The 72,089-nt window shown below is 36.3% G+C and overlaps 2 protein-coding genes across 2 annotated transcripts; one reads left to right on the forward strand and one right to left on the reverse strand.

Moving 5' to 3' along the window:
- Window positions 1-9,365: 9,365 nt before the first annotated feature.
- On the reverse strand, window positions 9,366-36,918 carry LOC137388728 (collagen triple helix repeat-containing protein 1-like). Its single transcript, XM_068075182.1, has 4 exons — window positions 36,822-36,918; window positions 19,138-19,241; window positions 18,837-19,035; window positions 9,366-9,888 (listed from the first exon to the last, which is right to left on the reverse strand). Exons 2-4 carry the CDS (start codon window positions 19,237-19,239, stop codon window positions 9,722-9,724), a joined length of 468 nt encoding a protein of 155 aa, XP_067931283.1. The 5' UTR covers window positions 19,240-19,241; window positions 36,822-36,918; the 3' UTR covers window positions 9,366-9,721.
- A 775-nt stretch (window positions 36,919-37,693) lies between these two features.
- LOC137388015 (uncharacterized) lies at window positions 37,694-38,329 on the forward strand. The gene has a single exon (XM_068074535.1). The coding sequence runs from the start codon at window positions 37,694-37,696 to the stop codon at window positions 38,327-38,329; it is 636 nt and encodes a 211-aa protein (XP_067930636.1).
- The last annotated feature ends 33,760 nt before the right edge of the window (window positions 38,330-72,089 follow it).

A 72,089-nucleotide genomic window follows, 5' to 3' on the forward strand; every position in this document is an offset into this window, starting at 1 on the left:
CTGTCACCAGTTTTAGATAGTCACAAGTTAACGGTAATTAATGGAAAGCTTAAAATAAATTTTGGATTTTAAAACCTGTGAAGTCACAACAGAAATGATCTGCTCTTAGCACCTGGTAAGTGAAGTATTTACTGACTTAATGTGAATTAATGCAATAAATGTTTTGCACAATTTTATCAAAATAAACTTAACTGTAATAAATCAGCTGCAATTGATCAGCAAATGCAAAAGAAAATGCTTCAAGTGGGCTATTATTAGGCTAATCTAGTTCCTTAACTGTTGGCGTGTTAGGTAAACTGTTTCTGGTTCCTGTTTCAGTTGAAGGAATGTGTGAAGAAATCCTAGCCGGAGATGTCAATTTATCTGTACATGTTGGCTACTGTCAAGATAAAATGTCGGTAGCTGATTGCTATTTTGGATGGAATAGCTATGATTCTGTAATGGCTTCTGAAATGTATGCAGCAAAAGAAATCATATACTTTTGATTATATGTTGCTTTGCATATTGCTATATGTTGTATTATCCAATTTTATTTCCCGTTTTTGGCTCATGCTAGTTAATAACAAGAAGTTTGTGTTTGTTGTATAATTTTTGACATGCTTTAATCAAAGTTACCTTTGTTAAAGTGTATGTAAAGTAAAAGTGTCTTTGTTTGATCTTAGGTAGTTGTTAAGTTAGTTTGTTACACATTCAAACTATAGACAAAACTAAAAGCAGTAGAATATCCCCTTAAAGAATTAATTGGCACATTATCTCCTACAGATAAACTTTTTAATTTGTGTGTATGTTGTAAATTGGTCTATTTATGTTGAGTTACAGGTTTGAGAGCATCAGATTCAACAATTATTATAAAAGAAAACATATGATTCAGTGTGAAGTACATCAAATTACAAAGACTGATTTTGTTTACTTCATATTTACAGAAATAAATGTTGTATAATGTTGTATCAGTGATAAAACAGCTTTTCATATTACCTTCTTAAAAAAGATTTGATTTCAAACAGAAATTTTTTTTAAATAGTGCTATCTGACAATAACAAAGCAAAAGAAAAAAAGAAGGGCAATGTGTAGCCACTAAAGTCAAATAAATTGAATGATGTTGTGCTTAAATACCTTTGTTTGTTATGAGAACGGATATTAAGTGGAAAAGGTTAAAGCCGCTACCACTGATATTTCCAAAGTAATTGGTACATGTAGAAGTGGTATGCAATTTGTTCATATCACGTAAGTTAAAATGAGTTGAAACCTTCAAACTGCCTAGTGAGAAATAAAAGCACAAACTATGAACAATCTTGAAATCTTTAATCGATGCAAAATAAACATTTAACATAGGTTAAGTAAGAAAATTCAAGGATTTGGAAATTTTTTTCTTTGAAATACCATAACACTGGCAGGATTGACATACCTTGTACCAGCATAACAAAAAAATTTATCAGTAATATTAGTATAAATTTTTTATATATAGTTTTCATGGCTAGCTAGAAGTAGTCCAACATTGCCTATGGTTATTCTTGTTTAACTTATGAAACACCAGATTGTGAGAGCTCAATGAGATATCAAAGTTTTTGGAAAGTTTATTATTGCTAAAAAGCCAACACCTTATAATGAAGACTTGACCTACAATCATCTTTATACATCAGATGTTCAAGATAATTTTAGATTCAAGCATTTTTAGATCAGAAGTAAGTTAAATAAACTATAATTTGTTCGTTTAAAAACCTTGCCTCAACAAACAAGAATTTGAGTCAATCCAAATATTTAAACCTACTGACTTGGTACCTTTTGATTTGGTTGTTCTTTACATTGTTACTGCTTCAGGGCTAAAGAAAATACTGAAAAGACAAATAGCCTTCCATATAGCTGATACATACCAGCAGACAAGCTACAGTTAGGAAACAGAGTGCTATACATTCTGAACACCCTTTGAATTTGGCCAGATGAACCACTGAAAGCTCGGGTAGACCACAAAATATCTAAGATAGTGCACCAACCGACTTTCAGCTCTTCAGGTAAACCTTTGCGTTGCAGACATTTGCAACAGCCAATTCCGGGCTAGAAAAGAAAACAAATCTGCTTCCAGGTGATTTAGTACTCAAAGTCAAAGTAACAAACTATATGTGGGCAGTGAGCCCACATATAATTTGGCCATCGTGACCCACATAATACATCTGGTTACACCATTCCCAATCAACCCGAAAGGCAATAAGTAAGTGTTGATCCTTATGAACAACTTCACCAGGTGGATGGATGCCCTAGCCTTGCCAAACACCACTGCACCAGTGGTTGCCTGCACATTTGACGAAACTATGTTCTGCTACCTTGGATGGTCAGTACAAATTCCCATGAACTACGAAGTGCCGTTTAAAAAGCAGTTGATGGCTGAGCTGTCTCAACCCTGAGAAATAGGAAAAACAGGCATCACTCTGTATCACTTCCAAGCAAACATGATAGTGGAGAAAAACAACCATCCCCTAGGAAACTCACTGCAAGCACTGCTGCTCGCTTGAGGGCAAGACGAGTATAACACTGCTTCCCAAGTCTATGAATGCATACCGAGGCACTTCTTACTTTGCCACCTAAGGAACAGCAAATATGCTGATGCCGGGGTAGAAGCTGAGATTACCAGACAACTGGATTGGAGCAAAGACATAATAGAACTAATTCCTACTTTAAAAGTGGAAGAGCAACCAACGCTATCAATTACTGAGGCCTGCCAAGTAGCTGCTGTGGAATATTACACAACAAGAAAGAGAGGGCATACTCTCCTTTACTCATCCATGCACTTGTAAATGTACATCAAATCTACTAGGAAAAAACTGACGGGGAGCGACGGACTTGGCTGCGAAAAAAAATAGTAAAGACAGTGCAATATTGTAAAGGGTTTGTGCGCTACCTTCACTGTTCCTAAGTACAAAACTTAGTGCAAGAGTTCATACAGACTGTATATTTGATCTGCTTTGTTAATAATTAGTTACAAAAAATGACATGCAACAAGTTTAGAATTGGCACAGAGCAGCTCTGCCATCTCATCTGAGTGCGTGCTCTTATATAGCAAGAGGCACCGTTTTTGTTGTGGCTGGACTCGGCTCGGCTCAACATGGCTTGCACAGTTCACCGCACACTCCCCCCATCTGCGACTACGGTCTCCAATTAACGTTCTGGGGAAAAGAGAACTTGGCCAGAGCCTCGTGTTGGTGGGCGCCTAGGCGGAGGCACTCTATTTCCTTGCAGAGGAGTTCCTGGTCGCTCCTGATTTTCCAGTCTTTCTTTCCAAAGCTGGGTCTGCATGGCCTTGGCCGCCTTATCCCAGTCTTTATAGGAGCCACTCGGCAGACTTCATCAATTCTTTCAGTTAAGGTTTCCTCTAGTAGTGCCTCCTCACCCTTGTCATTCATCTCTAGAATGGCTGATTTGGAGTGGCGTAAGCCAGCTCCGTTCGTGGTTTCACTTTTCTCCCATCTTCCCTTAAAAGCTGTAATATTTGCCGGCTTTTGTCTACTTAGTGCTTCCTCAGCTTCTTCCAAGCTTTCTGTGACTGAAGTCAATAACTCTTGTGAAGATGTCTCAAAGGCATTGTTCATACTTTTCAGTAAACTGATAGCGTCCGGAGTGAGCGAGTGCTTTAATTGGAAAGCTTTGGTAGCGGCTTCGAGAGCCGCTTTCCTTTTCGACCTCCGGACAGCTTTCTGGTGAATCTACTGAAAAGCATATCCTATCTCCGTACCGATCCGATTTCCTAGTGGCTCAGGCCAGCCCGGTGTTGTGCCAGACCAGTTTCATAGGGACTATTTCAGTTGGTACTTTTTCGGTTTCAGCTGGAGATGTCATGGGTTCTGTTGGAGTCCTCTCGACTCCGGCCGGATTTTCTGCTGGAGTTGGTTCTTTACTATTTTCCCTCCCCGGCTCGACTGCTCTTTCTGCAAGAGTTATCCTCTGCTCACGGTTTCTTGCTTTGATGAGCAGTTTCTCCCAGTCGGTGAGTTGTAACACTGGCATAGGCTTTGTCGGAGCCTCTACTGGCTTTTTTCCTGGCCTTATTAATCTGGCCCCCTTCATTTTTGGCCCCCTTTTTGGCTTTAAGTTGGCTGGGGCCTATCTTAATTTTTCTGGACAGGTGTGGTACGACTTTAGTCTTGCCTCACTCTATTTCGACAACTGATTCTGCCTTTCCACCAGATATGTGTGGTTGTTCCAAGCTTCAAGGACCTGGTACGGCCTCATGAAATTCGCTTACAACATGAGGTTTTTTCGGTGTTGTCTGCACTTGTTTGTGAGCCACATCCAGTCACCTGGTGCGTATAGCGGAGGTTCCTCCCTGACCTCCTGCTGGATTTCCATCTTGTTTTGCCACAGAGTTTCATGTGTTGTCTCTAGCCATCTTTGTGCCCTCAGTTCGTGTTCATTGGTTGGAAAACTCTGTGGGTGGGGTAGCTTTCCAGTTGGTCTGGCAACCTTAGCTCGCACTCCAGCATCGGCATTTTTGCTGTTTTCCTGGCTGCAGAGTGGGGGTGACTTGGTATGCCCTCATCAGCTGGGGAAGTAGCACATCCCAATCACCCAGGATAGAGGTTGACTTGCAACAAAATTTACATTACAGTTATTTGGTATCAAAAGATTCAACATGTCTTACTTTGCTGTGCTGTAGGTGCAAATTATATGGAAATGTGATTACAAGCTTTTAAAAGCTAAAAAACAAACAGTTAATCGCCGCCATCATGAAACCGCCGTCGATCGGAATCAGTTTTTTTCTCTGACGTAATCAATCCATTTGGTTATTCTTTTGACACGAGATGTTCTCACGTGAAATGAAAAGCCAATTAAAGGCTCAAAATTAAACTTCTCCTAGCACTAGCTTATGATGAACACTTTGGGTTTTACAGAAGGCCCCGCATCAAATATAGATGCTCGTTACTTTACACTTTTGTTTCGGCTTGGTCTAATAGTTTAGTCGTAATCTGATCATGGGACCCATTTTTACTGCCAAGCAGCACAAATAATTTCTGCAGAATTTTTCGATTATCTCAAGTGACCAACTGGCTTGTCACGTTTAGCAGACAATAAGATGTACTTCCCCAAGCTAAGGTTAAAAAATTAAACGAATTTTACCGGTAGGTTATAAGATATCATTGCTGAAAGTGATAGCATTACCATGATGATGAAATAGGACGCATAAGAGCAATATACATTGTTTTATTGGATGCGTGAAATATATTTGTGAAAATATTCGATGAATGGCATTGCAGGAAATTGTAAACAGAAGCTATCTCGTTCATTTACGTCTCAGTTGATCCATTTTATAAAGATATTTTAATCTATAGTGGTTTTGTGATGGAAGCGATTAACTGTTCGTTTTTGAGCTTTAAGAGCTTCTAATCACATTTCCACATATTATGCACCTACAACACAGCGAAGTAAAACATGGTGAATCTTTGGATACCGAATAACTGTAATGTGAATTTTGTTGGGAGTAAACTTTTAAGATGAACAATGCTGAATGTAACAGTCTATGACCTACCGAAGGGATTGATTCTAACAATGTGTATTCCAACATACATAGGCCAATCTTGGGTAAGTGCTAGCATGCTATTCTAGCTCTCTGCTACTTTGTCAGAAGACCCACGACAAGAAGCACCTAATTTTTGTGTTTTTGAGACATACCATCAGCTACCTCCTCTAAATTTACATGTTTGTAAATTCTATAATAAAACAAAGAAAAAAAGAAATGTGAATAATATTTAGAAATCACATTTTAATTAAAAAACAAGCTTAAAATAAATTTCATTATAAATCATTTCTTTTTTAGGGAGTTTAAAAGCTGATTGCAACTACATTAAACTTGTGAATTGAATTGCAGTTAATTTTTACCTGCAGCCAAGTTTTCATAGTTCAACTCTCAAACATTCTAACTACAGCTAAATCAATGATGAATAAAATTTCAATACCTTGCCAATTAACTAGCTTTCAAGATTCTCACCGCACATCTTTTTTGCTACTATTCAAATTTCTCAAATTAGATAATTTTTATATAGCCAAACCTTCCAAATTAACTAGCAATCAGACAATTCTTAGAACCTGAATAATAGGCTGAAAGTATTTTAATTACGCTAAGTGAATTTTAATTATCTTTGTTCGTAAAATAATACTAAAAATAACTATTTATCTGAAAGTATTAATTTCCACATAAACTATCAATGATTTAATCAAAAGTATCAACAACAAAAACGACAATTTTAGGATTTAGTTAGCTTAAGAAAACTATTCAATCACTTTGAAATTATTCTCTACACAAGGTGGTAATTTCCAAATTTTATATTACAGCTGGTTTGGTGAGAAAGAAGCGTTGGAAAGCTGTAATGTTTGCCAAAATAGCAAAATCGATTAAAAAGTATAACGATTAAAAAAATATTCAGATTTTTCTATTTATTGACTTATCCAAAAATAGGTTTGGAATGCATTACAATCTCAAAACTAGGTTGGGTGTTGTGGAGGAATCTAGCTGCACTTCTGGCTTGGCTGAAATCCCTGTCGAACCAGCTGGTTACAGCATCCTCATATTGAAAGAGAGAGAAAGACTAAACACAAAATAGAATTTTAGTCTTAGTAAATGTTGCTACCAACAGTAACTTTAGTATGTGTAGTGGGTATGATCTGCAATAAAATGCAACGTTACTACATTGCACCCTCAGAATATGATTAGCCCGATATACAACTTTTTCAGCTTATAACGCTGAGCATAATGATTTTTACCTTATCATGAGAACTTTGATTCACCATACGAATTCAACCAAATATTTGCTCAAGTTCAAATTTGGCAGTTGATGTACCTATTATGTAGGTTAAAATAGAAATGCTGTTTGCTAAAAGCATTTTCAAATTTTGCCTGAACGGGACATGATTGCCGATTTCTCTCAGTTTAGCATTTCTTGCGTGGAAAACAGTGATATTTTCTATTGATTTATTTATCTATTTTTATTTATTTAAAAAGAAGAAGATTTGGAGTTACAATACCTTTAAACAGAAAATTGGTGGTCAGACGGCTTCTATTAACCTGATAACAAAATCCCCTCAATTACAAAAACAGCATTATTCAGGCTTTCTGGCCAAGGTGGGTTAGAAAATTTTTTAATGAGAGCCAGTAAAAGCATATTAAAAATGATGCCAGAAACTAATAAGCCCTACAAATTTAGTGATAAAAGTTGAAATTCAGTAACATAGATAACAAAACATAGTAAAACTTAGCTTCAAGTGTGTGTTTAATAAGCTAAACTTATTTAAAGTGAATTCAAAGGCTATGCTATATGTACATGTAGGTCTGCCTCGAACATAAAAAATCTCAATGGTACGTACTGCACATTGCAACATTACATTTAATTGCCGATCATAACCTATAAATATACTAAATGTACTTAAGTTACTGTAGGTAACTACATTTACTAAGGTTAACATACTATTTTCTTACTAATCGTTATGATTTACTGTAACAGTACCTGTATTAAATTTTGATGATTTTTACTAAAGGTCTTCTGTATTATATAACTACTATGGTTTCCATACCCCACTATACAAATTTTTTCACCACATGATGCCAACCATCTAACGGATTAATATTGTATTCTGAAGGTGCACTGTATGTAAAGTACATGCCATGTGGAGCTCTTACTTTTGAGACAAATGTTTGATATAAACTTTAAATTAAACATTAATAAATTTATCTTACTAAATGCTCATTTAAAGCTAATTCCAATTGTGTACTTGACTAAAATAAACTTTAATTTTTGCATGGTTATAATTTTCAGCACCTGTTACTGGTTTTGTTTTTACTATAAACCACAACAAATAATGCCGAGCTGAAAAATATCAACAATCGTATTTTCCAGTCATTGTTGGAGAGATTTTGGTGTTTAGCATATTGATATTTTTATTGTTTCAATGCATTCAGCACACCATGTGCCAAGTTCAAATTTTGAGAGGCATTTTCACTGATGCCGTGTGGTCTGGAAGGGGCAAAAAACATTGTTTTCCTCATAGTAAGGCAAACATCAGACGATGATATCGTAACTGGGAGGATGCTCTTTGCAAGAAAATCCCATGATGAAAGATGACGATTCTTTTCAAGCTCTTGTCTTAAGTAGTCCGAGTATTATCCTTCTGAGGTTGTACATGTTTTGATAGATTTTACTGGTCAGATGTAATCCCAACTTTTCTGCAGAGCTATTTTGATTTTCTCTTCATCTATACAATGTCACGATAGACAACCTTTACATACCAACCAAAATGAATCTACACCTGAATATTAGGATTGCACACTTAACTCCAATGCTATTAATTTATTGTTCGCACACTGACTCTTTTTTTACCCTGTACATTTAAGTTTACTAATAGTGTATTAAAACCCTTCAAATATATTTCTAGCTACTTGACAAGTATCCAGTGATGCATAATATACAACGATGCCAAGTCTGAATAAAGCAACATTAAATATGAAAGAGTCTCTATAGATTGTGGCTAAGTATAATGAGCGTAACTATGAGATTAAGGAGCCAGTATTTATATTATCTATTATTGTCTTTATATTATTATATTATTTGGTTAAAAAAGAGATTAGTTAAATTAAGATAACTTGCTCTCTATGTACAAGCTATATAAAAAGCTATATAAAAAGCTATTTTTCCTTACAGTATTTGTTTAGCCCTGAATAGGTAACCATGTATAAAAACAGCCAAATCAAAGTATACACAGTTTATGAGTTTCAATGTTTAGATTGTTTTTAAAACTCTTGTATGTTGAAGGGAATGTTTTAAAAGAACAATTTTGAAGGTAATTTAGCTTGTTTTGATCTAAAATGCAGTAAACAGCTTTGTTGTAAAACTAAAAACTGAAAAGTTGTAAAACTAAATATAAACACTGAATCAACAATCAAATAATCAATGAAAATGTTTTTATTGTCGCAAACTTAGAGAAACATGAAGGAAAGTGTAAGCTTTTAAATTTGTTGGTCTGCTAATACCGTGACTAATAAAAACACCCAAGCATGAATTAATCTTACTCACATTAGGTCACTACACTAAATCGCTTTTACTGCTTTTGTAATCATGATTGATTCTGGCACTCTCATCCCTGTCAATAAATACACTTGGAAGCACTATATGCCAAACCATGTATTTGCTTTTAGTGGCTAATTGTTACTTTTTTTTCTTTTTTTTGTTTCATGATTGTTGAGTGGAATTATTTTAAAGCATTGCTAAAATTGCCAATAAAGCAATATATGATGTTTTTTATTCCTGATACAAAATTATACAACATTTATTTCTGTAAATAGTAAGTAAAAGAATCAATCTTTATAATATCATATATTTTACACCACATCACGTTCCTGCTTTCATAATCATGACTGAATCAAACATTTTTATCGTTATCAAATTTTGAAAAATGTTGCAAACTACTCTTGAATTAAACAGTTTACTCACAATAGATAATGCGCAAGCTTAACAAATCAAACTGAAATGGTACTGTCTTTTGTTTTGTCTACAGTTTGACTACGAAAATAGGTAACAACCAATTAAGATTATAAAAAGACAATATTTGCTGATTTGGACCTTTTGTCAAAAAATGGTAAAATTATACGACAAACAAAAGTTTCTCATAATTAATGAGCACAAGACCAAAACTGGCAATGAAATTACATGAAACAACATATACTAATAAACCAAACTACATATAATCAAAAGTATATGATTTCTCTTTCTGCATACACTTCAGATGCCATTACATGATCATAGCTTTTGTGTCCAAAATGGCAATCAGCTATTGAGACTTGATCTTTACAGTAGCCAACATGTACGGATAAATTGACATCACCAGCTGGAATTCCCTCACATATTCCTTCAACTGAAACAAAAACCAAAAATAGTCTACGTAAGCCCACCAACAGCCAAAAATAGCCTAACCTAATAACGTCAAGCTTGAAACATGCATCTTGTTAATATGGGCACAGTGCCTTTCTTTTGCATTTTCCGATCACTTGTTGCTTTTTTCATACAGTTAATTTTCTTTAGTTTAAATTATAAAAAAGACTTCAATGTATTAATTCACAACGAGTCAGTGAATCTTTTACTTACCTGGTGCAAGGAGCAAATAGTTTCTTTAGAGGGTTAGTAAGTTTTATTTTCTACATTTATTTTAAGCTTTGTATAATTTGCAATCATTTTAAAACTGACTTAAATGGGAAACAGCATGCCTGTAAACTAAACCTACCCACTCGCCACGAATATTCTGACTTGTATCTGATTTCTTTGAGTTTTAATCAAATTTTGTTCACCTGTTACAGTAATCCAATTCCTTTTACCAGAAAACTGCAAACGACATTGGTCAACACACATTTTGGCCAAACACTCAACACCCATAATGGCTTCAGCTTTATCCGGCTGGCAAGGAGACGACTCGAAACCACTAGACAAAGAGAATGAGTAACTGGCTTTGCCAAAAAGAGTGACCAGTGTCAAGTCAGGAAGCGCTAGAGAAGCCTGTCGGCTTTGAAAAAGAGGACAAAAAAAGCCTTCAGTATATATAGACACAGTTAGTGACAAGCAAGCCAGAGCATGAGGAAAATAAATGCAAAAAATTGTGTGTACATGTTCCATTCTTTACAGTGCATTGATATTATGGCATACATATATTATTCTGATTCAAATTGTTGACTGGTTTTAATTAGAGTCGTAAAGTGTATCTCGAGATTTGTAACATTGGTGGCAGCAGTGGAGTTTTTTTACTTTTAGCTCAGCTTGATGCAGCAAACTTTTAGACAAATTTCCTAAATTCACCTTGAAAGCAACATCGAGGTAAACACCCAGTGATATATTGGAAGCTACTCTGCAGACCTGTGGAGCCTGAGTTCCCACAAAAATAGCAGATTTCCCTGATCTTCTTAGGGGTAAATTTGCCAGTGCACAGCCTTCAGCATGACCATCACATGCTTGGAGCATAAATTAAGACAGGGGCTGTCTGACTGCCTCATGGAAAAACCCAATAATGATTCCAAGGACACCAGTTCTTGCCAATCAGTTTAAAACATTTCAGTATGCCAGTATTGGCAAGTTGGAGCGTTTTATAATCCATTTGTGAGAAGTAGCTAAAATGAACCAGCAGCCAAAATCATCTGTTGCACTTGAGAGAGTTGCAGAAAAAAATAGGTAGCTGCGGTTAAGGCAAACAATTTGGACTTGTAACTTACATGATCCCATTTTGATATGGTCTGACTCCCAAGCTGGCCAAATGGGCTTTCACAGTTCCAAAGCTGTAGTATTTTTCTAGCTGATTTTTTTTGTTCTCATTGTTGATAAGAAGATTTTGTTTGTTATTCAATTTGGACGTGTGATAAGCAGATTTGACAAAAGATACTAATCAGTAAATATTGTATTTAACTGATGTTAGTTGAGTGTTTTTTTGTTTACTCAATCAATGCGTATTAAAAATAACAAGCAAAAAGAAATCATTCTGGTAAGTCTAATTAGAGCATTATTGGTCATGGGTAAGCTGATTAATTTGGTGGAAGAGTGCTGGTTTGATTGTGGCAGGTGTAATTGTGTGATCTTCAATGGAGTGGCTGTCTTCATCTAAGATAACAAGCAAGTCCCGTAAGAACTGAAGAAAAAGCTCACTGGCACAAACTTGTTTGTTTGTATTCTCAGATGTAAACAAGCCAGCCAGAGAGTCAGGAACTGGCAACCCAGAAGGGCTGACAAGTTTCTGACTGACTACCAACTATGGGTGAATGATGACAATGTCAACTTTTATGTTTAGCTGATGTCACCTCTAAACTTGAACTGAACATCAAGGATGAATGAATTTTGAACCGGGAGGGACAGCACTTCAAACATTGGGCTCAGAGCTCAGTACATGCCTCGGAATGTGCCTATCACCCTTCCGGGACATACCAATAAGTAAAACAGTTAGTCTGTGTGACTTATAGTAACCTGCCAAACCCACACCTAGCCAACATGTCAAAAGAAAGGTTCTGTGATTTAACAACGACATCTGTCCGTAACATCATTTTCTGGCCATACGCGCTCCTACCATGATTGACATGATGAGAAGCCCGACAAACCAATAACACTTAAAGGTTGACTTGCAACAAAACTCACATTACAGTTATTTGATATGAAATTATTCACTATGTCTTACTCTGGTGTGTTGTAGGTGCAAAATATGTGGAAATGTGATTACAAGCTCTTAAAAGCTCAAAAAATAAACAGAAAGTCGAAACCACACGAGAACGCTGTAGTTTGGATTCTCTTTCCAAAACGGCTCAGATGTCATGCTTTGTGAGAGATGGTTTCTGTTTAAACTTTCATGCAACCTTATTCGTCAAAATATTTTCACAAATATACTTCACACACTCAATAAAACTATGACTAATGTTCTTACGCATCTGTTTTATCGTCATCGTAATGCTGTCACTTTTAGCAGTGATATCTTATAACTTACCGTAAAATTTTGTTCAATTTTTTAGCCTTTGCTTGAAGGAGTACATATCATTGTCTGATAATTATGACGAGCCTGTTGGTCACTAGTGATAATCGAAAAGTGCTGCCGAAATTATTTTCGAAGTATTGGATTACATGATTAGATTACGACTTGCCAATTAGACTAAACTGAAACAAAACTGTAAAGTAGCAAGCATCTATATTTGATACGGGGTGTTCGGTAAAACCCGGAGTGTTTGTCATAAACTAGTGCTACGATAAATATATTGGGCTTTTCATTGGCCTTTCAATTCACGTGAGAACATCATGTGACAAGACAATAACCAAATTTTATGGCTACGTCATCGAAATAAAGAGATTCCAATTTACGGCAGCTTTTTGTGTTTGAGCTTTTAAGAGCTTGTAATCACATTTTCACATGTTTGGCACTTACAACACAACAGAGTAAGACATGGTGAATCTTTTGATACCAAATAATTGTACTGTGATTTTTATTGCAAGCCAACCTTTAAAAATAATCAATCCATTTGCCAAATTGCAAACAATAGGCAGCAGTTAAAAAAGCAGGTCTGACAGCTTCAGAATAAACAGCACAACTCTGAGTAGGTGGCTCTGGCCAAAAGATTTTTGTGCACAAGCTGTTAAAAAAATGTTATGTCTGACAAGACGGCTTGAGTAAATACATATGATTCAGGGAAATGACTGGTTGCTGTAAACCTTAACTGCATGCAACTCCAGCAACGAACACATTGATTGGTGGTTGACCGGACCATTTCTGAAGATGTACTCAGCTTGGCAAATCTTCGAGATAAGCACCATAGTATAATGGGAAAAAACTTACCATAGTTGCTCACAGCTGCCAAAAGGCTCTAGAAAATTTGGTATTCAGATCCTAAATGTAACCCAACAAAAGAAAGAAAAGGAGCAGGTGGATCCAACACAGATTACTCTAGGCATGGCCATGGTCGAACAAGAAAGGAAAAAACCAGCAACAGACCAAAGATTTGCCTCTAACATGGCAAGTCTCTAATATAGCTGCTTTCAGTCTGCTGACTAGACAGGTAAATCAGACAACTATTTCAAAATGGCCTGGTATCTACCTCATTGCCTTTCAGGATAAAAATGCTGCAAAACCAATCAAAACACTGGTATGAGATTGGTTCAAATCAACTAGTTACTTTTCGTTAGTGAAGCTAAATGTACGACATAAACAGCTCCTGATCGAAACAGATTGAACCAAAATTTTGCTGATTAAGCAAGCATTTGATCAGCTGCACAAGCCTGGACTAGATCAAAAAAAGTAGACTGATAGGTATGGCCTTACGACATAGTGGCTCGACAGCCGTTTTACAGGGTAAAAGCAAAATACGTCTTTTTGCTGAGCCACATCAGCAAGGATGGCATCATGAGGATGTTATTACTGGTGGCCGACTGGTGATCCATGTAAGTTCAGCAGTTGGTGGCTTCTGTAAATGGATAGAGATAGGCGCTGAATGTTAAGCAAAATGCAGCTATTAGTGAACATGATAGGACAAGGCTAGACTGAGATGGCAGTTGTATGCCATATCGTCATTGAGTATTTCTTCTTTACCTGCTTGAGCTGAAAGACTCAAGATGCAGAAGCGTAAAAGTCAGAAGTGCTAACCCTTCAATAATATTTCTTCTAAATAGCCTGAAAAAAAACTGCAAAAAGCCGAGTAAGCCAAATGACTTGCTGACCTTTTGAAACAGTATCAAACCACATTCAACATTACGAACAGAGATGTAGTATAGACTTTCAAAGTAGAACACTACCTTGCCTTTAAAGAAAAGACTCGACCTATGCAGCTCTCCTACTTGTTGATTTAGACCAAAAAGAGATTAAAGCAGTAGACCATCTGCAAAATCTCTGAGAATACTAACCCATAGAGCTAGCTGGAGGCACTTAAAACCCCCTGTTGTGTTGGTGTAAATGAAAGATGAGAAGTTGAGGTTCTGTGTTTACTGCGGTCATCTAAACATGGTATCTGAGATAGAGGCTTTCTCTGTTTTACCATTCAATGAAAGTGTTGAAACTCTGGCTTAAAACAGAGTCTTCGGTGCATGCACGGAGGACCTCACTTTCAGATGCCTTTGATGTTGATGCACAAATGCACAAAAAAGTTCAGCGATTGCTACCTTGTTCCAGACTTCAAAAATGTAAGTTTAGTTTCTGACACCTACTAGAAACGAATGAAGAGGGTACTGCATGGCCTTCAAATGAGCACCCCATTACTTTACCTAAATTAGTACATTATAGTCTTTGCATTAAATTTTAACCTCACCTGCTTTGACTGGTTGAAAGGTTACAAAGGCTCAAGAGACTCAGCATCAAACAAATGAAGTGTTAACGTTTTGGCCACAAGTCGTTTATTTTGCCCATGTGATTAATAAAGAGGGGTGTCTACGGACTCTAAAGACACAATGGCTATTCAAGACTGATTCATTTAAAATCAGGCCATTTGGCTCAATATGCTACAGGGCTTTTTGGGCATGATTACGTTTTACTGATAATACATTTTAGGTTTCGCTACCACAGAAAAGCCCTTGCGCAAAGTGACAGGGAAAAAAGAGAATTTAACTTGAAAAAGCCAAAAGCATTAGTTTTTGAGGGCCTGAAAGAAAGCGTAGCCTCTCAGCACTTTCTGGGATATTCCGTTCTGAGCTAGCCGTGGGAGTTGGATATAGATGCAAGTGGATACAGGGTCAAAGAAGGGCTGTTCAAAATGACAGGCAGAGCAAAGTAGGTGACTGTCTACTTTAGTGAGACCGAGACGCCTGCAAAGAGGAACTATTGCATCAAAAGCAGGAATTGTTGGCAGTAGACAAAACCATCAAGCATCATCAACTTTACTCATACAGGTGACAGTTTTCACTCTAAACTGACCATACCTTGTTCCAGGTTAGCAGGAATTAACCATCTAACCAAGTGGCTCATTGGCTATAAATCCTGGCAAAATTTAGTTACATCTTAGGACCGAGCAGGGTTAGGCTATGGCCAAGCCAATGGGTAAAATCAGCAGACTTGTAACCCTTTCTGGCAGTGCAAACTCATTGTGCTGAAAAAAGGTTAACCCACTCATAAGGAGCTAACAGAAAAACAGTCTTTACCACGCAGTATTGATCGAAACCCAGAGAGTGGATAAGAAGTTGCAAGGAATGCATGCCTGCAAGATGTCCAGCCTTTATAGCCAACCTGCTGCTTTAAATTTTACAGCTAAAAAGGTTTACTCGAGGCTAGCCAATGTCATCCTAGACCTAACATCTTATGACGGGGCATTGGAGAAAATTTGTAGTGTCATTGGAAAGAAATTGACGTCACTACAAGCTACCAGCTTTGGACAGTAGAAATCATCAGCCTGGTTATCTAGAATAATAAAAATGTTGACTTGAAAACAGTTGGATTGAGGGGACAAGAGCACCAAAAACTGTGAAAAATGGGCAATATTTTGGAACACGATCTGAAGAAGTGTTAAAACTCAGATATCTACTCACAACCAACTCAGATGATGAACCGTCTGCCTGATATCTGTTTAAAAATCAATGTGCCGTTAGCCAATACTAGGGTGTGCAAGATGACCAGTCTGTTCGGTTTGATCTGACACTGGTTATGTTTCGTAGCAACAGTGAAGAGAATGGTCATTCAAGATGTGTGCCAAAGTTGTTAAACGCATTTGAGCAAACACAACGAGCAAAAAACCAAAGTTTTATGCATTCCGGCTATGGTAGTAGGTGGTCATAGACTTGGTAGGCACTTTACCAATTATGTATAAGAGAAACAAGTCGGTGTTGAGTATTGACTAGATGCTTCATCTATTGGCAAAATGCACTCATTTCTTAAAAGGCTAGTGCATCATTTGTAACCCTTACTCTAAATAATTGAGTGCTTCGCTACATAGTTTTGCTGGTGCAGATCTTCACAGACAAGGAAGCATGTTTGAGAGCTAAAAAAGGGCAAAATTGTTTTAAAAGTAGCATGTCGTGAAATAACACATTAATCCATATCACCTCAGGCATACAGCCTGTTGTACCACAAAAACAGTAGGCAGACCAAATTGCTCGTAACGCTGCTACTAAACTGTGGCCAAAAATAGAACGTGTTGCTCCCCTAGCTGATCAGTGTGCACTGAGTTATGTCATTTACAGCCATGCAGAAAACAATCACAATGCTTATGCTTCGGCAAGAACTGCTACTTCCCGTTCAGTTAGGTATCGACCCTATCCTAAAGAGCTACTCTCACACATGAATACATGGTGGACCGACAGCAAAAATGAAATGAAGAATGTGGCATGCTCTGCCAGGTACAATTAGTGAGCAAGCAAAATAAACTATCCCTCTGCACACCTGGTGGCTGTGTTTGAATGATAAACAAAATGAGGTTGGGAGGGAACAACCGCAAGCTGCCATCCAACATTTGAAGCCATACCAGGTATCAAAGCATTGACCAAACCAAGCATATTTAGTAAACTAGCAGAGTCAGTTGTCTAGACTAAGCAAGGGCAAGCTGAAGCCTATCACTGTAGTTAGGTAATCCCCTAATTCAATGATGCCAGTAAAGAACCCAAATTCGAGCAGGTCTAGGCTGGCATAAAGAGAGTCAAGACTCCAGCCGGCAGAATTGATATAATTTCCATTTTCTAAGCCAAATGTTTAGGACACTTTGAGGCCAAATCACAGGCTCCATATTGTTTTAGAAGTATCAAAATGGAAAAATCAGCATTGGTAACCAAAAGAGAAAGCGACATTATTTTGGAACAACCAGTCTGGTCAACAAGCCGGGAAGAGCTGTCCCAGCTTCAATACAACATGACATCTGATAAGCTAGAATGATTCAGAAGCCAAATGGTCATAGGAACAACTAGCCAGAAGTCATTCTGCTAACCCAGTTTTGCCTAACCAAATGTATGAGAGGAAATAAAAGATTCTCGTGGACCCAGCCAAGCTGAGACTGACATCAAGAAGCCAAAAGAGCTTTGGAGATTTTCTGTCGACATTTCTGTGCTAAAAATGCTAAAAATATAGAAACGAATAGATAATAGGCCCAAAAAGTGGTCCACAATTTAGACCAAAATATATACATGTAGCTTGCAAAAAAATAATTTTGATGAAGTGACAGCCTTCGAAAAACAACAGGACTGGTTTGACATCTGCGGCTAAGAAACCGGCAGCTGAAAAAGCCAGCACCACATGCTTTAGCACTTTGATAACTCTGTTTGTTTTTGCCTGTGGCAGTATGTGTCAAAAGACCAAGTGAAGGAACGCTAGAAGAAGCACAAGGGCAGCCAGCATAGTGAAGGGGGCATACCATACCACATTGACTAGCCCAAATAGAGCAAGTTCCGGCACACCAGAGGTTGGAGCGCCAGCCTGAAAAAAGAAACAGTGTAACTCCTCCCTAACCATGGATCGTCGACTCCGCAGAGGGCAGCTACAGTGGCAAGAAAGAACGAGCCGTCAAAAGACTTCAAAATAAAATACAATTAATTCTATTCAGGACAGCACGCATGTTTTCGTGGAATTGAGCAAAGAAGCCTTGCCAACCATCATTATTTTCTGGCTCCTGTAATGACAATCAACCTGCCAGATTCTGAGCCAATAGCAAAATAAAAAAAACTGAAGAGCTTAAGGCTGACAGCCAACTTTGTCTGGACACTGCCAATGGTCATTGGCAATGTCTCCCAGGCTTAGAAGGAGATGGCACGACACCACTTGAATATGATAAATAGTTACTTGATCGAGCAAGAAAGCAAGCGACCAGATGTTGCTAGGCGCTAAGGAAATGGATCTACCTCTAGAGATAGTGGGCAATACTCTTTATATACAAATTAGTTTAGATGATTTTCCATATAAATTTTGTATAATTTTAAAATCTTTTTTTGAGGCAGACAAAAGATGGATGCAAAAATCTTGAAAATGAGTTATATTGATAATCAATGAAAAATTTAGTCGGTTTTGTTTGAGCTGTGGTTAGAATGTTGGAAAGTTGAGCTACACAAACTTGGCTGCTAATCAAAATAACTTGCACTTCGCTTCAACAATTTTAGGTAGTAGTTGGCTTGTAAATGCTTTGAAAAAAAGACATTTGTTTTATGATAATTTTATTTTACGCTTTCTTATTTAATTAGTGCTTCCTAATTTAATTTATTTGCTTTAATTTGTGCTTCCTAACAATGAATTATTTTTCCTTGGTTTCAATACATGGTTCACAAACATGTAAACTTAAGGAAGTAGCTAAATATACCTGTTTTCAAAAAGAACAAATTAGGTGCTTGATAATGTAAGGCTTCTGATAAAATAGTACATGTAGAGAGCAAAAGTGGTATTCTAACACTTACTCAGGATCGGCCTATGTATGTTTGAATTCACATTCATAGAAATAACTCCTTCAATAGGTCCTGGAGTGCTGCAGTCAGCATTGTTGATCACGAAAAAGAATCTGCAACACTCTTCTGAGTCTGTCTTTGCTCGAGCGCCACAGCTTAATGAGAGCCTCAGTCCACTGTTTGTGTAAAGTTTACGATAGCTTCCAAGATCCTAAATAGACATGCATATGTCTCTCAGTCTATACAAACGGTTGTCTTAGAGGCATATTGGAATTAATAGCGGGTATATTTAGTTGATGGTACAAGTACTTACCCAGACAACTCCTCTATTAATTCCCACAGTCAGATGAAAGGCACCAAATGTAGCAACATTCATTTGTGGAAGTCTGTAGAGTGTCTTACCATCTGGGGCCATAACTGAACCAAAAAGAGAACACAAATTACACTTGTTTCTGTAAAGAACTTGTGCTGGCCTCTTAACTAACTGCACATACAAAAAACCTCATTGGGATTTGAGTTTAATACAAGTATTTGCTGCACTTATAATCATAAAGTAAGACATTCAGATAGCTCACAAGCAAATGGGTTCTGCTCTTGTAATTTTGTCAGCACTTTTTTATGAACATATAAATTGTTATAGAAACATTTCTTATAGAAAAAGTGTCACTTCATATCATAGGATCTGTGCCATGCCGGGTCAAGCTAGCTGGAGAACATTAACATGTCCTCTGCCCTTTCCTCTCTGTTGATGACCTTTGGCTCTAATATCAACTCTGAAAGAAGAGCAAGCTGGACCCATGCTCGGTGTTAGCAGGCCTCATGATGCAACAGTTGCATATACGATTGTACCAGTCTTCGCTTAGAAAAGTTGAGGGGTTTCTTGTCTAGTATTTTTTGCATATTTGTGTGACTTTGCCCAGTCCACTGCATCTTCTGCCAATTGCTGTGATTTTTGGCAGTGGCACTCTTTGAGTGATTGACTTGCGGCTGACACCCCACAACAAGAACACTTGGATGGTTCCCAGAAGCTGTCCTGTTGCTAATCAGGAGGGTAAGTGCGTCTTGTTTTGGTGGCACACTACCACTCTGGTGTGACCTAGTTTGGCCAAAATACTCCTTGGCTATGATGCAACGATTTTGTTGTTGTCAGGGTGGATGAACAGAAACCCAACCTTGATCTGGCACCACAGCCTTGTTGGGTGATGAATACCTTTTATACAACGGGGTCAACCAAATATGCAACTGGCTCCTTTTCCTCTGGCTGGTATGTTGTTTAGTGTTGCAAGACCAGGTTCCTTAAAAAATGTAATCAGATGGAAGGATAGACGGGTGTATTGAAGTGCTGCAACATGCGATACCTAAATTGTCTGTGGCTGATAACAAATTGACTAAAGCTGCACTGGTCTACCCAATCACTGAGTGTCTCGACCACATCATCTTGTGTCATTTTGGAAGGATGGCGTGTTGCCCCTACTTTTTTTCAATTTGATCAATTGTCCCTTGTCAGCTTGCTCTCTGGAGACTTGGTGTATTTTTTCAGAAGGTGTCTAAATGGGAGACTGCGAGATTGCCCTCTTTTTTGTCACAGAGGATTCTACAGCAGCTACTTGGCAGACCTCAGTGGTCAGTAGCGTTAAATCCTCTGCTTCTTTGAAGATAGCAATTGTTTCTACCATTTCTTTGCTTCTATTGAGTTTTTTGTGCAGCTTCAAGGGGTAGCCCTTTGTCAAAAAGTTGTTTAGAACGTGTTTGCTAGTTTCTTTATTTGTTACTATCGTTGTTATTTATGGCGGCGTTAGAATGCATTCGTTTCTTTTGGTATCCTCCAAACTGGAATAAGTTTTTGCTAAACTCCTCAGCTGTGTTAAGAGATTTTGCAGAAAAGTTTCTTATGCATCGACCACTTTGAAGAAAGGTTTGATAACATGCGATGTGTATGGAAACTTTAAAAATGATACAGTGGCTGGGCCGCACTACATCTTTCTCCTTTTACTCATGCATCCTTCCACCATACTTACATAATACTCACAAATTTTGCTTGTGTTTGTTCCGGAGCTAAACTAAGTCACTTTGCGCAATAGAAGAAACTCTTTCCCGCATCCTTGTCAAACTTCTATCTAGATCTGCTATAGAACCTCAAGCATAGTTTGGAGTCATTTCTAAAATCCTCCGTGCTTGCTGGCAAGAAAAACTTAGTTGGCGTAAACTCTCCAGCTGGTCTGGCAACCTAAGTTTTAACCCTAGAATCAGGATATATGCTGTTTCTTTGGTAGCGGATTATAGGGTGTATCGATATGCCTCATCAGCTGGAGAAGCAGTGGGCTCTATATTTCTTACCTTTAAGAAGCAGAAACACTTGCTTTGAGTCTCTCAGACCAAAGTTGTCTACGCCCCTATCTTGTTTCTTTAGAGATGGCATAAACTGGTTTGTATTTTTCCTGTTTTTGGGGAGCTGGGATAGCTCAGCTATCGATTGGCTTTCAAACTGCGCTCTCGGGTTTGTATAAATCTGCGCTGGCAATATTACATAGCAGAACACCATTCCATTGGGTCTGTTGGCCCAAACTGGCCCGTCAGTGCCAACACACATTGGCTCTCTGGTGATGGAAATGGTCCAACCAGATCAAAGGTTACCTTCTTCCAGTGTCTGCTGGCATATAGTATCTGTGTTTTACCGGTTGTCTTGGTGCCATTGTGCTTAGTGTTTTGGGTTATTTCAGGGCGGTTCACTAGCCTCTTAACTCTAAAAGTCAGAACTGAACATTTTTCGCAAGGCTAGAGGGCAGATGGTGCACCATCTTAGATGTGTAAGGGAAATGGTCCATTCCTTTACTCTTAATAACATAGTCAATTAAACACACCAAGTGTTAGCCATCAAAATATATGTTTGAGCAATATAGGTATAACATAAATATATAATAAGCATTTATACTTATATAATATATATTATACACGTATTTCTAATAAAACATTTATTTATATAACAAAATTTGTTTATTTTCCCCGGATAACTAATATGGGTGGTGATTTCTGCTCTAACTCGGGTCTCGTATCAAAGACCTGGGAGTTTGAGCACTTGTTACAAAATCTTGGCTGTTTCTAATAGTGAACATTTTGGCAACTCACTAAAGTTTATTGCTGTCGTTACCTGGAAAAGCCAAAATATTTTGCAGGTGTTATTGTTCCCAGTGACCCAATGGCTACTGGAATTACAGTTGTTCTTACATCCCAGCATTTTTCAATATTTTCTCTAAGAGGGTGATATTTCTTCACTTTGTCTTTTTCTTTGATGGCTGTATTGTAGTCATTGAGTACTGCTAGATCTATTATAGTAGCCCTCTTGTTTTCCTTGTCTACCACCACTGTATCTGGTTGGTTTGCTGGGACAGGCTTGTCATTCTGGATGTAGAAGTCCCAAAGGATCTCAGCTCGGTCATTTTCATTGACCTTACCAGGAGCTTCCCACCAGTATTGTGGTTATTAAGGTCATAGTCATGTCAAATAATTCTGTACCTACCCCTTGTGACTCGATTATGCCGCTCAGTGTATGCGTTTTTGGCTAGATGCTCGCATCCACTGATGATGTGTTGGATGGTCTCGAGTTCGTCTTTGCACAGTCTGCATTTCAGATCATTTCTAATGCGATAGATCTTTGTTTGAAGTTGCCTTGTTGGGAGCACTTGCTCCTGAGCTTCTATGAATAGTGACTCTGTATTGGCCCTTAGGTTCCCTTTGTTCAGCCACATATAAGTATTGTGGAAATTGCCAACCATGAATAATTGTTGGTGGTAAGCACCATGAAGAGGATTGATATGCCTGTCAAGTTCCTCTTCATCACTGCGAAGCTCAATTATCAGAACAGCTGATTGAAATTTATCTAGCAACTTATTTGTGGTGACCAGGAAAGCTGCATAGGCTTTAATACCTTGTTCCTCTTTCACTGTCTGCTTTCACTGGTCCCTATCGAGATACAATTTAGTAGTATTTGATTTTGGGTGGAGTGCTCCGTATATTATAAGCATTTTGCGAGTTGCTATATCTGCTTCCTTGATGGTTTCCTGAGTCCACTTTGTTATGCCTGTTGGGCAACTTATTGCTGATAGTGCGTAGGTATTTATTGCCATGACTTATACAGTATTTGTTACGATATATATATAACATATATATAGTATATTTAATATACTATATATATATATATGTGTAGTATATAAATGTATATATATATATACATTTAGAAATGAAATCAACATGCATAAATTTAAATATCATCCTACGACCAAACAAGCGGAGAGAAGTGTGGGAGTTTTTATGATAAATGCATGTGCGCACAACTTACAAAAATTATTCATCAACAATGAGACGAACTCTCGTCAAAAAATTTCATCAGCAAATTTGAGCATTGTTTTGTAAAGTCGTTAAAGTATAATAAGGATACAAAACACATTTAAACCTATTTAAATATGTTACCAAGCCTTTGAAGGGTTACTGCAAATTCCTAAAACTAACCCATCTGATCGGATTATACACAAATAGACAGATTAATTTGGACAAAAATCGCCGCAAAACGCTTGAAGAGCTTAGTTTAATAAAAGTTAAGACCGGAAATTGAAACGCCGATCGACAGATAACAAAACGATAAAGTCTTGCACATTTCACGAAAAAATAACGTGCACTTTTTACCAGTCTATAGCAATGTCGACTTGCTGAAGGTTTTGGCAATTAACATAGGAGTACAGAAATCGTTTCATTTTTGCCGATTTCCATTTTTTCATTTTCATTTGCCGACATATTTGAATACTTTCGCATTCTAACTGATGTCCAACGCAGAGTATTAAAGCAAATGACGATGATATTTTTTTATTGTTTCTTATGAGACTATTACAATAATTAATTATAAATTTGGTTGACTACAGAACAATGACTACGTAGTACAGATTTTCTAAAAATCTATATAAATATCACAACTTTGTGATATTGTTAGCTATGCCGTTATGAAATGTAAAAAATGTTTTTAAATGTAAAAAAAATTGTGCATTGGTTTTATATTATTACTACAAAAATAATATTGGTTATTCTAATAATATCAGTGCATTTTACTTCTAATAATGGCCAATATTGCATTTTTCTTTTTGCAGAAGGAGAGATATAAACATATAATCTTTTCCTATCATTATTGCTCTTTGTTGTATACAATAACACCCACACCCAGTACATTACAGCTACTACTGCAGTTATCCTATTTGACTGCTAATATTGCATTTCTCAACCATCAGTACCCTTTCTTTTTTCCAATATCACTTTGGTCGTGGGCTGTATGACAGTGGAATTTCTAGTATAAATCTTCGTTCTTTTCAAAGCAATTACTAGCCAACCACTACTACCTTAAATTGTTAAAATAAAGTCCTTCTTTTAAAACTCTGCATCCAAGTTTTTATAGCTCAACTCTCAAACATTGTGACTTTGGCTCAAACAAAAAAGACTAAACTTTTCTTTGCTTGACAAAACTCAATTTCAAGATTTTCCCAACCTTCCTTTTTCTTCTTCAAAGCAAACTTTTAAAAATAAATAAAGTTTGTATTGCAAAATCATCGAAATTAATTTGTTATGTATACATATACACAAATATACATGCACATGTATATCACTGTACACCAAATGGACACGCATACAAAGAATTTATGTGCAGTATAACCCTGCTGTAATGATATAGGCATGCTCCTTTTGTATGTTTTTTTTCATAATATGCTTAGACCATCTTGCATGTGGTTTTGATGACCCTTGGCACAATGGAAGGGCCTCTTTCAGGCCTTTTGGACAAATGCTTTTTTTCCAATGCAAGATCTATGTAAGTCGATCCACCATGCCTTATTTCAATGTGCTCACATTGCCGACAGTCTTCACAGTTCTGCTGGCTAAGTCCACCGGCATTTTCATGACGGATAATAGTTTAGTGCTCCTGTGTGTAATGTAACTCAGCCAGAAACTGTAACCATCAGGTGTCTGGGTTAAAGGTTTTTTGCCCAAACAATCACTGCAAAAAGGCATGATTCCTACATAGGAGAATCTGTGAGCTGTTTAAGTATAGCCAAAAATATTTTACTGCTTTTCTCACAGCTAGCAGCTCTCTCCAGGTCTTATAGTATTTTTTCAAAAAGGTGACATTGTCTTTTTGAGAATGGCTATCACTATTTTAGCATCTTCTTCCACTACAAAATGCAATGCATCCATGTTGCAGCTGCTATGATTTGTATCTAGGATACCTGGCTGGATCAGATTAGATGGCCCAGCACAGGGGCCAAAAGGAGAGTCCTTTCAGCTCGACAAAAGCCTGTCTGCTCTGCCCCATCCCATATCTTTTTTTTCCCTTTGCGTGTCAGTCAGTGTAGAGGCTGTGCTATAGTGGCAAAACTGGGAACATAATTGCTAGTAGTACCATACCACTTGTAGGAAACCTTGTAGCTCCCAGAGTCCCTTGGGGTGGGCCAGTGACGGACCACCTGAGTGTTCTCTGAGTCAGTAGCTACCTCTTTTGCTCTCACCACTTGGCCTAGATACTGGACTTGTAATTTGAGGAGCTCGCACTTCAAAGGCTGGAACTATAAGCCAGCTTTTTTCTACCACTGTTGCACCTCTTCCAATCATTGCAAGTAAGTGTAAAAGTCAGAGATGATGACTAAAATGCCATCTAGGTAGAGCAGTAGCATCTTTCAATGCATGTCTTAAAACACTCGCTCTATCAATCTTTAGAAAGTTGTCATCGCTGATGTAAGGCTAAAGGGCAAGACCCTTTACTGTCAGAGACCGGAAAGAGTAGTGAATGTCGATTTCTCCTGCGCATCGGCATCCAAAATTACTCTCCACTAACCTCTGACCAGGTCCAGTGTGGTTAACTACCTGCTGCCAGACAACATATAAAGGCAGTCATCAATTCTGAAAGAGAGTCGGCATGCTGCTCAATTTCTTTAAAATTACAATCACCCCATTACTTTACCTAAAATAGTATAGTCGGCATTTAGTCGTTAGTAATCAACGCAGAAACCCTACTTGCCATTTTTCTTCCAGACTAGCATCACCAGAGAGCTTCAAGAAAAACCGGCTGGCTTGATGAGTCCCCTTTCTAGCAGCTCTCAGACTATACGCTCGACCTCCACCTCTTTCTCTGGGTCTAGACATTGTGGTAGCTGTCAGATAGAACAAGGTTCCTACTTAAGTGGAACACCATGTTCTACCTTGAAGGCTCGACCCAATATCTCCTTCACCGGTGCCTAATGTACTTCAGTAGCGTGTCAACTACCGTGCCAGTTGCTCGGCCTGTCTCAATGCATGCAGTTATGTCTTACTGCCACCTCATATAGATATCATCTGAATGGGCTGACAGCCTTTTATTTGAGGGTATCCAATATTGTGGTTTTTGAGCCAAAAAGGGTTGATCGTCTTTCATCTGGTAGTCCTCTACTCCTGTGTATGTGCAATCTGTACAAACGGTTTGAAGGAGGCATCACATGGCTACGATAATTTTTAGGCCAAGCCGATTCAAGCTTATATTTGGCGGCTGCTCATCCGGACAGCCTTTGATCACTCTGAACGAGCAATATTTTGTTGTTGTCGCCATAAATAGATTAGTCATTTCGGTCCTGGCTGACCCCACCACTTTGGACACAATTTGGATTTTGCAGAGCAGCAACCAGCTATGTTTTTCTGTACATGTCAGAGAGTTACTGTTCACAGATATCAGGGGCGGCTGAAAGTTGATGGTGCACAGATAGGCCACCAGAAATTGTAACCCAAAAAGGCAATGTCACTGGCATGCCTCACCACTAAGAGTTGTTTGTTTTTTACATCTCGGAGTCGCGCGAGCAGTAGAATTACCCAGTATAATGCAGCATGTAGAATGCTTTTTTAGTTCATTCAGTTTCAATTAGAAACTGGACAAGTGGACTCTCCAAACTCTGGGGGAAAAGTAACTAGTAGAATAGGACCAGCTCACTGTCGGTTCCTAGAATGGCTTGATCCAGGCAATCTTGACATTGCTTAAAAAGCACTCTGGGGCGCTTGCAAAGTGTGACCGGAATGCATACAATAGGCTGGTCTTGCCGCCGTCCAAAAATTAGAGAGCATACCAGCTCACCATTTTCTTTTTTGGTCTTGGGACTTGCGCTGGGAAACCACACTTATGAAAAGAACATCTGAAGTGTTCGATTTAGCTAGACAAACAACAGAAGACAATTCTGTTCAGTCATAAAGGCGGGTATCCAACATTGTACTAGCAGGTTTCCTTCCATCTGACCTTAGAGCACGCTTTGGGCTGTGCAGCTTGGTGTAGCTTAGATCAAACTGGACGGGCATGCTAGAATGCGGGGTCCATCTTTTAGGAGTCATGGCTCAAAATCTTTCGAAGCCTAGTAATAATTTCCAAGGGGAGCGGCTGAAGTCTCCTTACTGTCAGTGCTGCAGGAGCTGAACACCTCCACTTCAGCTTTCCGTACTGATGCCAGAAGGTCTGAACTTGAGTCCCTTTTGGCCAAACTTCCAATGTTGGAATTTGGTTAGTTTGACCAGTTTAACAGGCTTTCAACACAGCTCCATTTAGTTAACCTTTGCTAAAGAAGATTGGTATGGTTTGGGCAATCATATTACAACAGGTAGTCAGCACTCAGATTGCAACCTGTTGCGATTTCCCCGATGTATCAGATGTTTTGGAACAATGACATTGCATATGCCCAGGGCCCTTGCAACCCTAACCCTGCGAGGGTTGCTTCTATTCTCTGCTAAACGTTGGTTGATTTTTCTTTTGTTGCAGATGCACCTGTTGAGTCAGCTAATGCATGAGCAGGGCCAAGTTGTTTACCGTGTGATCTTTGACTGCCATGGTTCTCTCCTAATGAACCACCTCTAAAGTTCCGTCGTTAGATGTTGCTGTGCTCTCTGTGGAAAAAACTATTTTCTCGGTGCATCCAGCCTTTGTCAGAGTAAATATAGGCATGTTCAAAAAATGCCTCAGTAGGCCATCATGATTCACCAAGCCACAGAACAATTATCTTACCGTGAAGCCTTAGAGACATGCTATTCCGATGTGGGTTAGGCCAACTTTTGTAGGCTACATGGGAAAGCCTTTCCTACTCTATAGGAAGTTCCTAAATGATCATTTTTTACTCCATGTCTACCAGGTAAATAGCTGAAATTGACCCTTAAAGGGATTAACAACGGCCTCAAGGTTTCTGGTCTGTTTACAGTCTTTGGCCTAGTTGTGCAATGCTTTCCTAAGACACAGCAGGGTCACAGCTTTGGTCCTGTGATTGACGTTAGCTACCTCCTCAAAACAAGGAATAACGTATTATACATCTCCAGTTCCTGTGTACTGAGGAGTTGAGCACTGTTGTGTTGGCTCTTGAGCTCTGGGGATCCATAACACACAGGTCATGGCTTTGACCAAATGTGTCGTGATCTCAGTAAGTTGAGTTAGGTCGCACTAATGAATTTTGTAAGTAATAGCAATAGCAAGTTAACAAACTCAATGCCAGGTGCATTTGTTGCGTTTTAAAAGATACCTTTATTTGGGCAAATAACTTATGTTCTTTTAAAATCTGAACTTTGCTAAACTAATAGAAGCAGCAAACAGCTCAAATGCGCCTTGCAAAGCCGCTGCTATGCAAACCGGGAAATAATAAAACATGGCACCACATAAGTCAAACATGCATTTTTTTCCTTGACACGATAGAATATAAAGATATAAATAATACTTTCAAAAATATTTTGGCATTTTAATTGAATCAGAATTATTTCATAATAAAGCTTTTGATGTAGGTAACTTTCCATGTTCAATTGATGCCAAAGATGATTATGAAGAAATAATTCTACCATTTGAAACCATTGAAGTTCACACTACGCTAGTAAATTTGTTCAAGAAAGTGAATTCACGCTGGTAACAAAAACTTCGACCTTCCTAGTCACTCTCTATTTTTTGTAAATGTTTCGGTAAATTGGGTCCAGGAGGCTGCAAGTGTATAACTCAATTCAAGAACAATGAAATCGTTCTCTTCAGATATGTTTGCTTTGAACTATTCAGTAGTGAGTTGGATATTTCTATCTTAGCAAAGATTGAATGTGGATTTCTTGCTAATAAGCCCATCGTTTCTACAAAAGAGGCTAGTAATCCACTTAGAGAGAAAGGTAGAGCTGAGTATACATACCATAGTAAGCCATTATGCAGAGTTGTGTTTGCATATATGCACATTATATGGTCAACATGCTGGACAAGATTGTAAATCACTACAACTCAGTCCAATCAAATATTCCAAAGAAGATAATTGGGGAAGCAAAACAGATATCACATATGAACAGTTTCTATGCTTTCAAACATTCATGAAAAGATTCTGCACCAGCCCAGTTTAGTCAGATTGTAGCACCTGTCAGATTGAGTGGAATATCCAGAAAGGCTACAGAAGTGCTGCTTTCACATGACTAAATAAAAAAACATTTACAGTCAATACTGTGAGGCAAGTGCTAATTCTAAATGTTTGAAAGTCAGAATCTTCAGTTTTACATTAAATGACTGTGGAAGTGGCAGTTCCCTAGAGTATGCTGCTATAAACCCATGTCAAATCTGTGCTGGACAGAAGACTGAAGAAAAAGTAACAGTAAAGTAGCCATAACCAGCAACATATTTTATCCTTAGATTTGGACTCGGTATAGATCAGAGGTGTCCAATGTTTTAGAGTGGGGGCCATTATGTAAATTCAAGCCTAGGATGGGGACCCCACATAGCTGCTATGTACATGTATATTGCAAATAATTGAATTACCATAATTTTATATATTGCAAAACATGATTCCATTCATCGCGTGTAATTCTTATTCTCTACAGTCGATGAATTTATTTTAACTACATGTAATTACAAAAAACAAATACATCTATATATTGGCTTTAACTACCATAAATCCTTATGACCAAACCGCCCGGCTGGTGGTTGGGCGCGGCTTTCAGTTCAAGTTCATAGGCCATGGCTAAAGCCAAATTTTTAAAACTTACGTGGGGCTCAGGGCGGCTTTTTGATAAATTCGGTCTCTGCTCAGTTTTGCGCTATAACCATATAATCGCGGTCATGATACACTTGTATGTACGGGGTTTTGGCAACCTACTCGTTTATTTTCAAGGTCATGTTTATGGAATACTTTAGACTAATGAAGAATGTATTGCTCACATTTAAATCACTACAGTCATAGGTTATTGAGACATTTTCATTCTTGACTCGCATCTCTTCATAAACGTGAAGCCCTCTAACAGCACAATAAAAATCTAACTGAGACATGGCAAGTAAGTTCTTGATGCAAGGGTTTAAGAATTTTAATTCAAACTTGGATGTAAAAGAAGATTCTTTTCATGTGTACTGATGTAGCTTATTTTCTTATTCAAGAGCACTGGAGTATATCGAAACTTGTCTCAACACTTTCGCTCCTGTGAAGCGCCCAGCATTTGTAATCTTTAGTTACACAGCCCATGAATACCTGTCATTGTGAAACAAAGGAACTCATCATGTTAATCAACTTCTATATTAGTATTTATGTATCCTGTCGTAAGAGCATTATACACCTCTTACGGAACTACTCATCCCCTTTTATTTAACCATTTTTGATATGAACAGGAAACAGCTTTCTGGACTCTTGGTAGCCTGACACGACGATTTGTTATTCCAACTTCCTAGCACCTGCTATTTTACTGCTTAGCATAATTGTTATCTGCTTCTTTGTACTTACTCGCTTCCTTCCTAGGAAGCTTTGCAGCGCCCAATCGTCTGTGATCTACGGATGTGATGATTGCCTGACTGATTAGGCAAACATATATAAGCCTGCGTAGATCAGAAACAATTCGAATTCCATATTTTACTCACGCTCTACGTATCACTCTGCTCTTGTATCACTCTTTATATTTTTAGACTTGCGCAATTAGTATCAGCCATTGACTTGATTAGCCTTCATGTACTTTATGTTTTTGCAATTGAAAGTTTGAATTTTCAATAAATATCTGTTTTTAAGTTTTCAGCTAAAACAAACCAGTCTAATTCTTGACATTAAATCTACACCTGAAATACAGTCCTCTAAATTCGCAAACCATACACCAACTACTTGAATCACCAATCCAGCACTTATAGTTAATAATCCTTTTAAACAGAGGGTCATTACAATGGTCCCGCGAACCGGATAGTTGGCAGAAAATTTCAATTTTAATTGTGAAAATTTTTCCTAACAAGTGTGTTAAATATCATGTCTGCTCCTACGACTGAGGATATTTTGAATAGCTTGAAAATATTTAAACAAGAAACTAATGGAAGATTTGAGGAATTGGAAGAAAAGTTGTTAGTTCAGCAAGAGCGGAGTATAGGTAAATTACGTGAGGAATTCGATGAAACTCTAAACCGACTTGATAGGACTTTTGGAGATATGGTAACTCGACTAAGCGACTCTGTGCAGGAAAGTTCGATCTCCTTCAACAACAAGTTGAGGCTGCTCGCAGGCTTTGATGCCAAAACAACTCTCGCCAGAACTCCGACCTTAGGAGATCGATCCAATGAAGCAGACGATGCAGACGGTAAGCCAATTATTTCTGAAAACTCTTTTAATTCAAATCCAAAAGACTGGCTAGAATTTTCATTAAAATGTTTTAATGGTGATTCCACTGAATTGACATGGCAAGAATTTCTGTGCAAATTTGAAACAAGTTGTGTTTTTAATTCAGTGCCAAATAGCAGCAAAACGGCTGTGCTGGGATTCTACCTACAGGGTATTCCCAAGACTTACTATGACGAGATCATTAGCGATGATAAGTCGATAGAGTTTAGTGGACTGTGCATAAGACTTAGGACTAAACTAGATGCTAATCGCGGCTCTGATCAAGCTGCGCTGGAGGTATCGGTAACTCACCAGAAACCGGGTGAGCCCGTTAAAGATTATTACCGGAGGTTTCGGCAGGTGGTAGCCAATAGTGGAGCACGCCTTTCCGACCCATTTGTATCATTACATTTTAAGCTTAATTTATGTGATAGCATTAGAGAAAATATGCTCACCGTTTCAGAAAGTTCAATGGAAAAGCTAGTGAAAATGGCATGTTCTGTAGAGACTGGTCAACAGGCAATTAATAGACTAGGCAATGGCAAAAAGAAAGCTGCCGAAGCTATGGGGTTTGACATGCCACCCCAAAACCGAAATTTTGAGAGATCTAAAAAGGGGTTCAGAGGTCAAAATAACCCTATGACGAAACAAACAGCGGAAAGACGTTGCTATACTTGTGGCTCAAATGAACATCTGCAGAAATTTTGTTTGGCATCGCGTCGTACAGGTGCTGCAACACGGTCACCTTATAACTCTGCCCAGCATGGACCGCAAGAACAATTTGGGCAAAACCACAAACCACCGGATCATTTTCCTGTTTTGAACAATGGTTGGCAAAATTCAAACCAATACTACGATGTTCCAACGTATTTGCCACCACAATACCCACAGCATCAAAGGGGGCCGACCCCTCGCCATGACCGCCAAGCGTGCCCTACTCAGGCTAACCCACCTTCCAGACGACCCCCGAACCATAGTATGGCTTTGGACAATTGTGCAGTATTTGATTGCAATACTTTTGTCGAAGTAGTTGACTCTGCCAATGAAGAGAGTAGTGACAACTCTGATGATTTGTGCATTTACCCATTTGATATAGAAAATGACATTGTGCCAGCTGAGACTGACAGTACTTGTGACCAGATTAACTTCGAGAATGCCATCACACTGACTAACCCCATAAGCAATAAATCACCTATTGTTGACAGGCGTAGAACATTTCCTAGATTTTAAAACCAAATCACTGATGCGCGAACACTACTCACACTTTTGATATTGTTTGTGTCATGTGGCGTAACAAGTGGTCAGAAACCTATGCTATGCAGAGCGGATCACTCTATAGCCAGATTTAAAATTCCTGAAATTCCTGTTTGCATACTTCCTGATGTTGGCACTATACACAAACCATATGAGCTGAACTTTGACTTGTACAAAAGAAATTTAGTACACTATCGTACCAGTGCTTTCCACTGCAAAATTGTAAAAATGGTGATTGTGACATATGCCAATTTTGTTGGCGGAAGCAACACCAAGACAACCGGCTATGAATCTCAGTGGGTTGATCATGACGTGTGCCATGCAATGATAAATTCAAAAGCTAGCCCTTACAGAGAATTAACTAGGACTGATGATGTTTTTCATACCGAAAATATTGCCGATTTTGTGTTTCACACAGGATTTCGTTGCTGCAAAGATTATTCATTTGATACAACAAACGCATATTTATCTGAAACAACTGTATTAAAAAGACACGGCGAGTCATTGATGGAAAGCCCAGTCGGTGTGGTATCTCATTGTGTGTATGAACGAGGTGCCTGTAATTTAAAAGATAGTTCATTTCTGATATGGGTAGCTGATAAACAGGAAGGTTGCGAATATGTGTATCAGCGTAGCTACAAGGGAAAATTTCAAGCTGACACATGGCTGTCGGATGATGGCGAATTAGCTTTGACCTTCTCTAAAAATCAATTACTGGAGATACCAGCTGAATGTGGTCAGGATATGCAAATGTCTGACCAAGGTATAGCGGTCAATCGAAATGGGAGAAAAAAACGTGACACTGACTCTGACAAGACTGACAGATTTGTAGCTGAATCCGAGCTTAACGTGCGATTGCAGGCATCAGAGTTACGCATAAAGGAAAATATTGGCACCATGTTTAGCTCATCTTTGAAATCAACATGCCAGTACATGAAAACCTCTACAAAATTGTTGACTACAACTCTCACTAGAGAACCCACACTAGCAACTAGATACTTGACTGGACATCAGTATATACACGCTAAACTCACTGGAAATATCATCACTGTTTACCCTTGTGAACCAGTCACTAGTTATCATGTGCTTGCCTCCGATAAATGTACTGACAAAATTCTCATGTCAGTTATTCTAGGAAATAAAAACATGACTCTGTTTATGGACACCCTGACTAATATCCTGTATAATAACCAACACATTGATGAATGCACATTAAATGTAGAGATTCCAGTTGTTCTCGAAGGTGAGCCCTATTTCTATCACCATCGCGATGCAACGCTAATGCCAATAGTAGCCACAGACTCTATAAATCTGGTTTCACTAAATTTGTCTAATACGGCTTTTCCTTTGAATGGTAGCATAATTCATGAGCTAGTTTTATATGACTTTAAGGAGTATGGCAGGAGCTACAGTTTGAATGATTTGGCAGGTGAAACAGCAAAACAGACGCAAATTTTGAAACATTTAGGTATTTCCTCGGGTTCCAACCTTCTACCCAAAAAGCAGGCTAATTTGGCTGCGGAAAATATTGTCAATCAAGGAACTTTTGCATTTCTGAAAAATTGGACTTCCCTGAATTTGAAACAGTTATGGATTTTTCTGTGTTGCCTCTACATTACTTTTGCACTGATTTGGAAATGTATCATCACTTGCGCACGATTTAGACACTGTTCTGCAGACTCAAAAGGTGTTATAGGGAGGTATATGCGGAGAGAGAAAGCTGAATCAAGCTCAGACATTAAAAAGACTAATATATCAGTTTCTGTAAATCAAAAAGTGTCTGAAAATATACCGGATGAGACTGTAATAATTCCAGTAGAAAGTGAAAATTCTGAGGCAGAAGAGATGTTGGTGTCACAAAACACACCAGCACAAATCAGATTTCCTGCTACCACAGTACCTTCTTACCCACTAAGAACTAGGCGTGTTAGCCGTAAACGAATTGTGAGGAAACCAATTTATAGAGCTCCCACAATACATGATATAGCCGTGTTAGCTGCTGACCTTGTGCACAAGCCACTGACAATGATATGCGTAAATGGAACAAAGGTCAATGCTTTGATAGACAGTGGCGCTCAGATCAGCACGATGAGTCATAAGCTATGTAAGCAATTAACCTTGGATAAAACGTTGAAATGTAGCTCTAGATCAATTAGATCCGTGACCGGCCATGTGGTAAAAGGCATAGGCCAGGCATATGCCAAACTACGCTTTGAAGATGGAATTGAAACCATTGGGACATTTCTGGTTTTAAGTGACTGCCCTTATGCATTAATTATTGGAATTGACTGCTTGAGTAAATTTGGATATGTCGGCCAAGACTACAGCTCAGGAAACCTACGGCTTAGGTTCAACAGGAAACTTATGGTTGAAGATCCTTTAGATATTTGTGCTTTTACTGATAGTGCTAAGCAGCTTAGGTCAAAGGTGGAACCAAATGTTTTGCTAGACGAGGATTTGGTGTTTCCACCAATGAGCGATACCTACTTTACTGTCCCATGCAACAAGCTTGCTAGAAACGTCATATTTGAGCCCGTACATGTACATGACCACCTTCTGATAGCTAAAACGGTCAGCAAGCCTGACGCAATGGCAAGATACAGAGTAATCAATACTCATAATGAATATGTCACTGTTTACAAGGGCACACCAATTGGAAATGTTGAGCAGCTACCTGAGAAAATGCCTGCTGATGTGTTTGTTAACAATGATTTCTTTGATTCAGATAAAGCTAGACCCTCTACAGTGATTGGCGATCCAGTGTCTAAGGTAGATTTGAGCAAGTCCGCGCTAACTACTGACAAAAGAAAAAAATTCATGAGTTTTTTGAGAACTAAATCAGCTGCCTTTGCCACTCATGATTATGATCTTGGAAAAATTAAAGGCTTATTGGGCAGGGTTTGTGACACAGGCTCATCAACACCCATTAAAAAGGCTCCTTATTGATTACCAGTTTCTCAACGCGAACCCTTAGACACTGAGATCACTAAAATGTTTAAAGCCGGGCTGATTGAGCCAGGAAATCAATCGGCCTGGGCGTCGCCCGTGCTGCTGGTGAAAAAGAAAGATGGAGGATGGCGTCTCTGCACAGACTATCGAGGGGTAAACGCAAATACAAAAAAGCTCTGTCACCCCTTGCCACACCAAGACTCGGTAAGAGAAATGTTGGTCGGTCAGGGACTTTACACCACAATCGATCTCCAAAAAGCTTATTGGCAGTTAGAGCTAGATTCTGAGGAGGACCGTGACCGATCTGCATTTGTCACGTATAACAATGTGTGGAGATATCCGTGCCTACCATTCGGTATGTCAAACGCTCCTAGCGTATTCCAACGTGCAATATCTGTTATTCTAGGTAACTTGCTATGGATACAATGCCAATGCTTTCTAGACGATGTGCTGATTTTTTCTCCACCTAATTATAATGAACACGTAAAACGAGTAGGAAATGTACTAGATAGATTTATTCAATATGGAGTAAAAATTAATCTTACAAAGTCAGTATGGGCGAGATCTGAAGTTCAATATTTAGGTTATGTGTTTAACACCAAATGTAGTAAGCCTGCGCCAAACTTAGTTGATCGAATTCAACGCTTTCCATCTCTGCACAATTTGCAGACACTACGCAGAGCTTTGGGCATGACAAACTTTTACAGAGCATATATACATGATTACTCAAGGCACGCTAAGCCCTTGCTAAACCTGCTGAAGAAAGACTCACCATTTCAGTGGTCAGACACTTGTGAAAAAGCTTTTCAGTATTTAAAAACTAAATTGACTGAGTTTCCCGTACTACGTTTTCCTGACTTCAAGTTACCATTTTTTCTACATACCGATAGTTCAGGGTTTTCGTTAGGTGCTCAACTTTGCCAATATCATGAAGAGAAAATTCACCCAGTGGCTTTCTACAGTAGGTCAGTAACGGACACTGAACAAAAATACAGCACTTTTGAGCGAGAAGGATTAGCCATCATTGCCTCCTGCAACCATTTCAGACACTTGATTTTAGGTCATGAAACAACCGTAGTCACTGATCATGCCCCTTTGCAATGGCTAATGACGGCAAACCACAAAAACTCGAGATTAGCGAAATATTCACTAAAACTGCAGGAATATAATCTCAAAATAGTGTACAAACCTGGTAAAGCGCATGTAGTACCAGATGCTCTGTCTAGAGTTACTATATCCGGCGATGAATTTGTAGGAGCTACCGCACTTTATTTCAATGCATATACCAGTGACCTACTACGATTTAGGAGCAATCAGTCAAGCGACCCTTTTCTCTTTGCTATCATAAACTTGATTGATTACGGTGTACGGCCACAAAACCTCAATCCCAACCAACATAAACACTTGCAAATGCACAAAAATCATTACTCGGTGCATGATAACACTCTTTATTTTGAGCCAGAAAACTGTGCAAGGCCCCTTTTGTGCGTACCAGAAAGCATGCAGGTAGATTTGATGCAGGCCTATCACAATGGACTGTTTGGCTGTCATGTAGGTGCCAAGAGAACTCTGAGTAGAATTAGTCTAAAATACTATTGGCTTGGTATGAATAGGATTGTTAAAGAATTTGTCGAGGCATGTGTGCTGTGTAACCAACGAAAACGTTTGGACACCATCCCTGTTTATCCTTTAAAGCCAATTGATTGTGAAAGACCCTTTTGGAGAGTGAGTGGAGATTTGCTAGGTCCACCTCCACTCACTGCCAGTGGTAATAAATACTTGTTAGGCTTCCAATGCAGCTTCTCCAAGTTTGTAGTGGCTGTTCCCATACCGAACAAGGAGACTGCAACTATTGCAAAATCGCTTATTGCTGCTGTAATCTTGCCATTTGGAATTCCTAGTATATTCCTAACAGATAATGGAACAGAATTTGCGAATTTTTTAATGAGTGAAGTAACAAAAATGCTTAACATTGAGAAGCGCTAGTGCACGCCATACCATGCTGCTGGTAATGGTCTAATCGAGCGTTGGTTTCAAACATATAGCTCGTTGATTTCAGCAATGGTAAATCATAAACAGACAGACTGGGACAAACTCACCCCTTTTGTGGTACATAGCTACAATAACACGACTCATACGAGCACTGGTTTTAGCCCGACATACCTCAATTTTGGACGGGAAATCGAAATTCCATTTGATTTGTGCATGCCAGTAGCAATGCCAAGATCGTATAACAAAAACAAAAATGTGGCAGAATTAACACGAGAGTTTTTGTCAGCTGCTTGGCGTTTGACGAGTGAAAATATTGAAACGGCCCATCACGCTTACAAGTTTTATCACGATTTAAATGTCAAGGGACATGAATACAAAGTAGGCGACACCGTGTACATATGGGTTCCGCGGACCGAACTTGGCCAGGTCAAAAAGTTTACAAGGTGCTTCCATGGCCCATATATTATTACCAGCCTTCGAGGGTTGAACGCGTATGTTAAAATTATGGATGCCCATGGCGACCCCATAGGCGTCGAATTCATGGCTCATCTGGAAAGACTAAAGAAAACTAAATCGCCCCTAGAGCATTTCACGCCTGCAGAGTATGTGTCTAGAAAGCGGCCTACCACTATAGTTCAGACACCAGCTAGCGACAAACCCGTACCCTCTGTAGGGCATAGTTACAACCTGCGCCCTCGCCAATAGATACTTTAGTTGCTAATGGAAAGTATTAGAAATAAGACAACAGTTTTATTTTTTTACTTCTAAATATATTTTGGTATAGAGATTATAGTATCCATTGAGTATTTTATTCGACTTTCTAAATTTGAATTGCGCAGTACCACAATTTTTGCTAGTATATAATTTTGTTTGTATTCCCATTTAGCTATTTTGATACTTATCAGGAATTTCCTCCTATGACATGCGAGCTGGTCCCCTAAAAAGCAAGATGATTGTTTCTCATTCTGGTACCTTCCCCTTTCAAGCATTTCGTAACCATGCTTTGAGTTTTAGCCTAAAAACAATGATAGTGCTCAAGCCATGACGCAACACATACTTTCTATATGACACCGGAGTCCACCTAACTGAGCTAGCTGGTAGCCAGAATACCAGTCCCATCCGGAGTTTGGCAGGGGTTGTGATATTTCTATAAGCAACCCCTAAATCAGGTACTTTATCCTGTACTTAGAAATGGCCAACTCCACTGCTAAAAGTTTAATGACAATGTCAAGAGACCCATTGAGCTGCAGCTGCACTGGTTACCATTCACATATAAAAGGAACAAGAACTGTTGTGCTGGCGCTAGAATGATTTATGTTTAGGAAACTACACACACATATTTGGAGGAGTTGCCTTCCCACATTTGCCCCCCCCTCTCAACTATACCATGGAAGATACAGCTATCAACACTATTTCTACGACAATTATGAGGATTGACACTGACTATAACCACATTCATTCACCTGGCGAGTTTCTACGCATATTTACTTTACTTCAAAATGCCGTCACATTAATAACCAACACTAACTACACATCTGCACAGCAGATTGCGATCGAAGGGGGAGAGGAGGAAACATTAAATTTAACTTTATATTTAACTCATGGTATATAAAAAAAAATAAATAAAAAAAAGCTATTGAGTCTATAATCTATATTGAACTATATTTTATTGAGTCGAGTAGACAACCCCTTTATTTAGAATTGATTTGTAAAAGCTTTATAATTCCTATTTGATAGCCTACCCCGTTTTGAAGTAGTAATAAAATCTTTTTGATACAGAGGTAGTGCAAAAATATGGATTATAAGGTTTACTTCTATAAGGTCAAATATAACATTACATGTATATTAATTAGTTGCATACTTTCTGCTGCTTCACTGTTATTGTAGATCTGCATGGACACAGCACCATTATTGTAAAGGAAGGACAAATCCGACGTGTCAATTACCTATAGTCCAGAAACTACCAATAGTCCAGATACTACCACTTTAAACTTCAACTACCAAGAACGAACAATGATTCTTATACAATTATTTTTTTATCCGACAATGGAAGCCACACTACACTGACATCACCACACGGAATGTGTACCACAAATTATTATACTCTAACTGTCTATATATACCTATATACATTTTTTATTCTTTACTATTCTGGGACAGAATGGGTCTCTAAGCTATATGTAGAGCTAGAGACTCATTGGCTGGGGAGGTGTGAAGCCCCCAGCATTTGTAATCTTTAGTTACACAGCCCATGAATACCTGTCATTGTGAAACAAAGGAACTCATCATGTTAATCAACTTCTATATTAGTATTTATGTATCCTGTCATAAGAGCATTATAATACACCTCTTACGGAACTACTCATCCCCTTTTATTTAACCATTTTTGATATGATTAGGAAACAGCTTTCTGGACTCTTGGTAGCCTGACACGCCGATTTGTTATTCCAACTTCCTAGCACCTGATCTCTGGATATCTTGTGAAATGTTGCTGCTGTTGCATGCTGTTGGATGATAGTGAGTCGTATTTTTTCTGTCTGTCACGAACTGAGTATTGCTCATATGCGCTATCACGAGTTATATAATGTCGACTTATGCTGTACTCTTTAAGCACCGCAACTACATGTACTTGATTGCATATTACACATATTGCTTGGCCTCTTCGTATTATTTGATAAAGTATTGCAAATTCCAACTGCTATTAAATACTCTTCCCTTGCGATCAACCTTTCGGCGAGTGGCCATAATTGTAACTGAGCAATATGTATTTCGCTAGCATCCAATAAGCTGCAGAACATTTTCCAGCTCAGATTGGGGAGTCCTGTGTGAGATGTTCAATCAGCTAATAGAAATAAAGGCGGTAATTGAAATTCCATGAAGCATTCCAAAATTTTCAATAATGTCAGTTGGTACGTTTTTACACTCACTACCCAAAGCTGCAGTCACTAACTATAACCCAAGAACAAAGAAAAACCGATAAAAATTATTTTAAATATGCTTGCATTCGGGGCCACAAAAACCAAGCCGAGGGTCGAGTGCGGTCAAAAGCCACCTGTTGGACGCGCTTGGTATAGATCATTACTAAAATGGATCATTACTAATGGAAATTTTTTAATTCAAATATTTGTCTTTAGAATTAATTTTTATTGTATTGCCTACAAGTAGAAATTTATTTTATGTTGCATGTTACCATACTCTTATGCAATAAAAAGTAAAATTTTGCCATCAAAAAAATTTGGTTATCAGCTTATAGCCCCAGGTGAATCACTCTCTTTTATTCATCTCCAAGTCTCGACAAGAACAGCATGTTTTAGGGGTGTCTTTTTGGTTGCCTCACACTCTAGAGTGTTTTTATACAATAGGGTATGTTTTTAGCTTGGTACATATATATACCCCTTTCCACACAGTGGAAAGGGGTATTCATGAGCAAAAAAGGGGCAGTTAATCTGTGGTGATAAAGTGATAAGGAGTAGTTTTTTAATAATGTGTAAGTCAGGGGAAAGGGTGCATTTTATACCATCTCAGCTAGCCCTTGGGATTTAATAGAAGAGCGTGAACCCCCGGGCTTGTAGCTAATACTATGTATAGACATGTAATAATCAGAACTTTCTAATGTAAATATTTACATTCAGCCTAACATTCTGTCCTAGAACCTATGTATTTGTACAAGTTTGACTAAATTTAATAGTGGTTGCTATGGTGATTCCAACTGCAAACAAATAGTTACATCACTCGAAACTTGAAGCGCGATTATCTCGTAATCATGTTTCAACCAGTTTGAAACGATGTATGCAGACTTTTGATGATGAAATCAATTTGGAACAAAGTAAAAACAAGATTATTTCTACATGGAATTTGTAAGCTGTCATTTGTTAAGCTGTGCAACTATCTAAATTTTGACAATTACCAACTTAGCCCCATTTTCTGTGATCATCACCAAATTGGTCTGTTTTTGGGTTGGCGCTTCTGGCTCATCTATGTGGCATTTCATCTGTGTGGGGACTCTGAGCATGCATCTGCCACTTTTACGGAAAATCTTTACGGGCTGCAGCTTTTAAAACAACCTCCTTTAGTAGCTTGGAGTTTGTGCTGCAGTTTTATACGCATGACTTACTCCAAAGTTTAAGGGTTTTTTTCAGCCACCACTTTTAAAGCAGGAGAATGTGTTTCTAGTCTAAGCATTGATGTGAAGTTTGGAAAGATACCAATCTTACTGCTGTCGTGAATTTAAAGAAGTTGCATGCTCACCTCTACCAACTTCACATGCACAAATACATCAGCACGCTTTGTGTCTAATACATGTAGGCTATTTGCCACACTTCTGATCATGGTACAACACATTCAACAAGTTCGCACACGAAAAAAATGGTCTCGGTTTTTTTGGTCTTGTCCACGTTTTTTATATGTGTGAATGCTTTGAATGCTTTGCCCCGTAATATATTTTGTTTGTGTCAAGCAGACACAGGCCAGGCTGGCTTGCGCTAGGTCGATCTCAGGTAGTTCGATAATGTCCTCCACTGTACTTTATTATAGCAGTTCACACTATTTTACAAATAGCACAGTAAAGACAATTAACTTATGTGTAAAAGATCTACATACTGCTCCTTCATAACTTAAAGTAGGCCAAGAAAATGAGTGATAAAATAAGAAAAGTTATAGACAGTATTTAAAATTATGAGAACATTGTTATGTACAATCATCTACTGTAGGTACTCATCACATTCACCATTGCTAAAGAACTCAACTCAAGAAACCTGTGCAAGAAAGTATATCTTCTTGTTTTACTGCTGTCTATAAATTACAGCTAAAATGAGTGATGAAGCTCCTTTAGACTGACTTCTGAGACTAACTTATTTGGCAAACAATGTGAACGTTTTATATAAAACATGAGGTCATTAAAATTTACATCAGCATTCAACTTTGAATATATCTAAGCAAAATTTACGTGTCTAGTCTTTACAAAAGAAAAGAAAATGGAGCCAACTTTTTAAGCCTCACTCTTTAAAACTCTGGAAAGAACCAAATAGAGGAGCTAAAAAAACATTTTAAGTGATGAGATGAAAAAAGAATAACACATGACAAGATGCAGAGTTAGAAGAAGTATGAAACTGTCTCTAGAGCAGCAGACTGTTCAAAATAAACATTTGAAAATATTAAGGACAGTATCAAGGCGTTACTGACAATCATGGCATCATGGAACATGGCACCATTATTAACAATGATTTCTTACTCTTGGAAATAAGTATATGCTATAGATAAGGAAAAACATAGCTCAGCTCAGCAACGGTGAATATTAATTTATACCTGGGTTTTACTATTTTGCCTCAATTGTTTGCCGATTATGTGCCCTATTTACCAAAGGCATCATCAAGGCAACGCGTATACTTTAGAAAAGATTGCATCTGTCAAACCTGACCGATAGTTCCCCAAGCATTCATGACAGCCTATGCAAAATGTACAACTTCAGTGATGGTGCCTGATCGCCACAGATTTTTAGAATTTTTTTTTCATGACAGTGTCTGCAAGACTACTATTTTATCAACTTCACAAGTGCATTGTATAGTGAAGATGATATGTCGCAGGTATTTTGTTGGTGTAAATGCTCATGGGCTTGAGATAGTATGAACTTTGTTATCACAAATGGCAAATAGGCAAATAGTGTGAACCAGTTTTTACAGAAGCGTTCACAACATCTACAGGAAAGACAACGCATTACAAAACTGTCAACTTTAATGCTTGATAAAGCTGAGTTGAGAATCAAATGAGCAGCCATAGAACATCAGCTGTTTATACTGAATATATTAAATAAATGTTTAGCTATTGATTGAAAATCCTTGAACCACCAATTTATTTAAATTGTGTTGAGGCAAATATATTCGTCTAATAACATATGCTGGATCTTTAGGAAAATAACTAAATGTTCTTCAATCCTAACTCCTGAAATGTTGTGAAAACAACTCATATAGATTGGTCTAAAATGAATGTGTTTACTATTGTTACAAATAGAAACAGACGTGTGATAATTATGTTGCAACATAAATATGAACATTTTCGGCAATGTCTTATTCTTACTAAACATACTCGTTATCTGTATAACTGTGTCCCCATTGTATTATACACTGTTTACTAGTGAGTACGCTGGTGCTAGCAAAGAGACAAAGTGGAATAAGCAAGGGCTTATATGAGTGTTCACTCTTTTCAGGTAGAAGTATTGGTGAGAAATTTTGGTTAGCGAGTAGACGGCCTTTATTCTTGCAGACTGCCAAGTGTATTTCCTCAATATCAGAAATCCCAGATCTTTTGGTAGAGAGAAAAGTCTTGTTGCTACACAAGAGTAGACATTATTGAAGCTGTGTGCAACTAGCAGTCGTGCTCAAAGAGCTTATATCTAAGGAGTACTATTAACGTTAAAATTAAATAGCACACTTGTCCACTTGTGTATAACTTGAATAATATACATTAGGTTTGTCATTAATTCTACCGGCTCTTTAAGATACCTGATATGTATCAGCCATGTGCAAGTATTGAGAATTGTAACTACCTGAGTTAATGTTAGTTGACACCCTGTACTCTTCAATGATCAGACGCTGAGACAGACCTGGCCATCCGGTGAATACCCCGCTTGCATCATGACTTACTGCCACACACGTTCCGATATAGAGAGCAATTTCCAAATCTCCTGCCGGAATATTTTTACAGTATCCTTCCACTGAAACAAATGAAAACTTAACTTTTATGCACAAAAGAAGACTTTGTTTTAATGATGAAGTAATGGCCAATGTTTCGGTAAACCACCTTTTTTCACAAAATTAAGTTAGATATTACTAATTAGGTTTAGTCTTTGTTGACTTTCTTTGCTGATGAGTGCATATATTTTACTGCAACAACTTATATGATTAACATAACAAGTTTATCTGATCACATGAATCCCTATCTGAACTTATCAAGCAATCACTTGATTCACTACCAATATTGTGTTATTACTTGACTCAGTGTCAAAACTCATAAAATTTTTTGATTCACTTTCCTAACTCATAGGACTATTTTACTCACTGCCATAACTAGTACTCACACGCATATCATTACCATAACTCAATGGACCACTCCATTTGCATTAAAATTGTATACAATAAAAATTAAACTAGAGATTGCTAGCATGAATCTTTGCTGGTTTGTTGTAATTAATCCTTACAACAAAAAACAATCATAATGGCAGTGACTGCAAATTAAAATATTTTTTATGTGTGTTTACATGTAGTTAAACTGTGAAATACAGTAACAGATAAAATTAATAAAAATAAATTATACTAATAAAATACTAATTCACTAATATCCACTCTTTGTGAAGCTATAAATATTTCTAATTATTTTTTTGAATACTTTGTTAGCTACCAATAAACAATGCGCTCAACGCAGGGTTGGCTCTAGCAGATCGCCAGCACACTCACACCATAGCATGTTACATTATGCTTGGTCACATATTTGTAGTATTTCACTACTCAATGCTTTAGCTGTTGATTTACCTTTCCAAAAAACAAAAGTGAAAACTATTTTATTTAAGTATTGGGAGCATCAAGGCAAATTAGCTGCTGTGACAAGTTTTTTCCTACTTATAGACTTTCAAGTTGTAAGTGGGTTAGTGCTTAATTTTATGTATACTTTTTTGAAACAACCATGAATAATTTATTTACCAAATTTTGGCAGCTGTCTTTATTTTAGCATTTTGTTTGTCATTAACTCTGTTCATAAAAAGTAAATAGTGAACAAGGGAAATAACATTACCAACGGCGGCTATAGTAGTCATTTTAAATCTTCTTTCAAAGAAAATGAGTTGAATCAATTCTGAATTTTAGTAATGATGCCAGCAATGTGTTACAGTCATGTATTACAGCAATGTATTAAAGCATTTTGTCACAGCCATGCATAGGAACGAAGTGTTATGAAACTGTGTAACAGCAATGTTTATTGGCATTAGATGACACCAAGGTTCTACAAAAATGTTCAGTGGCAAAATCTAGAAACAAATCATAAAAATCAGTGTAACTACAGCATATGCAACAAATCCAAACTGCTGTATTTTCATTGGGATGTCAAAAGCAAAGAAAGGCCATAATCAGTTTAACTACAGACCTTCAACAGAGCGAGTTTCATTCTGTACATTACTAGCTCCATCAAAGTAAATCAATACTTTTCCAAATGGCACTGGTTGACAATCATTTCCATTGATCTGCAAGACCATGAAAGCATCTAGGCATATCATGTTTGTGTTTTACAGTTAAACAAGCACTCAAAATTTTCATAAATAGCTTTGCCATTATGCTTAATACGCAGAGGAGTAGTTGTGAATATAATTATATGCATGTATGACTGTTTTTCTCTTATAGCACTGTATGGTAATTATAGTTGACAGTTTATTGCAGTTTACTAGATAGAATTGTTTTTATTTACCAATAGTGCACTATGAAGTTACACAAATGTGAAATACATGTATAGTTAATAAAGTTTGCTGCTGAAAGTGCCATATAGTTTTATGTGAAAAAATTCTGAATATATTAATAAAGTCGTTTCTTTACCATTTGCTTGTCATAGTGATAGAAAATTCAAATAAGCTCAAGTATGTGACAAAACTTCTTTTTATTATTGTTTTGCAAGCAAAAATAAAGATGATCCTAAAAGGAAACTAAGGTGTAATAATTAAGCAAAAAACACCACTTACAATGATAGACCACATGGCACACTTCTTTGTTGTTGTAGACATCCCCATGACAATATCCATGTTAATCTTTAGGAATGTGCTGTTTTCTACTTTTCTGTACATTGTGCTCTGCAAAGAAAAATGAAGATGAAGAGGCTTGACAGATATAGACAAGAGCTGCTTTTGTATACTGTTAGTATGTTATTATGTTAATGATTTTACTAGAATACTAAGATTTAATATTGTACACCAAATTTCCCTCTTACTTATTTAAATGATTTGCAAGTATGAAAGTCGATTACAAAAATTTCTGAAAAAAAACTGAACTTATAGTTGTTACCTAAGCTAGTAGCAAACAAATTTAAAGTCTATTCAAATCTAGTTGACTGAATCTTGTTTTGTAACTTTTGTTTAAAGAGAATAATTTAATTGTAGTCAGTTATATATTATAAAATATAGTGCAGTTGTTGTTTGCCAGAGGAAATTTTTTTTCTAAATATGCACACAACGTTGGTAAAAAAAGCTAAAGCAATGAAAACATAGTGCTGAGTTTCTGCTCACTACACAACGCTTGCTTATGTAGCGGATTTGTTATCCATCGCTCGCAAACTCATTGGGCTACCACTTTTATGAGTTTAGATAACTTATAAAATTAACTTCCATGTAAAACAAACTATGCCTACTAAAAGAACTTTTAAACTTAAGTAGTTTAAGAATATGATTAGTTAAACCAAATGAAAGAGGGAGTAAGAGGGATTCAGAGAGTGTGAAAAGAGTGAGATGGAGTGGGAGGGAGTGAGAGGAAGTGAGAGGGAGTGAGAGAGAGAGTGAAAGGAAGTGAGAGGGAGGGAGAGGGAGTGAGAAGGATGGAGAGAAAGAGGGAGGGAAAAAATGAGAGAGAGGTAGTGAGAGAGGGAGAGAAATAGAGAGGGAAGAAAAGAGAGGGAGATGGAGTGAGAGGGAGTGAGAGGGAGTGAGAGGGAGTGAGAGGGAATGATAGGGAGTGAAATGGAGCGAGAGGGAGTGAGAGGGAGTGAGAGGGAGTGAGAGGAAGTGAGAGGGAGGTAGGAGTGAAATAGAGGGAGAGAGAGAGGGAGGGAGAAGGAGGGAGAGAAAAAGGGAGAGAGAGAGACAGAGGGAGGGGAAGGGAGAGAAAGGGAGAGAGAGGGAGAGATAGAAAGAGGGCGAGAGAGGAAAAGAGGGAGAGAGAGGGGGTGGGTGAGGGAAAAAAAGAGGGAGGGAGAGGGAGGGAGATGGAGGGAGAAGGAGGGAGAGGGAGAGAGAGGGAGAGAGAGGGAGTGAGAGGGAATGACAAGAAGAGAGAGGAAGAGAAAGAGAGGGAAAGATAAGGAAAGGGAGGGAGAAGGAGGGAGAGAAAAAGGGAGAGAGAGGGAGGGACAGGAAGTGACAGGGAGTGAGAGGGAGTGAGAGGGAGTGATAAGGAGTGAGAGAGAGGGAAAGAGAGAAAATGAGAGGGAATGAGAGGGAGAGAGAGGGAATGAGAGGGAGAGAGAGGGAGAGAGAAGGAGTGAGAGGGAATGAAAGTGAGACAGAGGTAATAAAATAGAGTGAGAACAACGAAGAATGATAGAAACTGAGTTCGAAAATGAAAGAAGAAAGAAACTGCTAGTTAAGGAGAAATAGAAGGAGATAGATAGAGATAGAAATAGAGAAAAAAAATCACAATGAAGAAATAAAGAGAAAGGGAGAGAGAGAGAAAGGAGAAGCGAGATAGAGAGAAAAAGACTAGGAGAAAAGAGAGAGTTGGTGACCAAAAGAAAGGGAGAGAAAGAGAGAGGAGAAAGGTTGGAAAGTCGAGAAAGAAAGAAAATGAGGGATCCAGCTGAATAGGCTCATTAAAGGTAAAACTAGTTTTCAGGTGAAACAACCACAATAAAACCGAGATGTGAAATGAAAGCAGCAAAATTGGTTTGTTGCTTGAGATAATTTATAGAAGTGTAAAGAAATAAAACAGATTAAAAATAATTGTTATACATGTAGCAGGGAAATACTGTTAATGTTGGTGATGATGTCAGACCACATATGTTTGTCATTTACTGATAACATGATCTTTTTTGTTCATAAATTTTTTGTGGAATCATTAGTTAATTGTGGTTTTGTTGTCTCCGGCAGTGTTTTCATTGTCTCCCAGATATCATCGCAGCTTTAAGAATGTAGAAAACTGGTAAACATTATTGAAAGTGCTCCTCAAGTTATTTCCCGTTTTGAAGACAGTATTCATGTATGGAAGTTGAAAATGAAAAATAAATTGCACATGCGATGTAGCTAGACTGCCAAAAGCTAGTTTACGCTACCAACTTGGTCACAAAGGTTACTCCAATTTTGTTAATTGTGGAAGTAACTGTGAGCTTGTACAAGCTTGAGAAGAAATATGAGTGGTTCACAGGGGTATTATTATTGAGCAGCAATTTTCATGCTGTTAGAATAACTGGGTGTTCTAAACACAGCATGTCAACTGGTCAATGGCTATTTCTTTATTTATAATTTTATTACATGAGACTACAGAGGGTGATAAAAGCATTTATCTGACCGCTATTATCATATACTGCAAAATTGACTATTTACAAAGTACCTTACATACCTTTATAATATACAAACACAACATTATTAGATTGCATAAGACCTTATTTTTACGCCCAGCTTTAAGTGTCTGTGCGTGCATGTGTGAGTGCGTGTGTGAGTGCGTGTGTGCGTGCGTGTGCGTGTGCATGCGTGTGTGTGCGTGCGTGCGTGCGTGTGTGTGTGTGTGTGTGCGTTTGTGTGTTTATTTCATCAACAAGCAAACAAAAAATATACATAGACTAAAGTTATAATCATAAAGAGCAGAAAACATATAGTCAGGTGTGTAAAAAAGAGATAACCCAAAGAGATGATGATGAGGCCCGTTGTGAAATGGCAAAGCCAGCAGTACGAGAGCCCGAGTCAGCAGCACAAAGCAAGATAACAACGAGAGGTGGTAACGAATAATAAATATCCGTGTTGCAGTCAGAGGTTTATCTTTAGAAATACATGTATGCTGACTACCTGTGTAAGCTTATAATCGGTATTTGTTTGACTGAAATATCAGAACCATCAATTCTTTAAGAATTCCTACAAACATAAGGAAGGGACTCACCCAATATGGTTGAGGTTCATTATACTGATCAGATGTGAGAGAAAATACTTCTTCCTTTATGTTGAATAAAGAAAGACTTGGGCAGTTAGAGACAAGCACAGCTTCTGTAAAAAAACAAGTTTTGATTCAATAATAATCTTTACTACATGTATAATTAGCGCAATATCATCTGGAAACTTAAAGTCACACTAAAGTATTAAGAAAAACTTTGCCTCTCATGGCAATTAAATTCAATTGCTCTGATTTAAGCACCGCCACGCTAAACATTACGCTACTCAGCCAACTTGCACTTCACAAAGTATTTATACTAATACCGACTACCCATTACGCTCTCTCACGATGTACATGACAACCAATGGTACGAGTGACAGTAAAATTAAAACAGTTCCTCCATTCATAAATGATGTTATCATGTTAAAAGTAGTTGAGGAGTGACTGATTTAAACCATAAGAAGTTTTTCTTGCCTAGTCTCTAACAAATTATATTTATTTTTTTATATCAAAGTATGCTTAGTAAAACTTAGAACTAAACTTAAAACTAGTAACTTAGAAAAAACACTCCCTTCAATAAGCTGTGTGAGCTAACATGTTTCTATTATAGAAGGTTATCGTTAATTTGTATGAAATGCTGATTGGAACATGCCTTCTGCTTTTCCTTTGTATTAATTACATGAAAAATATTTGTAAAAGACAGGTGTTTCTTCAATGATATTAATAAAAATCACTTTGGACTGCTGCCAATTCAAGTGAACGTGAAACTGCATACAGTTACAAAAATGTGACAATTTGTTGTGCATTACAAATCAGTCTACATTTGATGAAGAGAAAACTTAAAATATTTTAGATTTTGCTAATCATTTGCCTTTAATGATGGCGACTGACTTGCTCCACAGTTGTGAATTCGCGGGTGTTGGGGCGTTTTCCAAAAATAACTGAAAATCTTGAAATTTTTTCAATAATATTTTGCTAGTCTGAAATCTAGTGCACACACCTGCAGCCACCATGCATACAACTCATATGCCAAACATTCAAAAAGCAGGTGCTCCTTGTATAAATGAACCGTTATTAATTTTGAATTTTTCAAGTATCTGTTATGCCAACTTTATTCTAACATTGGGCTAGTTCCACGTTCACTAAGATTTAAAAAACATTACCCGAATACACAAGGCCTTACTTGTTTTTAAGATTTATTATGCTATCACTTGCTATTCTCATGATTCAGAAATCTCCTTTTTTAATGGCGATTTTCATTGTCAGAAAAATTAGTTATTCAAATCAAAAAGATTGCCTTCTCCTTTAACAAACAACCTGAAAAAACCATATTTAGAGGTGAAGCAAATATAGCCTAATATTTTCAAAGATGCTTAATGAATTAACTTTTGTAGAGCTTGAATATAAAATAATAAAATAAATTATCCTTTGATCAAATGCTTTGCTGCTTTAAAATCACAGATCTTATCCCTGCAACCAAAGATTGCTTGTTGTGGCTCAGATAATAGTAAACAAACTACTAGGATTTTACCTGCTTGCTCAAACTCTTCAACGTAAAGACGAGAAGCTTCTGATAAATACCCAACTTGAAACATTGATGATTGAAAAAGGCTTGCAGTAAGACTTATCTCCACATTACCAATGTTCAAGCCTTTACAGATTCCAGTGACTGTAAAATGATACATTAGGGAGTTGTCTTCACACGATCTATACCTAAACTCTCACAAACTCCTCAATCTTGCAACATGAAACAGCTAATTAGTAGTCATCTTCCTACAGATTTGTTTTAGCAATAAGTGTAACTGCAAAAAGAATATTTGTCTGCAAAATTGATACGTAAGAGAGTTGTTTTCACACTAAATAGGTTCGAACTCTTACAAACTGTTCACTTCAAATAAAATTGAGGTCTTGAAGCAATGATGGAAAAAATGAGCGCTCTTTGCAGAAATTTGTTTTAACGATAAATATTAGAAAAAGTGGGCTATAAGTTACCTCTCATAGCAATTCTCAAAAAACAGTTTTTATTAAACTCTTCAGTAGCTAGGCTATAATAGGCTTGAGGGACTAATCAACTAAATGCTATTACGTAGCGTATCATTGAGTCAGTAACACCAGCAAAGTTTTGAATATAATTGTGGTGAAAGAAGACAGATCGGCTACAGACAAAATATAGGTATCGAAAACCAGATTTAAATGATTAAACTGCACAAAAATTTAGTAGAATTTATTGAAAAGTGTCGATACATTTTTACTAGTTCAGATTGTTTTTGTTGTGTGAAATTATCTCACCGTCAGGATGTTTCAGCATTGAAATCGACAGAGCTTCATTGCTGTTAATTTGATACATTTAGATTATGCAAATTTGTAAATAATGTGTCTATAGTTACAAAAAGCCTAACAAAAAAGGCAGGTGATACATCAACTTCAACTCAATATTTAATGTTAACTATAGCAACATTAGCTTCTGGTGATTCTATTTTGACTCATACTTTTATTTTGAGCATTTTAATCACAATCAATTTCTTGCAATTTTTATTTTGAAACAAGTTCAGGAAAATCATCTCGAACATTAGCAACATTTACAAATGCTTAAAAATGCATATACTGTTTTGTAAAATCGAATAAATTTTGTTTAGGTTCATCTTTTAGGCATAAAACAACCAACATAAAAGATTTGGGCAAAACAAGAAATGAATTTCCATAAGATTAGTGCACAGATGCATATAAACTACAATTATATCATTTGCTTCAATGTGTTGTTTAACTTAGCAATAACCATTTAAAGTAGCTTTTTGGTTTATGTTTAAACAGCAACAATAAGCTGCCTAATGTGTAGAGCCAAACCATTTCTTTTAAATTATCTTTATTTTGGTAGTCTATGATGAATAATGTGCTAGAATGAAAAAAAATACAATTTTTAAAATCTAATCATTTATCTCAAAAACCAAAGCTAATAGTTGGTATTCTAGTAATTCAAATTATAGCCAGATGTTGTTCTTTTCCTATACTGTATATAAAACAGCAGCTATTACAAATTTGCTGATTTTTGAGGCTGCAAAAATAGACCACAGAATAATGAAACAAAGTTTTGAAGATCTTTTTATGGTTTGTCCTTTTTGTTAAATGCCAATTAAAGGCTTTCAACTTGTTTAACTTATGGTGATATAAGCAAATTTCATACAACATCTAACAATCATTTTAAAAACCTTTTAAATGCTACGCAAGGTTTGATACTGAGTAGACAACTCCAGTAGCTACATTTCCATGCTCATACTAGCAAATAAATATGGTGTAAAAAACAAAAGTTTTAACTCATGCTGATCACTTACTTCCCGAAGCCCTGTGATGACTCACATCAGAGTCAGAGTTGTAGTGAATGCTTTTGATTTCTCCAGGGCTGCTGCACGAACTACCATTAAACTTGAGCTCCCAAAATCCATAACTATCTAAGCCTCCGAAGCCTCCACGTAGTGTTCCCCGGAATCTGACACGTAACATTGTGTTTTGATAAAGTTTGGAGAATGTTACTGCCTACATAAGTATATGGCAACTTTACATTATAGTCTTAAAAGCTGACTAAAAGACAGATAATTTTATGAGCGTTAAGTCATTTGACATTTTTTCTAATTTCACTGTTCATATTTTAATTCTGTTTAGTTTGACATTTCTCATTGCCAAACAAAAAAGAGCTCACATATCTAACCTTTGTTAACCCAGGAGTACTAAGTATAAAACTAAATATCTGCAGCCTGCTATTTCACTAACATAACTGGTCAAAGTTTGCAGTGCCATCTGCATTAAAACTAATAAAAACTGAAGGTCAAAGTGATCATATTATATACTTTACATATGGTGAATAATACTATAAAATATTTTATATTGGCCTGCCATTCCACATCTGTTTATTCCTAAGGTTTATTTACTAGAGTTTATACTACTTCTTTATATATTTAAGGTTTCTTAAATAGATGTCTGAGACACTCTTATCAGTTACTATTATGCATTGGTATTATAAAATATTGAAAAAAACCCATGTTAACAGAATTTTATAGATGTGTTTTCTTTAATTAAAAGCTATTTTGTTCCACAAACAAAATAATTTTCTGTTTCAATTTAAGGTGTAAACCTCTTTACAACTATTTGCATGAAACATATACAGTAATACTTCAACTTACGAGTGCTCCAACGTACGAGAAACTTGAGATACGAGCCAGCTTTCAAGCAAGTTTTAGCACTAACATACGAGCCATGTTTGAGATACGAGCACTTGAGTCAGTTACCAAGTATGCCGGAGGTGTTTTATGAAAACAGCCTCACTCTGTATTTTTCAACTGCTCAGGTTATACTGTTGTACCGTGTTTTTTGTGCACGATTTTCTGTGCAGGATTATGTGAATTAAACGTAATGTGTGTAGACCGAAAGTTTGCCAGTAAAATGAAAGATAATACAAAGAAAAAGCAAATAATAACAATTGATATTAAACGGAAAGATATGCGAAATGTGTATCCATGATTGAGCTAGCTCGGCAATATAACATAAATACATTCATAATTATCAAACAGAAGGAATATATTCAGGGCATTTAGTTCGCAAAAGGACTAACCATAGTTTTTAAACGGTGCAGCAATCTTCACGACCGCCTATGGCATTGGACAAACAATTGGCTGGTGACAGCGTAACTGAAGCGATGCTATGCGAAAAGGCCGGCACTATCTATCCAAACTGTTTAATAGACATTTGGACAAGTTGGCTAGTGGTCGTGCATTAACCATTTGTGACGACACCCGTGTTTGTCCTAATCGCCACATATTGCAAGGGCGACAAAGGCAAACGTCTTTAGATAGGTTTATCTTAAAATGGCCGGCTAGTTGTCAAAGCGGAAAAAAAGGAAAACTTTCTCGCTAACCAGTGAGAAACTTCAAACTATGAACGCCGAAGAAATTTTAATTACGTTTAGTTGAAAATGAAAGTTTGGTTTCAGGTTTGCTTATAAGTTTGCCTTTTAACACTTTGATAAAATCCAAATTTATCAAATCAACTGTTGTAACGAAGAATAACTTATATCTCCCTCCCTGGCAAATGCGAGTGTTAACTGCTATTGTATGTATTTAATTTTACATTTTAATTAATCACATTTCCTTGCATTATTTTTTATTTGTTGCGTTTTGAAAGCATGTAGTACGTAAGGACAATAACCAACATGTTCTTTCTGTTACAATATCTTGTTTTGAGTGTTTTATTTGCTTTTTTTAGAGTATGGAAACTAATCAATATATATTTAATTGTTCTATATATAAATAATTTGCACCAACATGCTAGTAAATTGACATACGAGCTCAGTCTCGGAACGCATTAAGCTCGTAAGTTGAAGTATGACTGTAGAGTGTATCGCACAGTGACACTCCATGGATGTGTCACTATGTACTCTATCGTACAGTTTTGCACCAAAACTGTATGATATAATAAATATGAGAAACAAAGGTAGCTGGTTTAAAAGATGCTGACATTTTTAAAATCACTTGTCAACTTGCACAAGGGTTTTACAACTATTAGCTAATAATCCACTTTGGCATACAAACCAAAGCTAATGCTGTTTATGCAACAATGTCTATATGTTAGTGTTTGTGACTGGTTTCGGTTATCACATGTCAATAGTATATGTATAGGTAGTGCTCAGTAAGATGTGTTGATTTTTTTCAATATTTCAACTGCTTCTTAATAAGGATAAGTTGTTTTCAAACAAAGGAACCTAGTTATTCATTTATGTTATAATCACACTCATTTGTAGGCTAGACAATTTCTTTTAAAATGTGAAATTGCAGATGTTCACATAAGGGAACTTATTGAAGTTTATTTATTTCAGTCACAAGTAGTCTCCCTTTGTAAGTCATTTTCTAGTTTGAACTTGCAATCTATTCCTTAGTTCTCAAACCGATTCCAAAAAAAAATTTAAACTTTGATAGTATACAACTCCTAAATAGTGGTGTAAGCTATACAAGGCATCACTAGTTATCAGAATGCCTAATTTTGTTGTAGATAATAATATATATGCTGGTAACAAAACTGTTAAGTCACTTTATAATGGAAGCAATCCTAATTAAGTAAACAATGACTGGGAAACCAAATACTTAGATAATTATAACATTCGGTAGTTATTGGGCTTTAATCTAGTTTTTTTACAAATCTAGTTCAGGTTTAGGAAGTTCAATATTTGAAGAAGCTAGTTGCTTCTTAGATAAGTCTTTGGCAAACATTTATTTTGATTGATTGCACCAACTGTCAAAAACAGAGTCATTGATACTGTGTGCCACCAAAGTCAAAAGGAAATTGAGTTCTCAAGTTGCCAAATTAAATATTGATTTCAGCTTCGCAATGAATAAGTGTATTAACTGTTGTAAGAGAACAATGGTCAGTCGTATTTAGTTAAATAGCAGCTATACTTAGACTCCTCAGGCACCGGGTGAAGATTGACTACTGTAGAATAGCCCATAATCTAATGCGCAAGCATACGAGTTTTGAGCAGTTTACAAGGTTGGTGGATTTGAACTTGTTAAAGCTTCATGTTACAGGCACATATATCAGTTATTACCCAGACACTTCTTTGATTAGAATGAACTATTTTTGTAACAAACAAGCTCAAATGGCGCTGATCTTACGTGGAATTATTAAACTCAAAGCAGTCAAATAACTTTTTTAATATCCTGGTTTTGAACCTAAAAAAGTACATTTATTTTATAAAAGTTTAAAGATATAGCACCCATTAATGTGATGAAAATGACCTGCAGGCGTTTTTTAGAACAAAGCTATTAAGAAAAACCCTTTTTGGGTGTCGGCTAATTTTGGCTGGACCATTATTATAAAACTATGCCAAGACCTGATTAAATTGCACTTACAAAGTAAATGTGATCGTTAGCCCCTGATGTTTCGTCAAGACCAGATAGGTAGTATTCCTTGAGCTGTGTGACAGGAGAAAAGTTACAGCCATTTTGTACTGCAAATAAGGACATTTTTGTTATATAATTTTAAGTGTGATAATGACTATGTACAACATTCCCTATTTTATTCATGCACATAAAGCATGTTGCATGTGCGCTCAATTATATTTTAAAAGAAGAATTTATTTACAAACAAAATGTAATGGTATTTTAAGGATATATGAAATTTTTAGTTTTACCACTATAGAATATTTCTTTCTATATGATACTTTTTATTAAACCAATTTCAAATTTTTATTAAACTATTCAGTTAGAGTACTTGCTTTTTATCACTTAGTGCGCTATAATAGGCTTTATAGCCAGTTTTTTCATCCAGTATTGCTAAATATTGCTTTCAACAAGCATAATCAATGGAAACTACACTCGTAAATTGTCAATTTATTTCATTAGAATAACAAACCGTCTGCCAGATACAGACAAAGGTAAATGCTTGAAAGCGTAACAAAGGCAAAAATTTATGCTCAACATGTTTATTGATTAATAAGGACTTACTTCCTGAGATATCTACACAGACAGCTTCAAAAAGTGTGTCATGGCTACAGTCAAGCAGACAGACAGAGTCTCCATCGCAAGTAAATGGGCAAATATTGTCTACAAAAGATGCTAACAGATATATTTTTTTAATCTTAGAGATAATAGCTTTAGCGATGTGGCATGCTAAAACTTAACTAAATTAGGCTACTTGGTAAAATGATAGACATATTAATATTGATAATGTTTGCAGTATTTTTATAACTATTTACTACTTTATATTTTATAACTTTATTGTGATTTTATAACTTTATTAAAATCAACTTATACTTAATCAACTCGCTTGCATAACCTACGACTAACAGCAAATCTGTTTTCTCAGTTCATCATCTAAATGCTGCCATTATTCATTTTGGTGCAGTCAAAACTGAGCAAATAAGGAGATTGTGCTAAAGTTTTAAATATTGAAACAATAATATATTAGAAAAAATATTTTCCATGAATTTCCCTGTACTCCGATTCAGTTTTTTTCAGCTCAGCAAACAACTGTAAATGCATCCAGACATTTTTTAGTTTTAATGTTAAAATTTTGGATAAAAATCAGTGAAACAATTTTAAATGCTTTAATTGTTGGTAAATTCAGATTTCTAAAGTAATAAACAGCGCAGAAGATAGAAGCGCTGACATGTTGCTTTAGAGATGAGGAAAGTGAAACCTCAGTAATGCTTAAGTTCAGTGGTAGAGTGAATACTAGAGAATGCAGCCTAACCTAGTCCCACTTTGGCTAAATTTAGTTTTGATTAATTTACTTTACGTAAGTTTTTTTACTTTCATTCCTTAGTTTTTTACAAAATTATCACATTTATTTGTTATATTTTAATGTCTCTAGAAAATCAGAACAATGCTTATTAAAAATCATTTTAAAATAAGAGAAAAATGCTTAGTAGAAACAACTGTGTTACAACATACTCCTTTCTTCAAGAAGGTAGCCTTTTGTAACCTGACTGAGGCTGACATCTCCAGACACTTTGCCATTAGAACCAATTAGATAGCATATTCTATCTTTTTTGTAGACTGCAGATGCACACTCCGCGTCAGCATGACAAAATGTAGCGCATTCTAGCACTGATCTCACATCTCGAACAGTGCTATAACTGTCAATATCTGTCAATTATAAGAGTTAAGTAACTGTCAATACATACCAATTATAACACTCATGTAGCTGTCAATACCTGTCAATTATAGCAGTCATGGAGCTGTCAATATAATAAACTAAACTGCTAGTAGTCTGGTGCTCTGTGAAAGATTATATTGTGTATTAACTATGTGCAGAATTATTTTTAAATGTGGCAAAGTGGTTGTGAGCTGCAAATAGCAGTAAAGATATTTGTCTTTGCTGGAAAATCAAATATTCAGGTTTAACTCCCGTGTGGTGGGATCCTTTTTCTAACATTCATAGCTGGGATACAGATTGACGTACAGATGAACTGACAGACAGACAGACAGACAAAATATAGATAGCCAGACAAATAGATAAATATGATTTTTATTATTGTGAAGATTAATATTTTTCCTCCCTTTTGCTTAAAAAGTTATTAAACTTTAGTGTCAAAAACTTAAGTTTACAATATTGTTCTAAAAACTCTCCCTATTAAAGGTTGGCTTTTGAAATTTGTTAGAAATTTACATAAATAAAAAAACACTCAAATCTTTAGACTTATAAAAGTGAGAGATTTTGAATATAAGACAAACAAATGCTTTATTAGCCAAGCCCAATGATGTGTTATCTTGCTAAGCGAGAGAAAAGTTCAAAGGCCAGTTTGTTTAAACTAAAATTTCGGAGAAAAATATTGTGAGTTTTAGAAATTCTGCATGCTGTCTAACACATTGCAAGGTTAGAGTAAACTCAAAAATAGCTTTTAGCATTCTAAACAACTTTTGTGTGGCCTCTGATGCCTCAACTCACATCTTCCATGTAAGCAAAGTCTATTGGTCAGTATTAAAAGTGAAATTCATTTCATATAAGAAAAAGAGTAGAATTATTGCAGGGTAGAGTGAAATTATGCCTAATAATATATTTGCCATATATTAAGAAATTTCTTCAACGCTATTAAGGCTTCCCATTATTAGGTTTTTGAGTATATTGCTATATACATGTACATACACAAAATAAATTTGCAATATTTGTTCTCCTTTCTTGTCGACATAAAGATTATATCTAAAACCATATCATGAAACGTATTAAAGGTATTAAAATAGTATTTAAAAACGCAACATACCTTGATAATGGCCTTCCTTTACTTGCATCCTTGGTGAACAGAACTGCGCTATGTCTGCACTGACATAAACCAATTTAGTATACAATATTATCTGGATTAAAAACTGTAGATGCATTTTACATAAATACCTATTTCAACTCTTCATTTGGCAAAAGCTTGCTAACTTTGCCTTGTTAACGCAAGTGAGTAATAAAGGTATTGCCACAAAACTATGTTCCCAAAATCAATAACTCATGTTGATGCAACAAATTTAAATAAGTGTTTGAATTGATTTTATGATAACATAAATCCTGCTACTTGAAATGTTTGTATAAAAACAAAGTCCTGACACCAATTAAATTTCACTTTAAATTCAAAATGCAACTAACTGTTTCAGTGGCATCACACATACATATATATACTAGCTGCATTACCCGTGTTCGGAAACAGATTTACGTAAAGCAATAGTTTTATTGGTAGTTGTCTTTCATACTGTAAAACAACTCCAAATACGCAATCTACTAAATTTTTGGTGCTGATCAGACTGCATACACATATGCAGTCGTGCATGTCAATAATGTTGGATAGACTAATGAAAATATGCAATGTGTTCTACAGGTAGTCTACAATGCATCAGTCTCAAGCCACTCAAATCGGAGTTGTCCTAGTTTTGTACAGAACTGATAATGAAATTGACATTGCCAGGCAAACTGAAGTTCTTCAAACTGGCAGTATTGAAAAGTTTTACATATTTTAAGAAAATGTAGAAAATATTTTGCTTTTGCACTGCTTAGCTATCACCAGCATTTATTGAATTGAGACTTCTACATGCTTAAAACACTAATCATGACTCACCAGTTCTTCGTCTATAGCCTGTGTTTTGACATGGTGTATACAAACTGTGCAGCAGTAACGTGGTTGTGTTGATAAAATTTATTGTCAATAAAATTTACTAAATAAACTACACATTTAGCCTCTTGCCTTTCCAACATAAGGCATTACATCTGGAGCATTTTTGGACATTCGTCCCATAGAAAAATTCAGCCCTATACTGTGTAGCAGAACTGTAGCCAAGTGGGAAGTTTTCTGCCCATACACTGCAACTGGTAACAGCTGCTGTAGTTAGTGCATCTCGCTGTTGTCGCTGTTTCATCTGTTCTGAAAATTCAGCTCGCCGAGCAGCTGTTGTAGCTAGTGCATCATGTTCTTGTCATTGCTGCACCCGCTCGGAGGCTTCTGCACGTCTGGCCAATGTAGCCGCTGCTCTGAGCCATTTGAGTCGCTGCTGGGTCGGCTCAGCAGTTTGCGCGTCTAGCAGCTGCAGCATCTATTCTGGCCTGCTCTCGATGTACCTGTGTTTGTTCAGCGGTTTCTGCTCTTCTAGCAGATGCTATTCTGTTTCGTTGTAAGCGTAGCTGTGTTTGCTCTGCAGTTTCTGCACTTCTAGCAGATGAAGTAGCTATTCTGTTTTGTTGTAGGCATAGCTGTGTTTTTTCTGCAGTTTCTGCACTTCTAGCAGCTGCAGTAGCAGTTCTGTTTCGTTGTGGGTGTAGTTGTGTTTGCTCTGCAGTTTCTGCTCGCCGAGCTTCTGCTTTGCGATTTCGGTCTCTCTCTCGACAGGAACCAATATGTTCTTGCGTTTGACCAGTAGGCTTTTTGGAAGGCATTGTACTGCTTCAAGCGTTTCTAAAAGTGAATGAGATGGTGTACTTTTTTTTGTAATATACGCTGCTCGCTTTCTTCTCCCCATCGCCTATCAGAGTGCCCGTGCAAGTTCTGTAGTAGCTGTAGTTCTGTAGCACTTGTAGCTGGAAAAAAGTAAAAGTAAGTCAGCTGCGGAAGGTAATGAACATATTTACTATCACGAACAGTGGCAAATCCAACGTTTTTTAAGCAGTGGATGTGTGGCAATTCATAGAAAATACAACATTGAATAAGATGTACTAACCTTTTCGCCGTAGAAATTTAGTAGGTAAAACGCAGTAGCAGTACCCGTGCAAGTTCTGTAGTAGCTGTAGTTCTGTAGCACTCGTAGCTGGAATATAAGTAAAAGTAACTTAGTTTCGGAAGGAAATTTACATGTTTACTATCACAAACAGTGGCAAATCCAATGTTTTTAACCCTTTCCCTGAAGTAGACTAATTTATGCGCTTTCTATGGTCGACCGCCGTAGATGCATATTTGCGACTTTCCCAGCAATTGCTAGTAACTGAATTTTATTATTCGTTGATAACGTAACCAACGATCTTTAGGGCTTTTATAGTAGTGACAGTGTTATCCGAAGAGTTCTCTATAAAATTAGCCTAAAATTTAATTTTAATATTTTGGTTGAGAATTTCCAACTTCAAAACAAACAGTTTAATTACAGTTTAAAAAAATATGTACTCACGTTGATGACATTGTAGCCAATTCAGATGTTTGCGATTACGCAGAAATAGCAAATAGCAATAGCAAAAAAATAGCAATAGCAGCACTGACTCTGATGGTGGTGGACGTATTGGTTTTGTAAGATTAAGAAACATTGTAGGGGATCGCTTCGTAGCCTCACATAGCTTTATCAATGCACTGAGTATAGATACAATGAATTTTTTGAATAGCAGTGTTTTGTTAACAGGTTGGCAAAATATACGATATTGTTATAGCTTCTTTTACTGCTTTTATAACTAAGGCAATGCTATAACAACATTATATCAAACCTAGCGTAGCTATCTCAATTAATCACGTTACTGATAAATGCAATCAATGAAATAATTCAAAGAACCTTGAGTTCAAGTTTCCTATAATTCAAATAGCGTTCTTGAGTTGATCTCGATCCCAGTGCATCCACCACGTTGGAAATCCGGACTCCAAAAGAATACCTTTTTGTCTTCCAAATCTCCCACCTCAGGTTAGTTAGAGACGCTCTGCCAGCGTGTAACAATCTTATTGGATCTTTCCTTAAACCTGACAGTTCTAGCCTGAGACGCAAAGGTAGAAAAGATGTTGAATTAGACTGATGATGTCGTTTGGTAGAATATTAATATTCTTAGACTACCTCCGCTTTCTAACTTCAGCTTAGTTCATGTTGACGTGATTGCAGCCCATAAATCAATGTTATTGAAGGTTTCTCTTCCTATGAATGTTGTGAGTCAACCTCCGCAACATTCTATTGTTCAGAATATATAGACTCCGTCTTGTTCAATTTCAGCTATCTACTACATAGAGAACAACGTTTTTCCAGTGGTCGCAAGAAACAAATGTTCACGTGACCTTCCTGGTACGCGTTAGCAGTAAATATTAATGATATGTAATTTACTACTCATTAATTTATTTAATGAGTAATAAATTTTATTTAATTCACTACTAATATTTACTACTAATTTGATTTTACTACTTACTCATATTAATTAAGTTTGCTTCGTACGACCGAATCGAAAAGGAAAAGACCGCTCTATAATCTATTTATACTACTCATATTCGGGAGTTATCGGTAACTTGATATATCGAAAAGACAACTCCAAAAGACACGATATTATTAGCATAGTATTTATCGTCCATGCCTACGATGAATAGTAGGTTACGTATTATAATAGAGGCGTGTACTAACCGGATATTCCCGTTAATGCGCCCAAGTGGAGAAAGAAAAAACCACAGAATAGCCGCGCCCTTACGTATATAAGTCGCATGGCTCACAAACCATCAGAAAAAAGTAGCGGCTAATAGTCCGAAAAGTACGGTACTCTATAAAATGGACAGACAGATAGATAGACAGATAGATAGACAGACAGACAACGATTGCCGTTTATATAATAGATATATACATATATACAAATATATATATACATATGTATGTATATATATAGATATACTTATATATATACATATATATATATATATATATTTATATATATATACATATATACATATATATATATATATATATATATATATACATATATACATATATACATATATATATATATATATATATATATATATATATATATATTGCTGGCTATACATATATATATATCTTTGCTGGCTATATTGTACCCAATGACTACAATATAGCCAGCAAAGAAAAATAAAAGGTAGAGAAATATCTCCCTCTTGGAGAAGAAATTGAAAAATGTTGGAATGTAAGAACAACTGTAATCCCAGTAGTCATTGGGGCACTAGGCGCAATAACACTGGCGCAAAAAATGTGGCTTGCCCAAATACCAACAACAATCAACTCAGGTGAGTTGCAGAAAAGTGCGCTATTGGGAACAGCTAAGATCTTGAGGCGAGTGCTCAAACTCCCAGGTCTCTGGTAGGAGACCCGAGATAGAGCAGAATTTACCACCTATACGGGGTATCCGGGGTGAGGAAACAGTTTATATATATATATATATATACATGTATATAGATATATATAGATATATATACATATATGTATATATATATATATATGTATATATATATATATATATATATATATATATATATACTGCTATTGACGTAGAATGAGTGAAACTAAGAACAGTGCATACTACTTAAAGCTAACCATATCATTGGATACTTATCTGAATTATTCAGTTGTAATTCCAAACGCACTACTCTGTTGATAATGGGACTTAAGATATCGAATTTTTCCAAGCCAGGCACTTGTTGTATATACTATTAGTTGACTAAGTTTGAGAAGTAATGGTTTTCCTGCATACATATGTTTGTCATTGAAACTAAATGCCTTTTGCTCTAATCAATAATTTCAAATTGTTTGAAAAACTTGTTGAAGACCCCATGATAATTAGTTTAACGAGGTTAGGAAAATAACGGAATTTTCAAGCACATTTTACTTTGTATTTATTTCAGGCCAGATCGAGTAATGCATACCATGGTAAATGAAATCTTACACAGTAAATGAATATGGGCCAGTGCTACCAAAAATTCAGCTTTCGATGTTTTCAAAAATTTTTGCAGTGAAATTAAGAAAAACACACAAGTCATACTTTTATGACTTCAAATTATTTGTTTTGAACATTTCACTGTTTTCAAAAACAAAAATGAAAGTTTATTTTATAAAACTAGTAAATTATCATTTTAGGCTAACAGCAATCTTAGGTTGGTGTTAGCAATTAGTAACAGCAAAAGTAAAACTTTTAAAATAGTAAAACTAACAAGATATTTTTTCATGTGGTTGTATTGTGTGTATTACCAGATGTCAATAGAAACAATGGAATATGTATTTTTAGTGTTCTTTATAAGAGAAGGTATCTAGCTCAGTGTTGGTCGCTTGTCTGTTAGTCTGTCATTCATATATATTGTTATAACTAATAACTTTTAGGAAAGCAAAGTGAACTTAACGGTGAATGTGTACTGGTAACTTTTAGGCCTGCAGACAGGCATGCAAAAAGCACTAGGCGAAGCAGCTACGTTGCTATACAAAAGAATAATTGTGGTGGCACTCATTATACCGGTTACAATATTACTTACAGTTAGCGCAATAAAATAACCTAAAAAAATACTGCTGGTTGTAAATAGCACGCTTGGAAATCTCTATTACCTGAACTATTTTTCTTGAGCAGGCTTGAGACATTGCACTTGTTATAGTAGAAATTTAAACTAGCTTAAGCTACTAGCTAAAGCTACTGTGACTTTTGGGTAATTATTATTTTACTTGTTCAATGCCAGGCATTCAGCTAGTTCGTACTTAGCATTCAGCTATAATAAAATTTAAATTTTTGTATAACATTCACACGTTAGTTACATTGCTCTCTCAGTTTTAAAATGTACTATAGTTGGTGTTCCAAACTTATTTTTACTGCAGCTCTGATATTTTGTTCCAGCTTTGAGCGATAGCTTATTAGGAAACTGAAAAAAAAATTTTTCACCCAAAACTTCACAATTTAGGACGATTTATTTGTTTTTTTTGTTGCAGCAGTTGCTATGCAAGCAAAGATTTATGTAGAAGTTGTACATATATAAGTTGGTTAACTATAGACTTGGAGCCCTCTATAAATAGCCTTTCATCCCATAACTTGACTGGTCAAGCATTTTAGTATTTTACGATCGCCACACTACTTACAGACTGTGCTATAACTACGCATGAAAGCCAGGACAGTTCTTCTCACAGATAGATTCTGACAGTTCTTTTAACAGATGTAAGCCAGAGCATATAAATAAATAAAAAAACAGAGTAAATAAACACTTCTAAGAAATTTTTTATTACAGTTTACTAACTTTTTAGCGTTCCAAGACTGCGCTGGTATTTTATGTTAGTTTAGGTTTGACACCATTTCTGCTCATTAGGTTAACACACTTCTTAAAGAAGCTGGTCACATGACTGTTCAGCAGTTTGTAGGTAGCACTTGTCAGAAACTTGTCAATAGCTAATATAAGATTGATAGCAGAGCATAACTAAGATCCATAGCTAACGTCAGGCTTGATACCAATGTTGGTATCAGGTGAGGAATTCTCTCCTTTCATCATGTTATGTTAGCAGCGATTATTCAGACAACTCCTGTAATTGCGGACAAGACATTGAATGCGTTCAAGGATTTTTTAACAAGCTAAAGAATAACTCTGTAATTGTTAAAGAATCTCAACCATTTCAAATGCAATTGGTTGAAAAGCACATATATCATATATTTATTTGATGTTAAACCTTTATAATTTTAATTTGTTCACATTTGAAGCTAAACAATTAAAAACTGTATTGTGCTTCACAAATATTTGCCAACTTGTCAGTTGGGTCATGGTTACATATTTCATGCTAATAAGGTTATTATTCATGGCTTATTCTATCACTACTTAAACCATTCCTTTGGTGAGGGTCTTTGCTGGTTAGCATTCAGGCTTCCAGCATTTAAAATGTTTGTGATGTTGTCATTCAATTTGGATGTCGCTTTATTAAGATTGTAAACTGCACTCACCGTGTTGAGGCATGAAGATATTTTGTGACTACACTGTTTAATTTAGACAACTAAACTTGTTCAATTCTATTTGAAATGATTTTAAACTTACTCTAACAGACCTTAAAGACAGCTAGGTTAATCACAGGTTCAGGAGGTAAGCAGGTATACAAATAACATTTCAAGAATATTTTGGAGTGTCCCTAAAAGTGCTCCGGGGGTCTGGGTTCTTACAGGATATTTTGGGAGACTCTAAATTAAAATGTGGCACTTCAAAGTACTTCGCGACTCTTTTCAGTCCCTGAGGCTACTCCAAAATATTTTATGGTTGTCAGGGAAACTTCAGCACAATCAATCATAGGTTGGTATATTATTGATTTCTTTGAATAGCCTCAAACCTGTTTTAAAGAGCACTGAAGTATCCAAGCAAACAGGAGAGTACTGTCTGGTGCTTAATGTAATCTTGAATTTAATCAGTGTATTCTGAAGCACTACCAAGTATACTGGTTACCTTAGACTGCTCTTAAACATGATAGAAATGTTTAGTATAGTTTTAAATAAGATATATTTTCTCTGGCACATAAGCAAATGATGATGTTACTATTTGTTTCTAGAAATATATTATATAATATCCAGACTTACAGTGAATGACAATGCAGTTTTATTTCAACTAGAAATTGCACATACAATTGAGTTAACAATAAATAGAGAGAGAGTAAACAGTTTTATTTTATTTAGTGAAAGTAAGTTCACTCTATATGGAGAGCGGATTAGAGTTATTTATATAACAGAAGCAGCTCATACTAAAATAATTAAAACATATATCATTGACTGTAGAAAGAAAAAACCTATCATTTTATTCATTTTATTCATTTCTGTGGTCTCAGCTAAAGTTTAGCTGGAAACATTGTTTAATTGCAATATTCTGCTGTGTAAGCTCCATTTGTGATGCTCAATAACCATATGATGAAACTTCACTAGTTTGATCAACAATTGTCGGAGTGGTTTTCTCAGGCCAAAGAGTTACAGAACAATTTACAGAAGTGAACAACTCTTCTGTATTTTAGGATATAATTCGTAACACACAGAGTGCAGTTGTAGTCAACTGCTTCCAAACAACAAATAAAATAACACTTAGTTTAACATTTCTCAAGCAGAGATATTATTTAACATTTATTAGTTTGTATTTTTACAGCATGTAACAACCTCTATATTTAATCAGCCAACCAACAGATACATCAAAATATTAAACCGTTCATCATATGTCGTTCAGTGGCTTTATTAGTTTTTAAATTTTATATTCATATATTTTAATAACACATCAACAATTTGTACAAATAAAAACAACAGTATTACTGGACACCAGGCAAAGACTAGGAAAATCAAGAGACACAAAACAGCATTCACTGAAAAGGATATTATTTCTTACCCCACATACACCTCAGATGCCATCACAAGGCTGCAACTTTTTCACTCAACAAGTTAATCAACAGTGAGCTGGTCATTAAATTTCTCAGCCTGTACTGACAAATTGACATTGCCAACTAGATTTCCTTGCATATTCCTTCAACTCAAATAGAAATAAAGATATACATTTAGTTTACTAAAACAAATTAGAAGCGCTTTACATTGTTTGGCTTTTATTTGTTATATATACCAGTTCCGTGGCAATAGTTTTATTTCAAATAAATATAAAATTCAGATTATGCCAAACAGCAATAGTAAAAACAGCTAGCAATGATATTTTCAAAATAATTGTTTGATGTTTAATGCAGTTTGTTTGTATGGATTAAATTATAGTGAGTACCAAAATAAACACCAACAATGGAAAGGCAAATAAAGGTATTGTGAAGGGAACCCCCATAATAGAATTCTTGTAAAAGATGTATTAAATCTTTAATTTAGTTACTCAGTTTCACTTCTTCTGATCAATAAAAAATTTTATCAAAAAATTTGTGTAATTATGGACATTACTCAGAAACTCAATGGTTTTAAGTTACTCCTACTTTTTAGTACTAAGTCAAAAAAGAGGCAGCGCTAAATATTTAGATTTCTTTTAAGTATCAGTTTAAGAAGTGATTGAGTCTCTACTTAATAGACCTCAAAAAGAGAATATTCTGTAGAAGTTCATCACCTCGCAACACTAATTACATACACTGACATATTTCCTCTTAGCGTGTAACTAAAATTTGAAATTTAATGAGCCTGCATATTCCTTCAGCTAAAATAGAAATGAGAAATATACATTTAGTTTACTAAAGCGAATTAATTATGCAACACTAATTACACAACACGCAACCCTTGCAACACTAATTACACTGACATATTTCTTCTTAGCGTGCAACTAAAATTAGAAATTTAATGACCCATACTAAAGATTCCACTGTCATACAGCCCACGACCAAAGTGATTTTGGAAAAAAGAAAGGGTATTGATGGTTGAGAAATGCAATATTAGCAGTCAAATGACACTGCAGTGCAATAGGATAACTGCAATCATTATGGTAGCTGTAATGTACTGGGTGTCGGTGTTATTATATACAACAAACATCAATAATGAAAGAAAAGATTATATTTTTTTATCTCTCCCCTTCAATAGGAGAAATGCAATATTGGCCAATATTAGAAGTAGAATGCACTGATATTATTAGAATAACCAAGATTATTAATGTAGTAATAATATAAAACCAATGCACAATTTTGTTTACATTTCAAAACGTCATAGCTAACAATATCAAAAAGTGGTATTTATTATATAGATTTTTAGAAAATATATTTAAAAATGTGTTTGGTCATGACAAACAGCATTAATGAAAGGAAAAGATTATATGTTTATATCTCTCCCCCTGCAATAGGAAAAATGCAATATTAGAAGTAAAATGCACTGATATTATTAGAATAACCAAAATTATTAATATAGTAATACAGTAATAATAGAAAACCAAGGAGCAATTTTGTTTACATTTAAAAACGTCATAACTCACAATATCAAGAAGTATCAAAAAGAATATCCAAACTTAGTAATAGTAATACAGTAATAATAGAAAACCAATGCACGATTGTGTTTACATTTCAAAACGTCATAGCTAACAATATCAAGGAGTATCAAGTAGAATATCCAAACTTATAATTAAATATCGTAATTTCATAAAAGTCGTTAGAAAAAAATATCGTTGTCATATTCTTTACTTACACTGCGTTGGACATCAGTTAGAATACCAAAGTACTCAAATGTGTCTGAAATGTCAGTTAATTTGAAATCGGCAAAAATGAAACGATTTCGGTACTTCTACGTTAATTACTGTAACCTTTGACAATGCTATAGACTGGTGAAAAGTGCACGTAATCTTTTCGTGAAATGCTCACGATTTAATCGTTCTATTCTTAGTCGCTCGGCGTTTCAATTTTCGGTCTTAACTTTTATAAAAGTGAGGCTTGACAAGTTTAAATAACGATTTTCATCCATATAAATTTGTTTATTTGTGTATAATCCAATCAGATGGGTCAGATTTAAGATAATAACGACGGTTTACAAAGACTTGGTAACATATTTAAATAGGTTTGTATGTGTTTTGTATTGTTATTATACTTTAATGACTCTACAAAACGATGGTTAAATTTGTTGATGAAATTTTGATTCAAGGGTTCGTCTCATTGTTGATGAATAATTTTCGGGAGTTGTGTGCACATGTGCATTTATCATAAATATCCTAACCAATCGCTTCGCTCTGTTTAGTCATGGGATTATTTTATTTAGTATTATTGATGTAAGTTTTACACTATTTATAATATACACATGTCCATGTAGCTAACCTGTTTAAAAACTCCTTTTCAATAAACTTTGGATTGTCATTTTAATCTGGTTTAACACACTATTAAGAAACTCAAGTCAGCTACCATACGCCACCTTTTTAATTGATGAGTGCAAAGCTTTTTTTTCAAAGATTCTAGTTTTGTTTTCGTGTACATTTGCTCTCAAAATTGACAGCAAACCTTAAAACTGTGTGTAACACCAAAAACTGAGCTCAGGGAAAGATTACTAGATATTGGAAAAGTCAAAAACTGTGACTGTCAAACATAAGAGCCTCACTTTTGTTGCTTAAATAAAACTTTCCCTTTAATAAAAATACTCCAGAGAATTTACTAAACTCCTTAGAACCACTAACATAAACATTCTTTATGAGAACACTTAAGCAACTAGCACTATATCTAAGCTAAATATATGAACTTTATCAGTAGAAAATCACATTTTTTGTGAGTACATTTTACTTGGTTTCTGATATTGTTTATCGTGTAAAAACTTATCCACAGATTGAAGGTATATCATGCCATAATCTACAGCCGACACATAACTTAAAATGATTTATATGTTGACTGTATGCAAAAGAGATCTAAAATATGTAAAAAACTTTTACCCTGAATGGTAATAGTTAGTAACAACAAAAAAGTGTTAAAGTTGCCATTATCAAAATATTGCAAAGCTTTTTCATCAGTTGTTTCATTTGTTCAATCTAAACATGAAAAAAACTAACATGAAATTTTTTTTTAGTGATATAAATGATTTTATCAGTACTTTGAATTTTTGCAAAAAAATTGTATAATTTTTGTTTTGACACGTATACATGTGAGTATATTTGTGTAAGTGTGTTTATGTGCATGCATGTGCATGTATTTGCATGTGCGGGTATACATATGTGTGTATCCACACATGTATTTGTATGTTCATGCATGCGCATGTATTTCCTATGCATGTCTGTCTGCTGTGTATATGTGTGTATATGTGTGTATATGTGTATACATATGCATATGTGTTTATATGTGTGTATGTATGTGTGCGTTCATGTGTGTATGTGTGTGTGTACATACATGTATGGGTGTTAGTGAGCATATGTGTGTGTGCGTGCGCGTGTGCAGGTGTGTGTGTCCGTGTGTGGGTGTGGGTGTGTGTGTGGGTGCGTGTGTGTGCTTGCATCCAAGTGTGCTTGTAGGTAAATGTTTGTGAAGGTGTAGTAAAGTGCATGAGCATGTGTACTTCTGTTTAGAGTTCATTTTCAATTTCAAAAGTTGTCCAATTATTTTTATATCAATCACATCGAAATACTCGTTCATAATTGCTCTGCAATCTTACGGAAATCACGGTGATCAAAAACTGAAAAAATCATTTGAGCAAACAAAAGTGTCTGGTGTTAGGTAAACAAAAAATTAAACAACTTTTTTGATTAGAATGTGAGCACAAAAATAATGTTGGCAGTACAGCTGTTTAGACGCTATTTACTAGACTCCCATGTTGCCCATTTATTTGTATACTAAATGCTTCAAATAGCCTTTTTCACTTGCTCTAAAAACCTATAGAAAGAAGGGTGATCCTTAGTTGAACAAAATATTTAATGGAACATAATTGTCCGGTATTACTTAAATAAGTAAAAAAGATGATACATTTATTTAGGAAATAAGCAAAGAACCATATCCAAAGAGATAACGTTTTCTGGCTTAAATTTGGAGAAAAATTTTGAATTATTTGCATACATACAGTATAACCGAGACTTGGCCACGTGGGAGCTTTCCAAGTACAGAACTTTGTACATAGATAATTTAAATGAAACGTATCATGCTCAATAACTGCACACGCACGTGTTATAAACTTTTAGATATTAACTTTAAAACCACACACGAGTTGTTCTTTCACAGAAAACGTACACTGACAGCTGTTTTGTTTCAGATACCAAGCTAACAAAAATAGTTCAACTGAGATGCCGCAAAGGCATGCAATACAGATTACAATACTATTTTGTACAAAAATATTTTTATTTAACACAGATGTTATGGAAACCTGTCAACAGAGAATGGAAGTGCACAGAAATTATTACCAATGTATTTGAACACTCTTAATAATTTTATATAATTGTTTAATATACCCATAGATTATAGAGGCTAAGTTATAGGAAGCAAAGTTGTCCAAAACTCTTTTTGTTTATGCTTTAGGCTTTAAGCACATTTGGACTCTTGTTGAAGAAGAATTTGTTAGGGAATTTAAAATCTGATACAATA

This window comes from Watersipora subatra, chromosome 2 (genome assembly GCF_963576615.1).
Source record: "Watersipora subatra chromosome 2, tzWatSuba1.1, whole genome shotgun sequence".
Classification (NCBI taxonomy): Eukaryota; Metazoa; Bryozoa; class Gymnolaemata; order Cheilostomatida; family Watersiporidae; genus Watersipora; species Watersipora subatra.

Excerpts from the sequence above, each read along its gene's own strand:
- LOC137388728 (XM_068075182.1), bottom strand. The coding sequence starts at position 19,239 with ATGGCCCCAGATGGTAAGACACTCTACAGACTTCCACAAATGAATGTT. Across the intron at positions 19,036-19,137 it reads TTAATAGAGGAGTTGTCTGG|GATCTTGGAAGCTATCGTAA; the intron begins GTAAGTACTTGT and ends ATGTCTATTTAG. Across the intron at positions 9,889-18,836 it reads CATACATAGGCCGATCCTGA|TTGAAGGAATATGTGAGGGA; the intron begins GTAAGTGTTAGA and ends TTTTTGTTTCAG.
- LOC137388015 (XM_068074535.1), top strand. The coding sequence starts at position 37,694 with ATGGTAAATCATAAACAGACAGACTGGGACAAACTCACCCCTTTTGTG.